General features: G+C 36.6%; 4 protein-coding genes and 2 pseudogenes across 25 annotated transcripts; all 6 read left to right on the top strand.

Moving 5' to 3' along the window:
* The first annotated feature begins 24,783 nt into the window (after positions 1-24,783).
* Positions 24,784-28,321, top strand: LOC132169971 (G-type lectin S-receptor-like serine/threonine-protein kinase At1g11330). Of its 6 annotated transcripts, XM_088512436.1 has the most exons (8): positions 24,820-26,104; positions 26,252-26,254; positions 26,354-26,482; positions 26,668-26,804; positions 26,874-27,084; positions 27,325-27,562; positions 27,650-27,800; positions 27,910-28,321. In XM_088512436.1, the coding sequence occupies exons 1-8, from the start codon at positions 24,820-24,822 to the stop codon at positions 28,216-28,218; spliced, it is 2,463 nt and encodes an 820-aa protein (XP_088368562.1). In that variant the 3' UTR covers positions 28,219-28,321. The 6 variants fall into 6 exon arrangements, with proteins under 6 accessions (XP_088368569.1, XP_088368564.1, XP_088368571.1 ...); XM_088512443.1 differs by lacking the exon at positions 26,252-26,254 and having other exon boundaries at positions 24,784-26,104; positions 26,354-26,468; positions 26,624-26,804; XM_088512438.1 differs by lacking the exon at positions 26,252-26,254 and having other exon boundaries at positions 24,784-26,104; positions 26,354-26,461; positions 26,620-26,804.
* A 5,714-nt stretch (positions 28,322-34,035) lies between these two features.
* LOC132170281 (G-type lectin S-receptor-like serine/threonine-protein kinase At1g11300) lies at positions 34,036-37,261 on the top strand. 2 transcript variants are annotated; one of them, XM_059581198.2, is made up of 7 exons: positions 34,036-35,344; positions 35,452-35,559; positions 35,643-35,848; positions 35,932-36,142; positions 36,336-36,573; positions 36,665-36,815; positions 36,925-37,261. In XM_059581198.2, the coding sequence occupies exons 1-7, from the start codon at positions 34,063-34,065 to the stop codon at positions 37,222-37,224; spliced, it is 2,496 nt and encodes an 831-aa protein (XP_059437181.2). In that variant the 5' UTR covers positions 34,036-34,062; the 3' UTR covers positions 37,225-37,261. The 2 variants fall into 2 exon arrangements, with proteins under 2 accessions (XP_059437181.2, XP_059437183.2); XM_059581200.2 differs by having other exon boundaries at positions 34,063-35,344; positions 35,646-35,848.
* Positions 37,262-38,800: 1,539 nt separating this feature from the next.
* On the top strand, positions 38,801-41,386 carry LOC148589906 (uncharacterized; annotated as a pseudogene).
* Positions 41,387-43,866: 2,480 nt separating this feature from the next.
* On the top strand, positions 43,867-55,094 carry LOC132169970 (G-type lectin S-receptor-like serine/threonine-protein kinase SD1-13). 8 transcript variants are annotated; one of them, XM_088512450.1, is made up of 8 exons: positions 43,867-45,188; positions 45,339-45,341; positions 45,441-45,589; positions 45,828-45,959; positions 46,097-46,307; positions 47,091-47,328; positions 47,420-47,570; positions 48,276-48,664. In XM_088512450.1, exons 1-8 carry the CDS (start codon positions 43,910-43,912, stop codon positions 48,573-48,575), a joined length of 2,463 nt encoding a protein of 820 aa, XP_088368576.1. In that variant the 5' UTR covers positions 43,867-43,909; the 3' UTR covers positions 48,576-48,664. The 8 variants fall into 8 exon arrangements, with proteins under 8 accessions (XP_088368576.1, XP_088368575.1, XP_088368574.1 ...); XM_088512449.1 differs by lacking the exons at positions 45,339-45,341; positions 48,276-48,664 and adding an exon at positions 54,786-55,094 and having other exon boundaries at positions 45,441-45,555; positions 45,800-45,959; XM_088512448.1 differs by lacking the exons at positions 45,339-45,341; positions 48,276-48,664 and adding an exon at positions 54,786-55,094 and having other exon boundaries at positions 45,441-45,548; positions 45,751-45,959.
* A 6,219-nt stretch (positions 55,095-61,313) lies between these two features.
* Positions 61,314-66,161, top strand: LOC132171892 (G-type lectin S-receptor-like serine/threonine-protein kinase At1g11300). Of its 9 annotated transcripts, XM_088512459.1 has the most exons (8): positions 61,329-62,607; positions 62,754-62,756; positions 62,853-63,007; positions 63,242-63,373; positions 63,507-63,717; positions 64,519-64,756; positions 64,848-64,998; positions 65,662-66,161. In XM_088512459.1, the coding sequence occupies exons 1-8, from the start codon at positions 61,329-61,331 to the stop codon at positions 65,968-65,970; spliced, it is 2,478 nt and encodes an 825-aa protein (XP_088368585.1). In that variant the 3' UTR covers positions 65,971-66,161. The 9 variants fall into 9 exon arrangements, with proteins under 9 accessions (XP_088368586.1, XP_088368588.1, XP_088368589.1 ...); XM_088512460.1 differs by lacking the exon at positions 62,754-62,756 and having other exon boundaries at positions 61,314-62,607; positions 62,853-62,966; positions 63,165-63,373; XM_088512462.1 differs by lacking the exon at positions 62,754-62,756 and having other exon boundaries at positions 61,314-62,607; positions 62,853-62,966; positions 63,213-63,373.
* A 1,696-nt stretch (positions 66,162-67,857) lies between these two features.
* Positions 67,858-70,953, top strand: LOC148589907 (uncharacterized; annotated as a pseudogene).
* The last annotated feature ends 605 nt before the right edge of the window (positions 70,954-71,558 follow it).

Raw genomic sequence — 71,558 nt, forward strand, 5'->3', positions numbered from 1 at the left:
CTCTTTCTTTATGGCGCCAATGGCGATATGTCTCTTTTCTTTATTTGCTCTTTTTTGCTATTGGCACAACTCTCTCTATTTGCTCTTTTCTTTTTCTTTTTTTGGTATATATATATATACAATGAAAATGGAATTTGTAAGAATTTTTATTTTGAAGCTGTATAACATTTGTTGGAAATTTTGTGTTCTATTCTTCATTAAGGGTTTTTTTAAAGGTCGAGTCGTGTTGGGTCGTGTCTACCCGATATGATCCGGTTATTTTAAACGGGTTAAGCGGGTCGTGTCGGGTTACCCGGATATTTTCCATGTTATAATTGTGTCAGACCCGCTAACCCATTTAGTTAAACGGGTCGTGTTCGTGTATAAAGTAATCGTGTCTACCCGTTTACCCGTTTTGCCAACCCTACTCGTGACCCCCCGGGATCGCTTGAGACTTGCCCGGAACCCGCTTGGGACTTGACTAGAACCTGCCTCAGACCTGCCCGGGACCTAATCTGAGACCTGCCTTGGATCTCACCAGGACCTGACCCGGACCCACCTGGGACTTGACTAGGACCTGACAAGGGACCTAACCGAGACCATCTTGGGACTTGACCTGGCCTGCTTGGGACTTGCCTGGGACCCGCACAAGACCTGCCCAGGACCCATCGGAGACTTGCCCGAGACCTGCCGGAATTTTCCCGGGACCTGACCGCACCTGCCTGGAACTTATCCAGGACCCCACCGGGACCCGCCCGGGACTTGACCGGGCCCCTACCGGACTTGCATGGACCTGCCCGAGACCCAACCAGAACTTGCCCGGGACTTGCTCGGTCGGGTCCCGGCCAGGTCTCAACGGAGTCCGGGCTGGTCTGGGTGGGTCTCGGGCAAGTTCACGACGAGTCCCTGTCAAGTCCCGGGCAGGTCCTGAGTAAGTCCGGTCGGGTCTTAGTAGGTCCTAGTGAGATTCCGGGCGAGTCCTAGTCAAGTCCCGGGCAGCTCTCAGCGAGGTCCCGATCAAGTCTCGAGCGGATATTTTTATATTTTATTTTTTTAATTATTGTATATTAGTATTTTTATGTTGTGAATATAAAAAAATATTTGTGATTTTCCGTGCTGGCGCCAAACGCCGGAAAATCTTTTTATCGTAAAATATTTTCCTGTAAAATGACTTTCCTAAAAATATTTTATGACGAAAAATATTTTACGCCGAAACAAACGGAGCCTAAATATTTTAATATATTTTTTTTTAAAAGGAAGAATTCGGTTTATAACATAAAACAATAACAATAAAAAAAAAAAAAAAAAATCTTTTTTAAAAGAAAACCTTTGCTCATTTAAGCTAACAAAAAAAAGCATTTAGCTTTTAAGCAGAAGGAGAAAAAAAAATTATTTTTTTAAATTTTACTCATTTGAGCCAAAAACAAAATGCATTTAGCTTTTTAGAAGAAAGAGAAAATAAAATAAAAAGAAAGGTTGGGTGTATGCGTGGGGAGAGGAAAATATACCCCAAAAAAAATCAAGATTAATCCAGAAAATTAAGAGGAAAATATAAAATTAAAAAAAAACCATTATTATATAGTACCGCATAAATCAAACACTATTAGACTATTAGTCATTAAAAAAAAAAAAATTCAATTTTTATTTTTTATTTTTATTTTTATTTTATGAATCCATACATAGACGTATCCTTACCCTCTATTCCTCTTAAATATTTTACCCAGACTAAACCGGTGGGTCTCATCTATTTCTCTTACATCTCTGTTTTTCGATTTGTCTTTCTTTTGCTGTGTTCTTCTGGGTCTCTTACGACAGCCTAAATCTCGTGTCTGTGAGAAATCTTCTATGCTTTTCTTGCAAAATCTGAATAAAATTCTCGGATCAGAAAAAAAATAAAAATAAAATAAAACTTTAAAATCTTCCAAAACTAAAGCAAACTAACAAAACAAAAATCCATACCGTGGATGCGTCGATTTGCTTCATATGTAGCACCTTACTAAGGGTTTGGGAGAAAATCAACAACCAATTTCCATCTACCATCAATAATAAACAAAATCAAAAATAAGAAACAAAACCCAAAAATCAATACCCAAAAGCTCAAGAGGGAATGAGAAGAAGAGAGGAGAAACAAAATAAAAAATAAGAAACAAAACCCAAACGCTCAAGAGGGGATGAGAAGAAAGAAAGAAAAAGAAAAGAAAGAAAAAGAAAAGAAAGAGGGGAAGTGCCACGAAATAGGATCGGACCGAAGAATATTCAGTTCATAGCTGAAATTTTTTCTTAGAAATCTTACAACAAAAAATAAGACACAAGTCCTACTATATATATATATATATATATATATATATATATATATATTGATTAAAAAAACATAAACAAATTAATAAAAAAAAATAAGGAGTGGCCATCTTGGCCATAGGGGGTGGCCAGACCATCCCATTTAGTTGGGGATGGTGAGAGCCACCCCAATGGCCGGCCAGGGGTGGCCGAACACCCCCTAAACCCAAACTAATATATATCGTTTGGCCTTTGGGGGTGGTCCAACCACCCCCATGGTCCCTGGGGTGGCTTGTGCCACCTCAGACTGACCGGTCTGAGGTGGCCAAAGCCACCCCTTGGCCCAGAGGGGGTGGTTTGGCCACCCCCTTGCCCGGCATTGGGGGTGGCTCAAGCCACCCCTTACGCAAAATGGGGGTGGCCGGCCACTCCTTATGGTGGCCAACCATCCCCTTCTTTTTTTTTTATTAATTTGTTTTTTTAATTTAATTATTATTTTTATTAGTGGAATATGTGTCCTATTTGTAGTCATAAGATTTTTGAAAATAAATTCTATCCATGAACTAGATATTCTTCCGTCTATAATAGATCGAAAGGATCTTATTTCATGTTTTGCCTTCAAAAGCAGACTCATGGACTTAAAGGCTCTGGCATGCACCCTTCTAAAACGTAGAGAGAGAGAGAGAGAGAGAGGTAGAAATCAAAAAGAATTTAATGATAGATTGAATTTGACCCTTTTTTTTTTCTTTTTATTCGACGTTTTTTATTTTTTTATTTTTGAATAATAGTTATCGGTTTCTCATTATAGAATCAATGAGCTGGAGCAATTACAGCTCCCGAATGCAAGTTGGTGGTTCCACCCACAAGTTAACCACATCATGGTGTAAAGCATATTTAGCTAACACGTGGGCTAGATCATTATATACCTTCTCTCTTAACAAACGACATCTGCCGCTGAGAAACAGAACAAAGCTCCATCTTGAGGTCCTCCAGCACATGACCCATCCTGCTTTTGTCCTCCACACCATGGTTCACCGCATCCACAACTACTTTAGCATCCCGTTCAAAATGGACCTTTGAGAGCCCCAATTCTTTGCACCATTGTATTGCCATCAATGCCGCAATAGCTTCCGCCTGTTAGGGATGGCCACACCCTTGACTCAATGGTTGTGCAAACTCCACAGAATAATAATGGAATAATAAATGCAAGAGATCAACACACAGTATTTACGTGGTTCGGCAGTGGGCCTACATCCACGGAAGTAACTCCAATCAATCCACTATAAACAACTTGTTACAGTGGTGTTTACTCAAGTTATGCAAAACTTGAGTTAATACAGGAGTAAAATAATACAGAGAGAAACAACCTCTGTTGAAACTAATATACACTCTCAGTGGTGTATTAAAACACTCTTTTCTTAACTCTCTCTCTGGAGTATAACTGAGGCTCTCTTGACTTCTCTTCTTGTGTGTGTTGTTCTTGATCTTCCTCAAGCATCAATCAAGCATGTTTGAAGCATAAGACCCCTTGGCTATTTATAGCCAAAGTTAGAAGCATCTAGAAGATGATCTTAGCCCCCAAGTTAGAATCTTCTAGATGAATGAACTTGGCCTCCAAGGTAGAACCTTCTAGATGATGAAGACAAATTGAGATCCTTCTAGATGAATAGAGAATCATCTAGATACATCTTGAAGAGAACCTTCTAGATGGATGGAGAACCATCTAGATAAATCTTTGAAGAGAACCTTCTAGATGGATGGAGAACCATCTAGAATAATCTTTGTAAAGAACCTTCTAGATGGATGGAGAATCATCTAGATAAATCTTTGTATGACTTGCTCCATTTTGTTTGATCAAAATCTTATCTTAAGTAGGGAAAAACCTTGTCGGCAGCCAACAAATCTCCCCCTCCCTACTTAGAGGAGCAAGCCACGGCTAACTTCACTCACAGGAAGTTTAAACCGGCTAACTGGGAACATAGCTCATACTTCCCAGTCAGAACCACTTTAGTCAACATATCAGAGGGATTCTTTTCTGTATGGATCTTTTCAAGCTTCATTTGCTTCTTGTCTATCGCGTCACATAGCCAATGATACCTCACATTAATATGCTTCATCCTTGAGCATAACTTGGAAGTACCCTTCAGATATCTTAAGATCCATTTCACAGCTTCCCAATAGTCTTTGCCCAGATTTGGGAGAAATCTGCTGATAGTACCTACAGCATGTGCAATGTCTAGTCGTGTACACACCATGGCATACATAAGACTCCCAACAGCTAAGGAGTAAGGAATGACCTCCATTGCTTTCTTCTGTGCAAAGCTTTTATCCACTAACCGTGCTTTGTGCTTTGCTAGTTTTCCACTGCTATCCCTCTTCAGCTTGAACACCCACTTGCTCTTCAATGCTTTTCGGCCTTTAGGAAGTTCTACCAACTCATAGGTATCATTTTTCTGCAGGGAATTCATCTCTTCTTGCATGGCTTTTACCCAGCAGATTTTATCCTTATGAGATTGTACTTCTTGAAAACTCTCTGGCTCCCCCTCTTCAGTAAGCAAAATATATTCTGAAGTAGGATACTTGGATGACGGTCTATGCTCTCTCGTAGATCTTCTAACCTGAGATCTTGAATCTTCCTGATCATGAGGATGCTCCCCCTGCTCAGTATCTTCATCATTATCAAGCAACTCTGGCTCATCACTGGGAGTCAATTCTGTTGTAGCATCATGCAGAACTTCCTCGTCTGGAGTATGCTGAGAAGGACTGTAAGATAAATCAACTATATCTTCAATCGCAGCTTTAGACTTCTCAGGTTTATCTGCATCACCATAGAATTGGTCTTCATAGAAGACCACATCTCGACTTCTGACAATCTTCCTCTTGATTGGATTCCATAGCCTGAATCCAAATTCTTCATTTCCATAACCCAGAAAAATACAGGGAAGTGCCTTGTCATCAAGCTTCAACCTGTTCTCCTTTGGAACATGTGCAAAAGCCTTGCACCCAAATACCTTCAGATGAGAATATGAGACATCTCTTCCGCTCCATACTCTCTCCGGTATGTCGAAACCCAAAGGAACTGAAGGTGAACGGTTGATTAAATAGCAGGCCGTCAGAGTGGCCTCTCCCCAAAATGACTTGTCTAATCCAGCCATTTTGAGCATGCATCTAACTCTTTCTACAATGGTGCGGTTCATCCTCTCCGCAATACCATTGTGCTGTGGGGTGCCTGGCACAGTCCTTTCATGCCTTATTCCATGCTCTGAGCAAAAGCTTCTGAATTTCTTCACAGTATATTCTCCTCCGTTGTCAGTACGGAGACACTTCAACTGCTTTCCAGTCTCTCCTTCAACCATGGCATGGAATTGTTGAAAGATATCAAAGACTTGATCTTTTGTCTTTAATAGATAGACCCACACTTTCCTTGATGCATCATCAATGAATGTGACAAAATATCTATTGCCACCCAAGGTTGGAACTTCGATAGGTCCACAAACATCTGAGTAGACCCTCTCCAGAATAGTAGATTTCTTTTGTGAAGACGTTGCAAAAGAAACTCTATGCTGCTTCCCGAATAAACAATGTTCACATGGATTAAGAGCTTTACCTTTGTCAATAGGAATGAGCGACTTCTTTGCCAAAATCTGCAGCCCTTTCTCACTCATGTGACCCAGCCTTTTGTACCATAAATTTGGAGATGAACTATCTTCCACGGCGAACAGCTCATCACGACACACCTTCATATGTGTCTTGTATAATGAACAACAAGACTTGCCTTTAGCCACCACCAAAGATCTCTTGGTGAGCTTCCAAACTCCTTTGCCAAAGTAACTTTCATACCCTTCTTTATCAAGGATATTCCCAGATATGAGATTGAGACGCAGGTCGGGAATATGTCGAACATCCTTCAAAATCAATGTACACCCGACATTGGTTTGAACACGGATGTTACCAACCCCAACTATCTTCGAGTTGCTAGTGTTACCCATTCTTACCATACCAAAGTCTCCTGCTTTGTATGATGTGAAGATCTCCTTGTTAGGAGTAGCATGGTAAGAGGCAGCGGTGTCTACAACCCACTCCTCATCATTACCCGCAACATGCAAACAATCCCCAGCGTCATAAGATAGAACTACCACATCTTGCCCCGAGCAAGTGGCAGTTGTATTCTTTTCATCATCTTTCCTTTGGCTGAAGTCAGCTTGGTTTTGTTCTCGCTTCCAAGCATAGCAATTTCTCTTCATATGACCCTCCTTGCCGCAATGATAACATTTTCTTCTTTCAATGGACCTCCCTCTTGACTTTGACCTTCCTTTGGATTTATCACAACTCTTGAAACCTCTGTTTTTGCTTCTGCCCCTGTTCTCTGTGACAAGAGCTTGTGCACTGTCTGTCCCAGCAGCCTGTCTTCTGGTTTCTTCATTGAACATGCTGCTTGTAACTTGCTCCATGGTCATCTTGCCATCGGGAGTTGAGTTACTCAAGGACACCACCAAGGTTTCCCAACTATCTGGTAGAGAGCTCAAGAGCATCAAAGCTTGTAGCTCCTCATCAAGAGTCATCTTCATAGTGTTCAGTTGATTTACGATACTCTGAAAATCATTCAGATGGTCGGAAACTGAAGCACCCTCCTTAAACTTCAAGTTAACAAGTTGTCGAATCAAGAAGGCTTTGTTTACGGCTGTCTTTCACTCGTATCTTGCTGTCAACTTCTTCCATAATTCACAAGCATTGGTTTCATCGGAAATATGATGGTAGACTTTGTCATCCACCCATTGCCGAATGAGACCAATTACTTGTAAATTTAATTTCTTCCACTCTGCATCTGAAGTCTCCTTTGGCTTGGCTGTGTCACCTTCAATTGGAGCATACATATCTTTATAGTAAAGTATGTCCAACATCTTGCCTTTCCAAAGTAGCCAATTGCTACCATTTAGGCTTATCATTCTGCTGCTTGTACCTTCCATTAAAATTGCACAACAATCTTCAAATGAAAGGCGTCGGTGAATAGTACCGTATTACCATCAACCTGGCTCTGATACCACTTGTTAGGGATGGCCACACCCTTGACTCAATGGTTGTGCAAACTCCACAGAATAATAATGGAATAATAAATGCAAGAGATCAACACACAGTATTTACGTGGTTCGGCAGTGGGCCTACATCCACGGAAGTAACTCCAATCAATCCACTATAAACAACTTGTTACAGTGGTGTTTACTCAAGTTATGCAAAATTTGAGTTAATACAGGAGTAAAACAATACAGAGAGAAACAACCTCTGTTGAAACTAATATACACTCTCAGTGGTGTATTAAAACACTCTTTTCTTAACTCTTTCTCTGGAGTATAACTGAGGCTCTCTTGACTTCTCTTCTTGTGTGTGTTGTTCTTGATCTTCCTCAAGCATCAATCAAGCATGTTTGAAGCATAAGACCCCTTGGCTATTTATAGCCAAAGTTATAAGCATCTAGAAGATGATCTTAGCCCCCAAGTTAGAATCTTCTAGATGAATGAACTTGGCCTCCAAGGTAGAACCTTCTAGATGATGAAGACAAATTGAGAACCTTCTAGATGAATAGAGAATCATCTAGATACATCTTGAAGAGAACCTTCTAGATGGATGGAGAACCATCTAGATAAATCTTTGAAGAGAACCTTCTAGATGGATGGAGAACCATCTAGAATAATCTTTGTAAAGAACCTTCTAGATGGATGGAGAATCATCTAGATAAATCTTTGTATGACTTGCTCCATTTTGTTTGATCAAAATCTTATCTTAAGTAGGGAAAAACCTTGTCGGCAGCCAACACCGCCACCATAGGGGCAGGACATCCCAGACGATTCATGCATCTGGCCGCTACCATCTTCCTTGTATAATCTCGGACCACCACCGCACACCCATCATACCCGGCTCAGCCGCTAGTGATGCGTCCCAATTCGCCTTTAGCCAGCCCTGTAGAGGAGCTATCCAGCGTATTGGAGTCGACTCCACATTTGTGATCAGAGGCGACTCCCGCACTTGCTGTGCATGCTGAAATTCTGTGATCGCCCAGAGCGTCGTCTGTAGCAAGGTGTGTGGGGAAGACATCAGCCCCCCAAACACCACTTCATTTCTCCTCAACGAGATTCGTCGAGCAACCCAGCAAACTGCACAATTTCCTCCTGATCACATTTATTAAAGAGCCTATTCAACGTATTAAACTCATTGTATTCCTCACATGAATTAATTTAGTTAATTTAATGGCGTTAGAGCATTCTTAGTGGAAGAGCCAAATGTTATTTTTATCTAAAATATCTCTTCAAATGTTTAAAAAAACCCTATATTGGATTAGCCAAAAAAAAAAATGTAAAATAAATATTTGATTAGAAGAGCTAAAAGAAAAGCTAAATGTAGCAGCACTTTTTAAGGGAGCTATTTTATTTTTCATTGTTTCTCTCACCTGTTTTCTCCTTTTCCCAAATATTTTTCATACTTTTTCTCTACATGTTCTCTTTTTTCCAAATTTTTTTTTCCATTTTTCCTCTCATATGTTCTTTTTTTCCCAAAACTTTTATTACTACATTTAAAAAAAGCTTAGTTAAACTAGATAAAAGTGAGTTTTGAAGAGCTTTTTTACATAAAAATATGGCTCCTCCATTGTGAATGCTCTTAGAGGACCGGTTTTTAACTTAAAGGACCGGTTCAATGTTTAAAAATTAAATAACCATAATTATCTTACATTAAATATAGTCACTTAATAATAAAATTCATGTAAGGAAACGATTTGAAATAAACTCTTGGAATAATAAAACCGCTTAAACCTATATGGAAAACTATTAAACCATATTAAAAATAAGAGAAACACTTATAAACGGTTAATAGAGAGAGTTAAGAAGACACTTAAAATTTTTTTTAAAATTAAAACGGGTTATATATGCTTTTAAAAAGTATGAGTTTAGGACACGTGTCATAATTCAAGGCTCTCTCTGAGCCAAAACTCGGCTTTTATATATATATATATATCAAAAAAAATAAAAAGCCGGTTATTCTTTTAAAAAGTATGAGTTCAGGACAAGTGTCGCAATTCTAGGCTCTCTCTGTATATATATATATATATATATATATATATATATATAAGCAACTACTGATTAATTAATTATAGATTTGCACCGGCACTACAAAAATTAATTTTTTTTTTTACTGGGGTTTTTTGACGTGTCAATGGTATTGACACGTCAAAAACCTCTCTTGACGCGTCGTTTTTGACGTTCATCGACCGTCAAAAGGGTAGCTGTCAAAAAACTGGGGTTTTTGACGCGTCGAAAATGGCACGTCAAAAAAATATTTTTGACGTGCCGAAATGACACGTCAAAAATTTTTTGACGTGTCAAAATGACACGTCACAAATATTTTTGACGTGTCGAAATGACACGTCAGAAAATTTTTTGACGTGTCAAAATCACACGTCACAAATATTTTTGACGTGTCGAAATGACACGTCAGAAACGTTTTTGACGTGTCAAAATGACACGTCAAAAAATTTTTGACGTGTCAATCTGACACGTCAAAAAATTGTACGTGAGGTTTTTGACGTGTCAGACAGTTTGACACGTCAAAAATTTTTTTTTTTTTTTTTTTTTTTTAAATAATTCCAATTACAATTCCTGATAATTCCTGATATTTCAATAATTCCTGATATTTCAATTCCAATTACAATAATTTCAATATTCAAATATTTGTAATCCGATATAATCCATATAATCCAACATATTTCAATACTACATCCAACATCCAATATCCAATATATAATCCGTATCCAATAATCCACCTATATAATCCGTATCCAATATCCAACAACCAATATATATCCAACATCCAATATATATCCAACACAACACAACCAATATATATCCAACGTCCAATATCCAACACAACACAACCAATATATATACAACATCCAATATATATACAACACAACCAACACAACCAATATATATCCAACGTCCAATATCCAACACAACACAACCAATATATATCCAACGTCCAATATATATACAACACAACCAACACAACCAATATATATCCAACGTCCAATATCCAACACAACACAACCAATATATATCCAACGTCCAATATCCAACACAACACAACCAATATATATCCAACGTCCAATATATATACAACACAACCAACACAACCAATATATATCCAACGTCCAATATCCAACACAACACAACCAATATATATCCAACGTCCAATATCCAACACAACACAACCAATATATATACAACATCCAATATCCAACACAACACAACCAATATATATCCAACGTCCAATATCCAACACAACACAACCAATATATATCCAACGTCCAATATCCAACACAACACAACCAATATATATACAACATCCAATATCCAACACAACACAACCAATATATATACAACACAACACAACCAATATATATCCAACATCCAATATATATCCAACACAACACAACCAATATATATCCAACGTCCAATATCCAACACAACACAACCAATATATATACAACATCCAATATATATACAACACAACCAACACAACCAATATATATCCAACGTCCAATATCCAACACAACACAACCAATATATATCCAACGTCCAATATCCAACACAACACAACCAATATATATACAACATCCAATATCCAACACAACACAACCAATATATATACAACACAACACAACCAATATATATCCAACATCCAATATATATCCAACACAACACAACCAATATATATCCAACATCCAATATATATCCAACATCCAACGTATATATCATTAAACAAAATTCAATATCCAATCCACTTACATAATCCACAATCCAATCTATAATACACATCCATAATATAATCCACCTACATAATCCACAATCCAATACATAATACACATTCATAATACAATCCACCTACATAATCCATAATCCACAATCCATCTACATAATCCATAATCTACCATATATATAATCGACATATATAATCTACCATCCATAATCCAATCTAATCCAATACATAATCAATTTCCAATAATATATATATTAACCGGACTTCATTAAACAAGATAATATATCCAATATATATATCCAACACAACACAACCTCATTAGACAAAATTCAATTTCCAATATATATATCCAACACAATACAACACAACTTCATTAAACCAAATTCTATTTCCAATATATATATCCAACACAACACAACTTAATTAAACAAAATTCTATTTCCAATATATATATATCCAACACAACACAACTTCATTAAACAAAATTCAATATCCAATATATATATCCAAGACAACACAATTTCATTAAACAAAATTCTATATCCAATATATATATCCAACACAACACAACTTCATTAATAATATGTATCCAATATCCAACAAACAAAATTTCAACACACATACTACATTTCAACACACATAACAAAACATATATATAAATGAAAAAAACGTTCTAACACAAGGCAAAACAAATATACAATAAAACATTTCTGGAGTATCTACTAGAAATTAGTTTCAATTAGTCTCAACAAGCATATAGTGAGATCTAACAATATACAAAACAACAAACAGTGTTGACCAGCCCTATGGCGCTCTACTCAACACAATCATCCTCCAACTCCTAATTTGCATTGCCTGCGAATTAATTGTGAACCAATAATAATCAATACAAAAATTAGAAATTATTCTATAATACGATGCAAATATACGTAAGTTTTAAAATGGACCGCTGTAACTAGGGGTTTGTAACAGTTATTCTAACAGTGAACAATTGTTAGAAAAACAAAATAAAATATAGAATTACCTCTCGGGGGCGCAGACCCAGACGTCGACCCGAACATTGCCTCGAGCTGGCGGAAACGAGCCTAAAAAATGTCATCTTTCTCTGCTATCTGGGCTTTTTGTGCTTCAATCTGCTTCGCCATCTCATCCATTGCACTTTTTTGTGCTGCCCGCTCCTCTTCAAGTTCTCTGATTCTATCTGTCATCTGTGAGAACGAGGAGCTCCAAGAATTTTGAGACCGTGTCTGGGACGGTGTATAGTATGAATGTATGCTGCCCCGCACCGGCAGCACATTCGGACCCAGCTGGCGGACCCTACCAGCATACTCCGGCTTATTTCCATGCGCCTGAGCATACGCATCATTAGGTGTCCACCGTACCGTCCCTTCCGTCACGGTATCAGTATTTGCCGGGTCAGTGGCCGCCAATTCCTGCATCCTCTCCTGTACATTAAAAAACAAGTTAGTATCTCGTATAAGGAACGTTAATCATAAATAATTTATCAAAATATATATGCTTGAGTACTTACACATCTTTCTCTGACCACGTCATTCGGATAGCCACCTTCCTTGTATGTGTGAGTCTTGATGTAACTTTTCGCTCGAGTTGGAGGAGTGCCCCCCGCGTCTACGGTCTGCATACCAAAAAAAAATAAGACGTGTTTTTGACTTAAACAACCGATTATATATATATAAGTACCTCTTGATGTGCCACTCTAGCATAGCTCATCGACCCAGTGCAGTGAGGCGTGTTGTTTTTTGCTCGCAATTCTTTCATCTTGGCAGCATACTCCTACATGTATATAAGTCTTAAAATGTCAGGTCTAACCCAATTAGAATTAATGAAACTAAACATCTACAATTAATTCCACTAGCCAATTGCTCATTTTGTCTTCTTATTCAAATATATTCATGTTGTTTCAAAACACAACTTAACATTAATCATTGTGATGGTTCATGGCTCAAATTCATCTTCCTTACTCGGAATAGTTTTTTTATTCCCTATTTTTTCCATGTTTTGTTTTTAGTTTGTAAAAAAGTTGTTTTTTAGAAAATAATAACTTAAAATTAAGAAGCATGAATATTTTTCTTTTTCTTCCTAGTTTTTCTTTTAAAATTAACTTCTATATATGTCATTCATAAAATGTTTTGAAGCTCGTAATTGCTGAAAACACTCCTGACGTACCTGATTTTTCGGGTCGCACCACCTCGCCAACAAGACATTCAAGTCCACTGGGTCGTATCTCCTAACGGCATCTTCACCCATTCTCGCCTTCACTGAGTCTGGAGTATCGCCCGCTTGAATTTTTAATGCTCGTTTTACAGAGTGTCTCCAACTCTTCAGCTTTGTGCCCATATCTTTGAAGGCGTCCCTTTTAATCGCCTCAATATTGTACTCAGGCGGCATGTAGAACTGAGTCTGCATATATAAATCGAACAAATTAGGCATATAATTGCACACTTTAATGTTTAAAATATTGAAATACATATGCTAAAATATGAAGAAAAATGTAACTATACCATAAGGGTGTCCCATATATCTTCCTTCGCACGAGGATGTACATGCTCCCATTCATCCCGGAACTTAACATAAGTCCCTGCCCTTATGATGTTCCCGGCCTCCCTTCTGAATTTCATCCCGCTAAATCCTACGGGCTGCCATGCTTTATTGTACTCGCAGACGATTTTTTGGCCAAGGGGGACCTCCCACTTCTTGTTCGATGGTGGGATGTCCACCACCTGAAATTGGGTGCTCCCGTCTCCCCTGGTACCTAACACATTAATAATTGCCAATTATATTTATTTGAAATTTAATACTAACTACATAAATTTTATACATATTCAAAATGAGTTTTTTAAACATATATACTTACTTATTGTCCGGAGTTGTCGAACGCCCAACACTTCTGGAGGATCATCGTCCTCCAAGTCACCTGAGCCATCATCCTGGGGCTCCCCATAATATTGTGTCTCACTGTCATCTGGCTGCAATGGCTCACTGTATGGGATGCCCGTGTTCAACTCGGGAGGAAACATCCTCTGTACCTCACCATGTGCACATACACCCAGCTCGCTCATGGTGGGATATGGAGTACCAAGATCATAGGGAACCGGCTGAGACCCTTCCCCATGCTCAGGGAGTAATGGTCTATACCCCTGGTCGTCTATCTGTGGGGACCGTCGTCGTCTACCCTTCCCCCGCGTACTCATGTCAACCTGCAAAACACATAATATTATACTCAATTAATTATGTATATAATAGATAAAAAAGTCACCAATATAACCAATCAATGTAGAAAGAAATAACATTAAATACGTCAAAATAAATGTGAACGATATATATTATTAAAGTTTTAAATTTTTTTTAAATCACATACGGATCTAAGTCTTGTCGGATGTAGTCAATGTCATCCTGGGGATCCACTTCATTACCGCTGGTCAATAGGAGCGGCTCACACTCGTGGTAGCTGACACTTTCATCATCAGAACCTTCACCTTGTCCAACGTCGTATACGTTCCTAGGTTTAGTTCTTACAACACAAGCCCAATCAGGGTCCCTTTCATCTTGGACGTAAAAGACTTGGTCAACTTGTGACGTTAGCACATACGGCTCATCAGTAATTTCCTGGCCCCGGTGGACAAGGTTTTTGAAGCTGACAAGCAGTATGCCATACTCGTCAACTTTGTACCCCCTGTCCCTCGTGTTATCCGCCCAATCGCACTTGAACAAAACATACCTAGTCCTGTCGAAGTACTCCACCTCAATTATTTCCGTCAACTTCCCATAGTACGTTTCACCATCAACTGTTGGCACGCACACCCCGCTATTCTGGGTCCTTTTTCCAGCATCGCATGCAATAGTGCGAAACAGCTTTCCATTAATCACATATCTGTTATATCTAGTCGCTGTGGCCTTCGGCCCTCTACAATGCATTACCAGTTTGTCACCTAATTCCTTCCTTTGTCGATCGTCCAATCGATCGACCTGTAAGCACATACGTAAAATTTGACCATAAGAAATTTTTTTTAGTTGTTATGAATCAATAAGTAAATATAAGGAGCAGGTAACAGTTAAACGTCACGGTATTCTTACGTAGTCACGGTACCAATCGGAGAATAACGCATGATGTTGGGTTTCAAACTGATCCTCCGTCGTTCGCCCCCTACTGCATGAACGCCTAAGTGTATCCATGTGCACCCTACAATACAACGTTTCAATTATATTATAATTCACAACTAAGGGTTCAAGGTCATATTGAACTTGTATACACTACTAACACGACTTACGTCCGTAGTTGAAGGAACTCATCCGAGTTAAAAATAATGTATCGGTGAATTTGTGTCAATGTGACACGGTCGAGGATAACTCGTGTTCCCGCCCCCTTTGAACCATCTGGGTTTCTTACAGTCCTATTGTGAAATGTTGGTGCGTGGTCTAGATACCTTGAGCAGAACGCAACCAACTCCGTTGCTATGTAGCCCTCCGCAATGCATCCCTCAGGAGCCGCTTTATTGCGGACATTAGATTTGAACACCCCAAGACTTCTACATATGATCATAATTCATTCATTATAATTAGTGACGATTTAATATAAAATAAAAATTCATAAATATGAATATTAGTAAAGCTATTTTACCTCTCTGCCGGATACATCCACCTATATTGTACCGGTCCACCTAGTCGGCATTCACGGACAAGATGCACGACCAAGTGAACCATCACAGTAAAAAAGCTTGGGGGAAAGACCCTTTCCATCTGGCACAAAGTAATATAAATGTCACCCTCTAATCGGTCCATATCATCTCGTGTCAATGACGTTGAACATATGCCCCTGAAGAATGCAGAAATCCCGACAAGTGGTCTTACCACGTTTCCTGGCAATGATCCACGCAATGCAATAGGGAGAAGTTGTTGCATAATTACGTGACTATCATGGCTCTTCAACCCGAATATCGTACAGTCACTAAGTCGTACACATCGAGAAATATTAGAGGCATATCCGTCCGGCACCCTTACATTTCGAAGCACTTTCAAAAACTGAGTTTTCTCTTCCTTAGACATCGTGTGACAAGCTGCGGGCATATATGTTTTACCATCCTCGCCTGTGTACGAATGAAGTGTATGTCTCAACCCCATTTCTTGCAAGTCTGTGCGGGCTTGGATGTTGTCCTTTGTTTTCTTTGGAATGTCTAGTATTGTACCAAGAATGTTGTCCATCACATTTTTCTCAATGTGCATGACATCAAGATTGTGCCGTAATAGATTATCTTTCCAATACGGCAACCTAAAGAAAACACTTTTGTTCTTCCACAACACGTTAGGAGTATCGCCTTCTCTTTCTGTCGCCCCACTCTTCTTCCGTTTCTTGTCTTTTTTCTTCTTATCCGCCCTTGCCTTACCGGCATTCTCATCTCCATATGCCATATCTTGCAATTGGCTAAGAATTTCATCTCCACTTGGCACATCTGGGGCACATTCAAATTCTTGTTTGCCGTCAAATGTTGTTCTATTTCTCCTCCACGGATGATCAATAGGCAAGTATCGCCTGTGCCCCATACAACAAAATTTCCTGCCGTGTTTTAACCGCCTGGATCTCGTCGAGTACATACAGCAGGGACATGCCTTCTCACCCCTGTTAGGCCACCCAGACAAATCTGCGTATGCCGGGAAGTCATTAATTGTCCACATCAACTGGGCTCGTAGCACAAAATTCTTTTTTTTGGACACGTCAAATGTGCGTATACCTACAGTCCATAATTCTTGTAACTCCTCAATTAAGGGTTGTAGGTAGACATCTAGATCCATTCCAGGTGACTTTGGGCCCGGGATTATCAGCGATAGTATAAATGAAGTTTGTTTCATGCACGTCCAAGGAGGCAAGTTGTACGGTACAAGCATTACAGGCCAAGTGCTGTGGGATGTGCTCATGTTTCCGAATGGATTAAATCCATCCGAGGTTAGTCCAAGCCTGACGTTCCTGCTGTCCGCCGAGAAGTCTGGATGCAAATTATCAAACGCCCTCCACGCTTCACCATCGGCCGGATGCCTCAATACACCGTCCTTAGTCCGGCCTTCTGCATGCCACCTCATGTAAGGAGCAGTGTGCTCTGACATAAACAATCTCTGTAGTCGTGGTATAAGTGGAAACCACCGCAACACCTTCACCGGGCGTTTCTTACTCGATGATATGGGTTGCCCATCCTCATCCAACTGAATTTCATCCTTCCACTTAGATACTCCACAAACAGCACATGTATCCAAATCCTTATTGTTCTTCCAAAATATCATACAATTATTAGGACACGCCGGTATCTTCTCATACCCGAGGCCCATGTCCCTTAGAAACTTTTTTGCCTCATATGTATTAACCGGCAAAGCTTCATCACTAGGAGGCAACAACTGATTGATGAACTCAAGAAAAGATGAAAATATTGTGTTACTAAGTCCGCCAACACACTTTAAGTTGTACAAATGTACAGTAGCACTAAGCTTGCTATGTTTGGTCCCATCATGAAGTGGCTTCTCTGCCTTCTTAAGCAAGTTACTGTACTTTACTCTGTCACTGTCGTCGGCTTCTTCATTCACAGTTTCTTCATTCCCCTGCACCGCAACTTCAGGCTCACAATTGTCTTCCATGACATCGTGCATGCCGAATAGATCACGCAACATTGACCGCATGTTTTCACCCTGTGCTGCGCCTAAACCCTGATCCGTGTTCGTGGTAGACGACGTAGAGACTGCAACAGGATCCCGAACAGGCCTCTCCCCGTGATAATACCAGGTTCTGTATGCAATCATTATTCCCTTACCCCCTGTCAAATGGTCAAATACCAAATCCGGCGGGTGGCACTGCTTATTACGACACACCTTACAGGGGCAGTGAATTTTTCCATCAGGGATTGTGCAGTTCCTAACTGCAAAGTCCACGAATGATCTACACCCGTCTCTGTATTCCCTCGTACCCCTAGACTGTGTCATCCAACTCTTGTCCATTGCTTTAGCTACTTGGACCCTAACTGAATAAAATAAATCTAAGTTAGTTACTTAGATGTTCTTTTATTTTTTGTGGTTCTTTAACTACATCGTTTCAAATTTTTTACTTTCACTTTTAATAAACAAACACATACATTGACTTTTAATTAAGAAACATATACATAATCTTAATATGCAAAACCTAAGTAAATTACATATGGGCACCCTAAATAAAGTACATATAGCTAGTTAGGTTAAATGTTGGTTTTCTTTTTTCCATTTACTATACCATTTATGCATTTGTATGGAAAGTGTAGATAAATTCCAATATCCAGCTTGAATCCCAATGTTAGTTGTTTTGTACTTTATACGTAGGCATATTAGGATCTACGTGTCTTAATTATTCTAAATTTTGAAAATGTAAACATTCACATACGAATCGGTAAAAATAGATATGCCGTCATTAATCAAAACCTACACAAAATATGGGTTTACATCCAAATGCAAAATTCTCCACAAAAACATAATTTCAAACTACCAGGGTACGTAATTGTACATGCATGCATGCAAATACATTAAACAATATTCTCACCATATACAAACCAAGCATGTCAAACTATTCAAATATATTACAAAACATATATCATAAGCAAATAAATTAGTTACTTAACCTATAAAATTAAATTGCTAATATAATTACATCAAAAATATTTAATAATATACATTGTATATTACATTTTTATATCATTTATTTAATTATATAATAAATAAATAAATGAATAAATTACTCACATACATGCAATATATATACATCTATATATATATATATATATACAGATTACATAAATTTCGTAATATATATATATATATATAGATTAAATCAGGAATATATATATATATATACCTGATTTTCGAGTCGGAGAACGAGTTAGAGCGTGAGAGAGCCTTCGGAGCTTGAAGTCGTGGTCGCCGGAGGGAGCAACGGCGGTGACGTGCGCCGGCGAGAGAGAGAACCACCGAGAGAGAGAACCAGACAGAGAGAACCACCGGGCTAGCTGAGAGGGCGCGGGTGAGAGAAATGCTGCGAAGGTGACGGCCCGGTTGATGGAGAAAAAAAAAATGGCGGAAGATGTTGCAGGTCCAAGGAAGCGTTTGGGCGGGGGAGAGAAAGAAATGGGAGGGAAGAAACGTGCAGGGAAGGAAAAAGCAGAAAGAAAAAGAAAAGAAAAAAAAAAAAAAAAATAGGCTGCAGGTAGGGGAAGGCGCAGCCAGCTGCGCATGCGCCTTCCCGAGGGCAAGTCTTGACGTGCCATGTGGCACGTCAAGAAGGTTTTTGACGTGCCATGTGGCACGTCAAGAACCTTTTTGACGTGCCACATGGCACGTCAGAACTATATCCAAGAAAGTTTTTTTTTTTTGTTAATTAGACACAAAATTTACAATTATATTTATTTTAATTTTATTAAAATTATTTGTACTATATCATATAACTTCTATCAAATGACGTATGGGATAATTAGACGTATAGATAATTAGACATATAGATAATTAGACGTATGAACTGACCGACAACATATGTTGCGTTGGCCGATCGAGTTCATGTGAGGTTTGCGGGTCTTATAAAATAAATGTATCGAGTATTTTTTATATATTATTGTTTATAAATAATATGGGTAGCTATCATATTAATATTACTAGACTGATCGATTTATGCATGCATGATATATATATATATATATATATATATATATAAGCATACATATATACTAAGTAATTTATACCAATATGATAAACTATAATTTGCCTATCGAATCAAAATTTAATTTTTTTGGCCAATTAACATTAATTTATTTTTTAATACATACTTTTTAATATCAAAATAAAAAATAGAGTTTTGGTATATATATATATATATATATATATATATAAAATATAAAATTTAAATTGAAATTTATAGGTTTTTGACGTGTCATGCATGACACATCAAAACTTTTTGACGTGCCATGCATGGCACGTCAAAAGTTTTTGACGTGTCACACATGACACGTCAAAAACCTATAATTAATAATTATATATATTATCTTATTTAAATCATTATAAATGATATTCACAATTTAATTATATTAAAATTATATTAACTCTATCATATATTTACTCTATCCAATTACAAATAATTAGAGAAAAAATAAATTAGTATTCTAGACGTATGAACTGACCGACAACATATGTTGCGTTGGCCGATCGAGTTCATGTGAGGTTTGCGGGTCTTATAAAATAAATGTATCGAGTATTTTTTATATATTATTGTTTATAAATAATATGGGTAGCTATCATATTAATATTACTAGACTGATCGATTTATGCATACATGATACATATATATATATATATATATATATATATAAGCATACATATATACTAAGTAATATATAAGCATACATATATACTAAGTAATTTATACCAATATGATAAACTATAATTTGCCTATCGAATCAAAATTTAATTTTTTTGGCCAATTAACATTAATTTATTTTTTAATACATATTTTTTAATATCAAAATAAAAAATAGAGTTTTGGTATATATATATATATATATAAAATATAAAATTTAAATTGAAATTTATAGTTTTTTGAGGTGTCATGCATGACACGTCAAAAACCTACAATTAATAATTATATATATTATCTTATTTAAATCATTATAAATGATATTCACAATTTAATTATATTAAAATTATATTAACTCTATCATATATTTACTCTATCCAATTACAAATAATTAGAGAAAAAATAAATTAGTATTCTAGACGTATAGATAATTAGACGTATGAACTGACCGACAACATATGTTGCGTTGGCCGATCGAGTTCATGTGAGGTTTGCGGGTCTTATAAAATAAATGCATCGAGTATGTTTTATATATTTTTAGAAAAATAATATGTGTAGCTATCATATTAATATTAATAGACTGATCAATTTAAGCATACAATATATATATATATATACCAACTTCATTTATACTAATATGATAAACTATATATAATTTTCCTATCCAATCAAAATTAATTTTCTATGCCAATTAACATTAAGTGTTGTTTATTACATATTTTTTTATATCATAATTAAAATTATGTTTGATATAATTAAAATTATTAATTATATAATTAAAATTATTAATATAATTTTTTGACGTGTCATGCTTGACACGTCAATAGTTTTTGACGTGCCATGCATGACACGTCAAAAGGTTTTTGACGTGCCAAACATGGCACGTCAAAAACTTATATAATATATATATATATATATTTATATAAGTTTTTATATATTATCTTATTTAAGCTATTTTCATAAAATTTTATTTATTTAAATGTTATTAAAATAGTATTTACTCTATCATATATATATATATATATATATATATATATATATATATATATATATATATATATTTATTCTCTCCAATTAAAATTAATTAGAGAATATAAAAAAAAAACCCATATATTCTAGATGTACAGATATATAATTAAATGTATCAACTAACCGGCCGCATATATTGTGTTTGTCGAGTTCATATGAGTTTTGCAGGTCTTATAAAATAAATGCTTCGAGTATGTTTTATATATTTTTAGAAAAATAATATGTGTAGCTATCATATTAATATTAATAGACTGATCAATTTAAGCATACAATATATATATATATATATATATATATATATATATATATATATATATATACCAACTTCATTTATACTAATATGATAAACTATATATAATTTTCCTATCCAATCAAAATTAATTTTCTATGCCAATTAACATTAAGTGTTGTTTATTACATATTTTTTTATATCATAATTAAAATTATGTTTGATATAATTAAAATTATTAATTATATAATTAAAATTATTAATATAATTTTTTGACGTGTCATGCTTGACACGTCAATAGTTTTTGACGTGCCATGCATGACACGTCAAAAGGTTTTTGACGTGCCAAACATGGCACGTCAAAAACTTATATGAAATATATATATATATATATTTATATAAGTTTTTATATATTATCTTATTTAAACTATTTTCATAAAATTTTATTTATTTAAATGTTATTAAAATAGTATTTACTCTATCATATATATATATATATATATATATATATATTTATTCTCTCCAATTAAAATTAATTAGAGAATATAAAAAAAAAAAACCCATATATTCTAGATGTACAGATATATAATTAAATGTATCAACTAACCGGCCGCATATATTGTGTTTGTCGAGTTCATATGAGTTTTGCAGGTCTTATCCAATAAATGCATCGAGTATGTTTTATATATTTTTAGAAAAATAATATGTGTAGCTATCATATTAATATTAATAGACTGATCAATTTACGCATGCATACATATATACTAATGATAATGAACTATAATTTATACTAATGACAATAAATATTAATTTTTTATGCCAATTAACATTAATAGTTTGTTAATGCATATTTGTTTATATCAAAATTATTGTTAATTTTTTTTATATTAAAAAAAGTTTTTTGACGTGTGGAATTGACACGTCAAAAGTTTTTGACGTGTCAAATTGACACGTCAAAAGTTTTTGACGTGTCGATTCCACACGTCAAAAACTTTTGACGTGTGAATTTCACACGTCAAAAAACTTTTGACGTGTAGAAAAAGACACGTCAACAAAATTTTTTTTGACGTGCTTACTTAGACACGTCAAAAGTTTTTGACGTGGCAAACATAATTTACTGTTTGCCACGTCAAAAAACTCATATTTTTTTGTAGTGCGGAGTTCTTTGCTGGGTTTGAGTGTTAAACCTTAAAATCTTGCAGGTGGAAGTTAGAAGATATGCATTAACAGATGGCGACCAGTAATAAGCTACGGCCTTAGTGGTTGAATATCTCGATCGATAATGGCAGACCATTTCAAGTGGGGTTAGAACTTTGCCCGCATCGCACTCACAATATACAAGAAAAAAATAAAAATCAGATTTTCTTGCTCTGTTTATCTAATCTGTTTTCTGCAGAAAATTGCAACAACATATTTTGTTTCAATAAGAACTGATTTACTTTAGTTTCCATATACTTGCTGGAATATCCAGGGCAACAATGCAAACTAAATCATTCAAATTGAAAATTGAGAAACCAAATATCATCACAACTCTTGAGCGACAGATATGCAATTCAAATAAGCCGAAGGAAGATTCTGGCAATAGTGATGGTGGCTTCTCGAGTTTGGATAGTGTGGAGGCTTCGTGGCCAGAGAGTGTGGATGTTTCGTGGCCAGAGGTTGGGTAAGAAGGCTCGTGGCCGAAGATTGGGGTTGGGTTTGAATGGGTTCAGGGTATCAAGCTTAGGGTTTGAATGGAGATTGGGGAAGCATCGTGGCCGGAGATTGGGGTTGGCTTCGAATGGGTTTGGGGTTTCTGTTAGGATTAGGGTTGGGTTCGAATGGATTTGGGGTTTCTATTAGGTTGGCGTGGAAGAACAATGGAAGCTGGAAGGGGTCCGTTTAATCTATTTTCCTAGTATTTTAATCTATTATTTGTAAAAAAAAAAAAAATTATTACGTGGCAAATGTGTAAATTCAGTCACATTTGATGATTTGGTAATTATGACATGTGTAAAAATGTAATTGGTCCCTATGTCAGTGACGTGGATTTCCGTCAAGTCTACTAACGGCAGATGAATGGAAGGACCATCTCGGCTTTTAAGCAAACCAAAGGGACCATCTATGACAAAAAGTAAACCATAGGGATCAAAAAATAAAGATGTTAAACCCTAGGGGTGAATAAGTTTACTTTGGGGGTGGCCCGGCAGCTCCCAATTAAGGGCCAAATGGATTTTTTTTTTTTTTAGATCTGGCCCTTGGGGTGGTTTGGCCACTCCCAATGGATGGCTAACCACCCCTTAATTTTTTATAATTGTTTTTTAAAAATATATAATATTTTATTATTATTTTTTATTAATGGAACAGATGTCCTATTTATAGCCTCAGGATTCCTGACCATTAACTGGGTTAATAGAGAGAGTTAAGAAGACACTTAAAAAAAAAAAAAAAAAAAAACCGGTTATGCTTTTTTAAAGTATGAGTTCATGACATGTGTCGTAATTCTAAGCTCTCTTTGAACCAAAACTTGTCTTTTATATATATATATATATATATAGATATATAGATTAGATTCATATCTTGATTTCACGTTCCATGAACTTGAACCACATTCATGATTTCATGGTGAAGTGGACAATTGAAGCGTCCAAATATTTCAAGCCGTATCCAAAAGTGAAGGGTTTTTTTTTTTTTTTTTTTTTTTATGTTAAGGAAAAGAGAAAATTTATATTAGAAAATTATCTCAAGCACATCGCTCACCTTCATAAGAGCATATTTATATACGATGGGGAGTTTTCTCAATAAGAACAGGGAGATGCTACGTACAATGCATTCTCAAGATCATCTCTTCACCGTCTCTCTTAAAAGCATCTCAATTTTTTTCAGAAAAAAAAGTAAAGAGAGAAGAGATGGTAGGGAGATGGTTTGTAGAATGCAAAAAAGCATTCCTCATAAGAACATATTCTGCCATAATGCTTCTGTGGGCCCACCGTTAGTTTTGAATGACACAAAGTTGTAAGAATTGACAAAAAAAAAACGCGTTTGATAGAAACATCTGTCGAAGAAAAAGTATGAGGATGAGAAGCAAGAAATCAATAATGCTCCTCGCTCCTGCCATCCAAAATCTGTATTCTCACAAGCAAGAAGCGTTGAACCTATGGAACTTGTTCGAAACACCAACTTTTCTGCTCTTCTTGTCTTGCTATCTTGCTTTTGTTTACAGTTTGGCTCTGCCACAGACACCATCACAGCAGCTAAATTCATCAACGACTCTGAAACCATCATCTCCAATAGCGGTGACTTCAAACTGGGATTTTTCAGCCCCCCAAATTCTACCGATCGGTATGTTGGGATATGGTATGCTGAAATTTCTGTGTTCACTGTCGCATGGGTTGCTAACAGAAACAATCCCCTCACGAATTCCTCTGGAATTCTTACCATATCCGAAGATGGCAATCTGGTAGTGTTAGATGGGCAAAAGAAGGTGCTTTGGTCTTCAAATTTAACAAATTCTGTCGTCAATTCGAGTGCTCAGCTTTTAGATTCTGGAAATCTTGTCTTGCAAGGAAACACTACAGGGACATTCTTATGGGAGAGTTTCCAACATCCTTCTAATACATTCATCGAAAAGATGAAAATTAGTACGGATGTTAGAACGGGTAAGAAAGTGCAGCTGACATCATGGAAAAGCCCTTCTGATCCATCCACTGGAAACTTCTCTGCCGGTATTGATGTTCGTAATCTTCCGGAACTTTTTATTTGGAATGGTAGTAGACTATATTGGCGGAGTGGTCCATGGAATGGCCAAGTCTTTATCGGAATACCGAACATGTATTCTGTATATCGTGATGGATTTAGTCTTGTAGACGATAAAGAAGGAACATTCTATTTATCTTTTAGCTTTTCGAACGACTCTTTCCCATATACTTATGTCTTGAATGAGCAAGGAAATCTACTTGAAGCATATTCCAACAACAGTGGGGTGGATTGGGAGGTCACGTGGTCATCTTTTAAGACTGAGTGCGATGTTTATGGCAAGTGTGGGGCATTTGGAAGCTGTAATTCACAGAATACACCAATTTGCAGCTGTTTGCCGGGGTTTGAGCCAAAGAACACAGAAGAATGGAATAGAGGAAATTGGACAAGTGGATGTGTGAGGAGGACACCCTTGCAGTGTGAGAAGGTGAACAATGGCAGTGATGGGGGCAAAAAAGATGGATTTTTGAAACTGACGATGATGAAAGTACCAGACTTTGAAGAATATTCGTCATATGCTCGTGAAGAAAAATGTAAAAGCCTATGCTTGGAGAATTGTTCTTGTATTGCTTACGCATTTGATTCTGGCATTGGCTGTATGCCGTGGGCAAGAAGCTTAATTGACGTTCAGAAATTCCCGAGTGGCGGAATTGATCTTTATGTTCGTTTGGCCTATTCAGAACTTGGTGAGTTGTTTCTGTTTTCTGCCAAAATTTATCTTTTGCTTTAAATCATCCGATGCTGGTGCATTTGTTAGGCTACTTTTATGTTAAAAAATAGATAAAATTGTATTTCAAACAAACCCAATTCACCCCCCAACTTGTCGAGCTTAGGAAGTCCTTCTAAAAGATAATTCTGTTTTACCAAAAAAAAAAAGGTACATATTCTCTAGCCTATTTGGGATGAATTAATTAGATGTTTTCTTTGATTTACAGATAAAGAGGGAAATGTGAAAGTAATCGTAACAGTCACAGTGATCATAGGAGTAATATTCACTGGCATCTGCATTTACTTATTCCGGCGTTGGATGGCTAACCAAAAGGGTAATATGCACATTCCTCTATGTAGCAAGGACCCTCTTGATCCTCTCTCTTCTCTTCTCTCTTCTTTGTATGCACATTCCTATTAGCTCAGTGCACGAAGAAAAGTTACGACATTTCCCTACATAGAGATTGCTAACTACTACTGTATAAACACCCAGCAAGGAAGAAGAAAACGAAGGAGATTTTATTGTTGAGCATGGGTGAAGACAAGCATGGAGACAACGTTAACCAAGCTAAACTCGAAGAGTTACCAATATTCAATCTTCGGGAGTTGGCAAGTGCAACAAATAGCTTCCATCAATCAAATAAGCTCGGGCAGGGAGGATTTGGTCCCGTATACAGGGTAATGGTTAATATTGTCAAGGGTTATTGCCTAACAATTTGAATATGTAGTCAAGTTGTTTGTTTACAGGGAAAACTGTTAGATGGACAAGAAATTGCAGTAAAAAGACTTTCAAAAGCATCTGGACAAGGGCTAGAAGAATTTATGAATGAGGTGGTGGTGATATCTAAACTCCAACATCGGAATCTCGTTAGACTCCTTGGTTGCTGTATTGAAGGGGAAGAAAAGATGCTGGTCTATGAATACATGCCAAACAAAAGTTTGGACGCATTTGTCTTTGGTTAGTTCATGTTGATGGCCTTTGTTTGGAATTTCTAATATTACAATCTAAAATTACTTACATGGAGAGACAAAAATGGAATGATATTCTAGGCTGTTGTATCATAGTGGTAAATGCTTACCTTTCTTATGTGACTTCACCAAATTTACTTCTATTTCAAACATGATCAAAGTTCACCTTACAAGTTGAATCTGACTGCACTTTCATTTTTTTTTTTTTTGGTTTGAATAATTTCATTAGATTCAGTGAAACAAAAACTACTAGATTGGAGAAGACGCTTTAACATTATTGAAGGAATCGGTCGAGGTCTGTTGTACCTTCATAGGGATTCTAGATTAAGAATTATTCATAGAGATCTAAAAGCAAGTAACATCTTGTTGGATGAAGAGCTAAATCCAAAAATATCAGATTTTGGCATGGCTAGGATTTTTGGGATCAATGAGGATCAGGCCAATACCACAAGGGTCGTCGGAACATAGTAAGTACCTTTGTTTTCTAAATTAGCTAAGATAATAACCCTAATGTTTGTGATAACAAGATTCAATGTCTTATTGTTAAAATTCAGTGGTTACATGTCTCCTGAATATGCAATGGAAGGTCGATTTTCTGAGAAATCAGATGTCTTCAGCTTTGGAGTGTTGTTACTTGAGATAATTAGTGGAAGAAGAAATTCTAGCTTTTATGATGATAAGCAGGCCATGAGCCTTCTAGGATTTGTAAGTCTTCCTTATATCATTGCCTCATTTTTTAAGAACTTCAATTGCATGTTTCTTATGAGTTTTAGTATTGATGCTAAGAATTTCAATCCTGTTTTCATGTTTTCAGGCATGGAAAATGTGGAATGCAGACAACATTGTGGCCTTAACAGACCCAATAATACGTGAACCATGCTTTGAAATGGAAATTTTGAGATGCATACATGTCGGGCTGCTGTGTGTGCAAGAATTTGCTAATGATAGGCCAACTGTATCCATTGTTATTTCCATGCTTAAAAGTGAGATTATTGATCTGCCTCTTCCAAAGCAACCTGCATTCACCCAAAGGCAGATTGCCCCAGATGCAAGCTCCTCTCTACACAACCCATGTAAATCCTCTGTTAACTATCTTACTGTTACAATGGTTCAAGGCCGATAGCTAGCATGTGTTCTTTGAAAAACCCACTTGGTGGTTATACGTGTTGAAAGACTTTGAGGGTTATTTGTATGACTCTTTGGAAATTGTACGTAGTTTCTTGTGATCTTGTTGTCCCTGTTCCAATTTGAAGAGAAATTATCGTCATCCACTTTATTGGGCTATATGGGCTTCCACCATTATTCACCTAATTGCTACACAGTCGAAGATTGAGGAAAGCTACAATGGACGATTTCCTTTGGATTTTATATGACTTATCTTGGACGGTCACTTTCCTAGAAAACTCCTTACTCATGTTGTTCCATATATATGGAGATATATTTTACATTGTTAGCTAGAGTGCGTTAGGTATTGCAATTTTGCATTTTAAAATTATGATTTCAAACTAAATCTTAGAAAATAGATCATTTAGAATTACATTTTTTTAAAATTGCGATTTGAAAATGTTTAAAAGACTGGGTTTTCAAATTACAGGCGATTGGGTACGCTTTAAAAATCCATAATTTTAGAGACTAAATTGCGATTTTGCCAACACTTAACAACATTTTTAAAAATTGCATTTTTAAGAACGTATATTTTAATATTATGATGTTTAAATCGCACTTCTTGACATCATCAATCCAAACGGACCCCAATCTTACAAGTTAAGCGTTGCTAAAGCCTTTATACCAAGATATTTTTATTTTTATTTTTATTTTTAACAGGCCAAACCATGTTCACTACGTAAGTAATAAAATGTGCAGTTTAAAACAAAATATTGATTTCAAAACACAATTAATAAAAGAAAAATACTACTCTCTAAGTGAAAATGACCCTTGGATAACATAACAAATGAACGTATATGTAATATTTATTGGAGATTTTTTATGGCCATGTTAGGGAGAAATACTTGAGAGTGAGCATTTGAGAATATATGTGACATTTTTTCTAATAAAAAACATGACTTTTAAAAACGCTATCAGGTATTTGATAAAATTTTTAATTTGAAAATAATAGTGTAGAAATATTTTCAAAATTAATAGTTATTAAATATTATTTTGTGTCTTGAGAATCTTTTAAAATGAAAGGTTTTAAAGTGCAATAAATGAAGAGAGTCCCACATTGAAAAGAGAGAAAATGAAGTTAGCATTTACAAGGCTCAACAAACTTTAAGCTATTATAAAAGCTTGGGTGTACGTGCTCTAAAGTCAAATTAACTTTGATCTAACTGATAATTATTTAATCTCATAGTCAAGTGCAAATAATTTCTTAAGGAAAGTAACATTGTAACACACATTTGGAGCAATTTCGTTTACTATATTTCCCTGTTTCTTTTACAAATGGTACATTAAACTACCTTTAAAATTGTGCCTGTACCCCCTTCACTTTCTACACAAAAAAGTATTCACATTTTCAAATGATCATCTTTTTCAAACATTCTCTCAATGAGTCAGATGTTACAATTTTATTCAAAAGTGTGCATTTTGTTAACCACTGTGCCAATTATCACGACACTATCTCTAGGCAGATTCAAACTCAAGCATATCTCATATTCTATCAACAATTCAAAGATACAAGAGTCCATCTCCATAGCAGCCTCTACAAGATAGGATAGCATCAACTTTCTATTATCTTATTATCTTAGCTCTCTAGACATTTAAAATTGTATAGGTTTAAATTTCAAATGTTATATACATGTACTCAAACTCTCAAATGTAAAAGTCTATTTATATTAATACAATACATACGGTTTGATCAAGTTGATCAAAACATCTCTTCATTAAAACTTTCACATTTGACCTTCAAAATCATTCACAACGAATGGAAGACTTTCCACCCAGAAAATTGATATCAGCCAACCGGCCAGGCTGTAACATGCATGGTTTATTGGAAGGCCAGGGCTCATGAAAGTCAGTCAGGATGATCCTTGAAACGTGATTATAATTGTCAGCTTCATTTGTTGACTAACATATTGGAATAGTTTACAAATAATTAATCAAACTTTACAATAAATAAATAAAATCTTAACCCAAAAGATACAAATGAGGCCTACTAAATTTATTTATTTATTTTTATTTATATAAGTAAATTGAAGTGAATTTTGATGATGGGTTTATTCTCTTTGTTGTAGACGCTTGGGTCTTTTTTTTTACCCAAATGAAGGAGGGGTCCTTGCAGTCTATTTTGCTGGGTAAAATAACAGCTCATTATTGAAGAAGATTCACTCATTCATTCTTAGTGTCCAAAATAGTAACCTTACATCTAATTGGAGAGTTTCTCCAATTCAGGGGCAGAACTACATTGATTAGGGGTTCCCTCTTTTCTATTTTAAATACCTTTATAATCCTTTCAAAATCAAAATTTTACTCCGCCGCTAAAAATAATTCATTTTAGTTTTGTCCCTCCCTCATCCACCTAAAATTCAAGTTCCGCCCTTGCTTTCTAATACATTTGGTCTAGAGTAGACTCGGCTCTTTCAACAGCTAGTCAACTACTAAAATTGATAGGAGTGCAAACTTCCGTCCTCACAAGATTGCATATTAGGCCGCTACAACCAGTTCAACTGGGAGCTTTTCCTTTGACATGTTCCCTCTACTCGATCTACCACTAGACAGTGGCAAGACCCTCATTGGATGCCTTTTTGAGGCCTTTGTGTTTGTGTTTTTAGATCTGCCTGGATTATATTTGTTTCATAGTTTCAATGTTTTTCTGTTTTGTTGTTTGTTTTTGGTACTGGCTTATCTATTGATATTTAAAACATGCTATTGAAATAAAAGAAATGCTACATACTTTCAAGTACGTACTGATCACTTCTTGACGTGATAGTAGTCACTATTAGATGTTAAATGTACATTCATTTGTTATTTTATCAAATAATAATTTTTGCTGACATGCCAGAGGATAAGTAATCGAGAATTAATAGTACTCCACTTGAAATAAATAAAGATGATCAATAGGAACTTGGATTCTCAATACACATGCCTAATTCGTTGCTTAGGGAAATCAATAGCTTAAGGAGTAGACACCAATGCCCTTAGCTTGACAAACATTAGATATTCATAACATGATCAAAACATTGGCATATTGATATATTAGCTAAATATAATTAGTGATGGATATCAAAGCCCTACCTTTGTATTATTATCAACTCAATCCAATTTTTGTTTTATTTTACTTTTGGAATTAATTTTAAGCAAAATTTAGCAATCCTCGTGGGAATGACCCCGTACTTGCACCCTATACTACTATGTTAACCTCGTGCACTTGCAGGTAAATCATCCAATTATTTGCCTATTAATTTAGGTTGATATTTGTGAGAAGAATTGTGTTTTAATTGTAGCTCATATTATCAATAGAATTCCAACACCTCTTCTATCCAATAAATCTTTACATGAACTATTAGTTTCTGTTGTACCATCTTATTCACACCTCAAAGTGTTTGGATGTTTAGCTTATGTTTTAACTTTGTCTAGAAATAGAAAAAAGTTTGATCCAAGAGCTACACCTTGCATTTTCATAAGTTATCCATATGGCATGAAAGGACATAAGTTTAATAATCTTCATACTCATTATGTTTTCATTTCTCGAAATGCCATATTTCATGAAACCATATTTCCTTATGCTTCTTCTCTAGGTCATTCCTCACCTTCAATGCATATGCATGATGCTGTTTCCCCTTCTATTTCTTTTCCAATGCCTCCTGACATAGAATATTTTGATTCCATACCATCAAACATCCAACCACCTCCTATTGTTCCATCACCAAACAACAATTCTGTAGATATATTATCTTCTTCTTCTGCAGACATCATTTTACCTATTCATTCTAAATCTGCAAAAATTTTAACTTCTCCTTCTGCAGACACAACTTCACATTCTGATTCTACAGAAAATTCATTTTCTCCTTCTGCAGACACCATTTTCCAGGTTCCTAATGCAGCACCTTCTCCTATTCTTAGAAGGTCAGATAGGATCAAACACAAACCTAGTTACTTGCAAGATTATCACTGTAAACTGGTTTCTGCTTGTTCACCTCAATCGGCTTCAAATTTTGGCAACTTAGGTAAACCTTATCCATTGTCCAATTTCATTTCTTATGATAGCCTGTCTTCTTCTCATAAACATTTCTGTCTTTCCATTTCATCTCAACCTGAGCCTAAATTTTATCATCAAGCTGTTAAGAATCCACTTTGGTGTAAGGCTATGAAAGCTGAGATTAAGGCTTTGGAGGAAAATGAAACTTGGGCAGTCACTGATTTGCCTTCTAATAAACATCTCATTGGCTGTAAATGTGTTTATAAAGTAAAGTACAAATCTAATGGAAGCATTGAAATATACAAGGCTAGGTTGGTAGCCAAAGCGTACACTCAATGTGAAGGGTTGGATTTCCATGAGACTTTTTCACCTGTTGCTAAGATGAGTACTGTTAGATGTTTCCTGGCACTTGCAGCAACAAAGGATTGGTTTTTAGATCAATTAGATGTAAACAATGCATTTTTGCATGGGAATTCAGATGAAGAAGTGTACATGTCTATGCCTCCTCGTTTTGGCACTAAGGGGGAGACAAAGGTTTGTAGGTTAACTAAATCTTTGTATGGATTGAAGCAAACATCTAGGAAATGGTTTTCAAAATTTTTCACTCCATTGATTGAGCTTGGTTTTACACAGTCCAAGGCAGATTACTCATTGTTCACTCGACTCAAAGGATCTTCTTTTATTACTTTGTTGGTTTATGTTGATGATGTAGCTATTGCAATCAATGATCCACAGGCAATGTTCTCTTTCATTACTCTTTTGAATGACAGATTTAAGTTGAAGGATTTAGGGTCTTTGAAGTACTTTCTTGGTCTTCAAATTGCTAGGTCTACAGAAGGACTTTCTGTTTGCCAACGAAAGTATGTTCTTGAAATCCTAGAGGATTCTGGTTTATTGGCTGCTAAACCTGTTAAACTTCCTTTGGAACAAAATTTGAAACTCTCGAAGGTGATCTCATTTCAGATTCCACAAGCTACAGAAAGTTAGTTGGCAGGCTGCTTTATTTGACAATTACAAGACCAGACTTAGCTTTCTCAGTTCAAATATTTAGTCAGTTTATGGACAAGCCACGGCAACCTCATCTAGATGCTGCTCATCGAGTCCTGAGATACTTGAAAAATTCTCCTGCTCAAGGCCTTATTTTCTCTGTCAAGTTAGATTTTCACCTTAAGGCTTTTTCGGATATTGGGCAGGTTGTTTAGATACTAGAAGGTCTATCACTGGTTTTTGTGTGTTTATTGGTGATTCACTTGTGTCTTGGAAATCAAAGAAACAGCACACAGTGTTAAGATCATCTGCTGAGGTAGAATATCGAGCTCTTGCTTCCACATGTTGTGAGTTGATGTGGCTGACTTCTCTTCTCAAGGATTTCAGAATTCCTCATCCACAGGCTGCTCTTTTGTTTTGTGACAGTCAATCAGCCCTTCATATTGCTGCAAATCCGGTTTATCATGGAAGGACCAAGCACATCAAAATTGACTGCCATCTAGTTCGTTCTACTTGCTTCTTCTTTCTTCTTCTTTCTTCGGTTCTTCTTCCACATAGCATGTTCTCTGTTTTTCTTTGATTCTATTCCTTTGCTCCCAAAAAATAATAATAATAATAAATAAATAAAAAGTTAGTTTATTTAGTTTATACACGTGTTAAAACTGAAGCGTCTAGTCCAAAAAGGCAGCTTTCAACGATAGAAAGTCGGAAGCATTGACAGAAAAACGCGTTTGATAGAAATATCTGTCGAAGACCAGTATGAGGACGAGAAGCAAGGAATCAATAATGCTCGTCGCTCCTGCCATTCAAAATCTGTATTCTCACAAAACAAGAAGCGTTGAATCTATGGAACTGGTTCGAAGCACCAACTTGTCTGCTTTTCTTGTCTTGCTATCTTGCTTTTGTTTACAGTTTGGCTCTGCAACAGACACCATCACAGCAGCTAAACTCATCAACGACTCTGAAACGATCATCTCCAATGGGGGTGACTTCAAACTGGGATTTTTCAGCCCTCCAAATTCTACCGATCGGTATGTTGGGATATGGTATGCTGAAATTTCTGTGTTCACTGTCGTATGGGTTGCTAACAGAAACAATCCCCTCAAGAATTCCTCTGGAATTCTTACCATATCCGAAGATGGCAATCTGGTAGTGTTAGATGGGCAAAAGAAGGTTCTCTGGTCATCAAATTTAACAAATTCTGTTGTCAATCCGAGTGCCCAGCTTTTAGATTCTGGAAACCTTGTTTTGCGAGGTTACACTACAGGGACAATCATATGGGAGAGTTTCCAACATCCTTCTAATACAGTCATAAAAAATATGAAAATTAGTACGGATGTTAGAACGGGTAAGAAAGTGCAGACGACATCATGGAAAAGTCCTTCTGATCCATCCATTGGAAACTTCTCTGCCGGTATTGAGGTTCGAAATATTCCTGAATTTTTCATCTGGAACGACAGTAACACATACTGGCGGAGTGGTCCATGGAACGGCCAAGTCTTTATCGGAGTACCGAACATGTATTCTCTATATCGTGATGGAGTTACTCTTGTACCTGATAATGATGGAACATTCTATTTATTATTTTCCTTTTCAAACGAGTCTTTCACAACAAATTTTGTCTTGAATGCACAAGGAAATGTACTGGAAACACATTTCGACACTGGGGATGATCGTTGGGTGATCGGGTGGTCAGCTTTGAATACTGACTGCGATGTTTATGGCAAGTGTGGGGCATTTGGAAGCTGTAATTCACAGAATTCACCAATTTGCAGCTGTATACCGGGGTTTGAGCCAAAGAACAGAGAAGAATGGAACAGAGGAAATTGGACTGGTGGATGTGTGAGGAAGAGACCCTTGCAGTGTGAGAGGGTGAACAATGGCAGTGATGGGGGCAAAAAAGATGGATTTTTGAAATTGACGAGGATGAAAGTGCCAGACTTGGCAGATTGGTCATCTGCTGTTGAAGAAAAATGTAGAAACCAATGCTTGGAGAATTGTTCCTGTATAGCTTGCGCATACGATTCTGGCATTGGTTGTATGCAATGGACAAGAAGCTTAATTGACCTACAGAAATTCTCAAGTGGCGGAGTTGATCTTTATGTTCGTTTGGCTTATTCAGAACTTGGTAAGTTGTTTTTGTTTTCTGTCAAAATTTATCTTATGCTTCAAATCATCCACAGCTGATGCAACTGTTTGGCTACTTTAAGTTTGATGTTTCGTCTGAATTTACAGATAAAAAGGGAAATGTGAAAGTAATCGTAACAGTCACAGTGATTGTAGGTGTAATATGCACTGGCATATGTACTTACTTATTGTGGCGTTGGATGGCTAATCAAAAAGGTAATATGCACCGTCCTTTTCACTTAGAAAATAGTCTTGAATGCTACAGAGAGATTACTAACAACTATTGTATAAACGCCCAGTAGAGAAAAGGAAAAGGAGGATGTTAGTGTTCGACACGGGGGAAGCATATAAAAAATTTTCTGGTGAAGACAATCTTAAAGACAACGTGACCCAAGTTAAACTCCAAGAGCTACCGTTATTCAATCTTCAGGAACTGGCAAGTGCAACAAACAACTTCCATCAATCAAATAAGCTTGGCCAGGGTGGATTTGGTCTTGTATACAGGGTAATAATGGTTGCTCTTGTAGAGTGTTATTACCTAACAACTTGAATATGTAGTCAATTACTTGTTTGTTTGTTTGTTTACAGGGAAAACTTTCAAATGGACAAGAAATTGCAGTAAAAAGACTTTCAAGAGCCTCTGGACAAGGGCAAGAAGAATTTATGAATGAAGTGGTGGTCATATCTAAACTCCAGCACCGGAATCTCGTTAAACTCCTTGCCTGCTGTGTTGAAGGGGAAGAAAAGATGTTAGTTTATGAATACATGCCAAACAAAAGTTTGGACACATTTCTCTTTGGTTAGTTCATGCTTATGCCTTTGTTATTATCTTCCAATATTACAATCTACACTTATCTACATAGAGAGACAACAATGAAATGATATTCTTTGGTTGTTGTATCTTAGTCTGTAGATACATACTTTTCACATTGCAAGTTCAATCCAAGTGTACTTCCTTTTTCTTATTTGGTTAATTTGAATAATTTCCTTAGATTCAATCAAACCGAAACTACTAAATTGGAGAAGACGCTTCAACATTATCGAGGGAATCAGTCGAGGTCTACTGTACCTTCATAGGGATTCCAGATTAAGGATTATTCATCGAGATCTAAAAGCAAGTAATATCTTATTGGACAAAGAGCTAAATCCAAAAATATCAGATTTTGGTTTGGCTAGGATTTTTGGGGGCAATGAAGATCAGGCCAATACTAAAAGGGTCGTTGGAACATAGTAAGTACCTTTGTTTGGCCAAATTCACAAATATAATTACACTAATATTTCATGTAACAATATTTGAATGTGTCTTATTGTTAAAACTCAGTGGGTACATGTCCCCTGAATATGCAATGGAAGGGCGATTTTCGGAGAAATCAGATGTATTCAGCTTTGGAGTGTTGTTACTTGAAATTGTTAGTGGAAGAAGAAATTCTAGCTTTTATGATGATGAGCAAGACATGAGCCTTCTACGATTTGTAAGTCTCCCTTGTATCATTGCCTCATTTTTTAAGAACTTCAATTGCATGTTTCTTATGAGTTTTAGCATTGATGCTAAGAATTTGAATCCTGTTTTCATGTTTCCAGGCATGGAAAATGTGGAATGCAAACAACATTGTGGCATTAACAGACCCGATGATACGTGAACCCTACTTTGAAATGGAAATTTTGAGATGCATACATGTCGGGCTGCTGTGTGTGCAAGAATTTGCTAAAGATAGGCCAACTGTCTCCACTGTTATTTCCATGCTTAAAAGTGAGACTGTTGATCTGCCTCTTCCAAAGCAACCTGCATTCACAGAAAGGCAAATTGCCCCAGATGCTCAACAGAACCCAAGTAAATGCTCTGTTAACAATGTTACTGTTACAATGGTTCAAGGCCGATAGCTAGTATGTTAGTTTGATTTTGGACTTGTTAATTATATGATTTACGTAGTAGGAACAGTTTTATCATAAATTGCTCTGCGGCAATTTTTTTCTTACAATTCTAATTCAAATCATTCAAGAATCATAAAAAGCTTACCCCTTGAGTTCTCTTGAAGCTTTTCCTTCTCCACAAGCCCCTCTCTATCTTCCTTTCTCAAGTCTCTCTCCCAAACTCCTTCTCAAAACTCTCTTGTGTCGCTCTGTGTTTTCTCCACGGCCTTTCGAAGACATTGAAGAGAACAAAACAATCCAGTTGAGCAATATTCAAGATGACCAGTGGGGTTCATGAGATTCCCTTAGGTGACTTTAACCTCTGTTTTTCTAGGTTGTTAATTCTGCAATCAGTTGGTGCCTGTTTTGTTTCACGTGGAGAATTCAACGACTTCTTTATGAACTCTGTCAAGTTCTCAGTTAGGAAACTAGAAAACAAGGAAGGAAGAAGACGACTGAAAACAGAGTAGTTTGGAGAATGAAATGCTTCTCTGATATTATTGAATAATCTGAGATTACAGATATATATACACATGTAATAATACGTGGATCAAAGACAATCAACATAATTAAACATAGGAAGTGATTATATATATATATATATATAATAAAAAAATAATAAAAAAGCTTATGGAGTAATTTTTAAGAAAGTTTAAAAAACAAGGACATTTTTTTATTTTCCCTACAATTTTTATCATATTCCCCGTCAAACTATCAATTATTTATGCATGTAATATTGTGAATTTTATATTAGACCAACATGGAGATCTTACCTAAATCTTACCATAATAAACAACTTCAATTCCTTTTAGCACAAAATGGTAAATGACGGTTACAACTTTTGGGGGAAACTACATTTAATTTTTGCAATGTCTTTTCCAATGTTTGCATTTTTGTAATGTCTACATATGCTCAGTAATCGGACTGTGGAAGAGGAAGCAATGGTAAAGATGTTTTTAGCAGTCTTGTACTTTTTAAAGATATGCAATCCAGATAGAGTTTACATGGGTGAGCCATGTACTTGGAAACTCTTTTCTTTATTCTTTCCTTTGAGTTTGGCGGCAAGTATCTCCCTTCTACATCACATGGCTAAAAGATGATCCTATGTACAATTTAACTTGATATCGTATAAAGATTACCTCGATGACAAGAAAAAAGATTACCTCGATGACAAGAAAAACGTGAGATTTAGATTTCGCCACAGGCCTTTAAACTTCCCAATCTCAATCAATATGAATTGTAATACAAATGTACAATAGATCTGATTATTTATTCCTTATCTATATATTAATGGAGAGACATTACAAATCAGATAATAGCTAGAAAAGGACAAATATACTTAACTCAAACTTTTGTCTAGACTATGCTCATTAATCGGACTGTGGAAGAACAAATGGTAAAGATCTTTTAAGAAATATGATAAATTAAGATAAAGTTCACTTGATAGCAGAATATAAATCTATAGATTTAAAAACTAAAAGTTGTGATGTTGAACAAGGAGAAAGAAAGGAGAAAGAAAATTAAGCAATCAAAGGAATTGAAGGATATGTTTAGCCACATCTTTACCGTAGTGAATGAGAAATATGACGAATGGAACATCCAGTTTTTTGTTCTATTGAGTCTCCTACTACAGGCCATTCTAATTCTGGTCGCACCATTCAGAAAGAGAACAGAAAGTTGGAAGGTACTATTGTTGATCTGGTCAGCCTACATACTGGCCATTTGGACCAGTAACTTTACAGTGGGACTTATTTCCAACGGTTAAAAAAATCCAAAACCTCATGATTGCTCTGGCATTCTGGCGTTTTGGGCTCCCATTCTTTTGTTACACCTCGGTGGTCCAGATACCATGACTGCTGTTTCTTTGGAGGATAATGCCCTCTGGCTAAGGCAGCTGGTTGGGCTCCTAGGCCAGTTCGTTCTCTTCGTCCAATCCTTCAGCCAATACCAACCCAGAAACAAGTTATGGCTCCCTACTTTCCTTCTGTTTCTCGCTAGAACCATCAAGTATGGTGAGCGAACACGTGCTTTATATCGGGCAAACCTGAAAAACTTCCGGAAATCGAATCTTACAGCACCGGACCCAGGGCCTAAATATGCAAAGCTCATGGAGGAATACGCTTCGAAGAGAGAGGCCAGCCTCCCAACTCAAATAGAGTTGATACGAGAACCTAATCAAGAATTCAAGGCTTCACGTTACCCAGTCGAAGAAGGCAGGCTGGGGGATCTTGCGGCGGTGAAGCATGCTTATCACTTCTTCAAAATCTTCCAGGGTCTCGTTGTGGATATCATCTTTAGTTTCCGGGAGCGCGAAGAGAGCCGGCTATTTTTCCAGAACAGAGACTCAGAGGATGCCTTTCAAGTGCTAGCGATTGAACTCAACTTCTTCTACGAACTTCTCTATACCAAGGTTATCGTACTGTATTCAATGTTGGGATACTCTGCCCGATGTATATCGTGGTGTGCGGTTGTGGCAGCCATTTCAACCTTCTATTCAATAGATAAGAATGATTTTCGCAAGATTGACGTTGGAATTACATATACCTTGCTCTTTGGTGCCATATTCTTCGATACAATTGCTCTGTTTATGATGGCTTTCTCTGATTGGGTTGCTGCTTCCATCCAGTTGTCATCCAGGCAAAATAAGTACGTAGTAGCTGTAAAGAAATGGTTCCTCATAAAAGCTGTAAAGAAAAGCTTTCTCTTTCTCCTCCGAAACTATCTCAAGCTCAAGAGGATAAACTGGCCGCAGACAGCAGATACAAGTCGCTATGGACGGGCTGGACAAATCCTATTCCAGAGGTGGTCTGAATCTCTACGTCAATGCAACTTGATACTATACATTATTGTTTGAAAGAACGTCGTCAAAAGATTCGTTCTTTTGTCAGAAAATTGATTGCTATCTTTGAGCGATGGGACCCTGAGGATTTCTTAAAGAATATGTATGAAAAGAAGACGTAAGTGTCCAAGACACGATTTACAAAACTGCTATGGGATTTCATCTTTAACGAGCTGAAAAAAAAAAATCTTATTTTCTAGAAGATCCCGATTCTGACATTACGAAGAGGATATATTCAGCTCGAGGAGAATGGGTTCTACAGAATGCTGATCGTCTTGAGAGTAGCAAGTTGAAGTTGATGCATTATATTGTCGACGTAAAATTTGATGAGAGCCTTATATTATGGCATGTTGCTACAGAACTCTGCTACCAGAAGGAGAAGGAGAAGGAGGAGATTCATGAAGACAGTAGTACTGATCATCGTCAATCTTGTAAAGAAATGTCTGATTATATGTTATTTCTTCTAGTTGTGCAGCCCACAATGATGTATTCTGAAGCACGTATTAGCGAAATAAGATTCCGCAATAACTGTGCCGAGGCCACACACTTCTTCAATAGAAAGCCCGACGACCATGGACAAGAGCAATTTGATCAAGAGCATAAAGAGGCATGTGCTAGAATCCTTGAAGTAAATACTGAAGTGGAACCTGTTGCTGTGAAAGGAGACAAAAGCAAATCTGTGTTGTTTGATGCATGTATTCTCGCAAAAGAGCTATTAAAGTTGCAGGAGGAGCAAAGATGGGGAAGGAGTTACTGCAGGAGTGACTACTGCTTGCCTTGCATAAAACCCTATTTATTCCCGTTCGTTGGGAATCTCTGGTTGCCGGTCTGCTTCACATGGATCCCCCGAAGAGTAGGGTTGGAGAAGTATGTAATGGAATGATCGGGCAAGGCGGTCTCTCTCGTCGCCTTGACGGCTGTTTGCGCCTTTCTGACCGAAATGGAAGAGCAGGTCTCGTGCCTGGGACAAATCTTCATTCGAAAAGGCGAGAATCCCTAACGAATAGAGCCGGTAGAGACCTAGCTGTGACAACAAGCAGCAAAACAAAGACCTTCCTCGAAGGCCTGCGTAACTAATGAGTGAAGTGTGGGTGGAAATGTTGTCTTATGCTGCAAGTCATTGCAAGCCCAATGGCTTGCAATGTTCATGCTGCTCAACTAAACAGAGGAGGAGAGCTTATAACCTTTGTTTGGTTATTAATGCCCCATTTTGGCTTAGGAGATCAGTTCCAAAGAAATACAGACGATGTAAGAGCAAAATTGAGGTCTGTTGTACCTTCACAGGGATTATAGATTAAGAATTATTCATAGAGATCTAAAAGCAAGTAACATCTTGTTGGATGAAGAGCTAAATCCAAAAATATCAAATTCTGGCATGGCTAGGATTTTTGGGATCAATGAGGATCAGGCCAATACTACAAGGGTCGTTGGAACATAGTAAGTACCTTAGTTTGCTAAATTAACGAAGATAATAACCCTAATGTTTGTGATAACAAGATTCAATGTCTTATTGTTAAAATTCACGGTTACATGTCCCCTGAATATGCAATGAAAGGACGATTTTCAAAGAAATCAGATATCTTCGGTTTCGGAGTGTTGTTACTTGAAATAATTAGTGGAAGAAAAAATCTAGCTTTTATGATGATGAGCAGGCCATGAGCCTTCTAGGATTTGTAAGTCTTCCTTATATGATTGCCTCATTTTTTAAGAACTTCAATTGCATGTTTCTTATGAGTTTTAGTATTGATGCTAAGAATTTCAATCCTGTTTTCAATCATGGAAAATGTGGAATGCAGACAACATTGTGGCATTAACAGACCCAATCATACGTGAACCATGCTTTGAAATGGAAATTTTGAGATGCATACATGTTGGGCTGGTGTGTGTGCAAGAATTTGCTAATGATAGGCCAACTATATCTATTGTTATTTCCATGCTTAAAAGTGAGATTATTGATTTCCAAAGCAGCCTGGATTTACTGAAAGGCAGATTACCCCAGATGCAAGCTCCTCTCAGCACAACCCAAGTAAACCCTCTGTTAACAATGTTACTGTTACAATGGTTCAAGGCCGGTAGCTAGGAATCTGTTTGAATCTTTGGAGGGTTATCCATCATTTCCTTTGCTTTGTGATCTTGTTTTCCCTGTTCCAATAGTTAAAGGGGCTACCGTCATCGACTTTGTTGGGCTTCCACCATCATTCACCTTGCTACGCAGTCAAAGATTGAGGGAAGCTACAATGGACGATTTTTTTTTATTTTTTATTTTGGATTTGGTATGATTTATGTCTGGGAAAGTCACTTTCCTTGAAAACTTCTTACCCATATTATAAGATTTGAAAAAAAGAAAACTTCTTACGCATATTGTAAGATTTGAGAAAAAAAAGTGCCTTAAACTCTACGATTTGAAAAAACCTACAAAATGCCAAAATCAAACCTACAAAATGCCAAAATCAAACGCACTCTTATGCTAAGAAGTCATTCATAAACAACTTGAGATATCCACATATCTCAAGTTGTAGTCTAAAAGGGCATCTTTGAATGATAGAAAGTCTAAGCATTAGACTCTTGATAGAAATATCAAGAGTAAATTAATATAAATATTAGGACATCACTTTTAGCCCAAAAGCTTAAGCCAATGGGCTTGTGTCTACTTAAGTATATTAACCATTTTTATTTGTTATATTTTCTCAATGTGGGACACAAACCTCACAAGTGCATGCACAACAAATCTCCCCTCACTTGTGAATCTCTTTTACATTGACCAAACTTCCCCACACACAAGAGTGTCACGCATACTCCAAGAGAGCATCAAACCAAGACACTCAAGCAGAAGCTAATCATGGGCTCTAATACCAATTGTTAGGGAGAGCAATACCATGAAGAGTCAAACAAGAGTAAATTAATATACATATTAGGACACTACTTCTAGCCCAAAAGCTTTAGGTAATGAGCTTGGATCAACTTAGGTATATTAACCATTTTTATTTGTTATATTTTCTCAATGTGGGACACAAACCTTACAAGTGCATGGACAACAAAATCAATAGAATACAAAAAGGCGTTTAAATTTAGATATGCTCTTGGTCAAGGAGCTGCAATGTCTTCGCAATAGATATTGAAGAGGCTTTGCATCATGCAGTATCAAGAAGCACCAAATACAAAGGAGAAGTTAAGCAAGATTCCCTGAGAAGGAGGCAACAGGTAACTCTGAGGTTAATAAGGGACACATCTCTAGTTTTAAAACCATCGCATACACTTTTTTTACATGGTTGTAGTGATTCTTTGGTTTTAAGAGCTTCTTAGGGTTCTTGTGGCATGATACTGGAATAACTTGTATTGTTGCAGTAGGTGAAGTATCTTCTTAAAGTGCATGAAAAGTGGGAAAAGAGGCAGATGTTAAAATCTCAAAAAAAAAAAACTTCTCATTTTTGTATTTTCTCTTCTTTGCTTAATATCCGCCCTATTGACATCCTGTTCACTTCATTTGCCATCTGCATCTACTTGAACCTTTGCCTCTTCTCTTAGATTGCAAATATCTGCCCCTTTTAGTAAATTTGAATAATTTGAAACTGTTCTTGTTTCTATAAATCTTATTTCTTACTTCATTTTATTGTTGTCTTGGTTTTTGTTTATTTGTTAGCAAGTCATGAGCCATAATTTGAGCTTTTTATTTTTTTAGTTGAAAGTGGATATTTGTAGGAGATTCCTAGAAGGCCTGAGTCAGACTGTAAGATATCCCTATTATTTCTTCTTCTTCTTAATCCTGCCTCCTGGAATTGAAAATCTGCATTCTCACAAACGAGCAGCTTTGAAACTATGGGACTTGTTCGAAATACCAACTTGTCAGCTCTTCTTGTTTTGCTATCTTGCTTTCATTTAGAGTTTGGCTCTGCCACAGACACCATCACAGCCGCAAAATTCATTAGCGACCCTGAAGCCATAATCTCCAATGACGGTGGCTTCAAACTGGGATTTTTCAGCCCCCCAAATTCTACCTTTCGCTATGTTGGAATATGGTATGCTAACATTTCTGTGCCCTCTTTCATATGGGTTGCCAACAGGAACAACCCCCTCAAGAGTTCCTCTGGGATTCTTACCATATCCGAAGACGGCAATCTGGTAGTATTAGATGGCCAAAAGAAGGTTCTTTGGTCATCAAATTTAACAAATTCTGTTGTCAATTCGAGTGCCCAGCTTTTAGGTTCTGGAAACCTAGTCTTGCAAGGAAACACTACAGGGACATTCTTATGGGAGAGTTTCCAACATCCTTCTAATACATTCATCGAAAAGATGAAAATTAGTACTGATGTTAGAACGGGTAAGAAAGTGCAGCTGACATCATGGAAAAGTCCTTCTGATCCATCCGTTGGAAACTTCTCTGCCGGTATTGATGTTCGTAATCTTCCTGAATTTTTTATTTGGAATGGCAGTAGCACATATTCGCGGAGTGGTCCATGGAACGGTCGGATCTTTATTGGAGTACCGGACATGTATACTACATATCTTGATGGATTTAGTCTTGTAGATGATAAAGAAGGCACATTCTATTTAACTTTTACCCTTTTGAACGAGCCTTTCCCAAAACATTATGTCTTGAATGAGCAAGGAAATCTACTTCAATCATCTTCCATCATTGGGGAGGATTGGGAGGTCACGTGGTCATCTTTCCAGACTGAGTGCGATGTTTATGGCAAGTGTGGGGCATTTGGAAGCTGTAATTCACAGAATACACCAATTTGCAGCTGTTTACCGGGGTTTGAGGCAAAAAAGACACAAGAATGGAACAGAGGAAATTGGCGTAGTGGATGTGTGAGGAGGACACCCTCGCAGTGTGAGAGTGTGAACAATGGCAGTGAAGGGGGCAAAAAAGATGGATTTTTGAAACTGACGATGATGAAAGTCCCAGACTTGGCAGATTGGTCATCTGCTCTTGAAGAAAAATGTAGAAATCAATGCTTGGAGAATTGTTCTTGTGTAGCTTACGCATTTGATGCTGGCATTGGCTGTATGCCATGGACAAGAAGCTTAATTGACCTACAGAAATTCTCTAGTGGCGGAGTTGATCTTAATGTTCGTTTGGCCTATTCAGAACTTGGTGAGTCGTTGTTTCTGTTTTCTGTCAAAATTGATCTTATGCTTCAAATCATCCACCGCTGGTGCAGTTGTTTAGCTACTTCTATGTTGCAAAATAGATAAAATTGCATTTCAAAACAACCCAAGTCACCCCCCAACTTCCCTAGCTAAGGAAGTCATTGTAAAAGATAAATCTGTTTACCAAAAAAGAAAAAGGTACATATTCTCTAGCCTATTTTGGACGAATGAGTTTGATGTTTTCTTTGATTTACAGATAAAGAGGAAAATGTGAAAGTAATCATCATAGTCACAATAATCATAGGAGTAATATTCACTGGCATCAGCACTTACTTATTGTGGCGTTGGATGGCTAAACAAAAAGGTAATATGCACATTCCTCTTTATAGCAGGAAGGAGCCTCCAGTTCCTCTCAATATCTTCCTTTCTCTCCTCTTTCATTACTACTTACCACCAAAAAAAAAAAAAAAAAAGATGATATGCATATTCCTATTAGCTCAGTGGACTAAGAAAAGTTACAACTTTTCTACATAGAGATTGCTAACTACTATTGTATAAATACCCAGCAAAGAAGAAGAAAACCAAGGAGATGTTACTGTTGAACATAAGGGAAGCATATCCAAAATTTCCTCGTGAAGACAAGCATGGAGACAGATTGAACCAAGTTAAACTCCAAGATCTACCGTTATTCAATCTTCAGGAGCTGGCCAGTGCAACAAACAACTTCCATCTATCAAATAAGCTTGGGCATGGTGGATTTGGTCCCGTATACAAGGTAATGGTTTTTCTTGTAGAGGGTTATTGACTAACAATTTGAATATAGAGTCACTTGGTTGGGTAATGGTTGTTCTTATAGAGGGTTATTGACTAACAATTTGAATATATAGTCACCTGGTTGTTGTTTGTTTATAGGGAAAAATGTTGGATGGACAGGAAATTGCAGTAAAAAGACTTTCAAAAACCTCTAGACAAGGGCTAGAAGAATTTATGAATGAGGTGGTGGTGATCTCTAAACTCCAACACCGGAATCTTGTTAGGCTCCTTGGCTGCTGTGTTGATGGGGAAGAACAGATGTTGGTCTATGAATACATGCCAAACAAAAGTTTGGATGCATTTCTCTTTGGTTAGTTCATGCTTATGCCTTTATTAGTATCTTCCAATATTACAATCTAAAATGATCTACATCATGAGACAAACGGGAATGATATTCTTGGTTTTGGTATTTTAGTCTCTAAAATCATACTATTTCTATGTGGCTTTGCCAAACTTATTTCTATTAGATGAAAGAAAGCAAATAAACTTGCTTTTGGCGGAATAAAGTCTTAGAGCCTAACTCATCTCATAAAATCGGTTCTATAAGAAACAGTTGCTCATTCTTTATAAACATGCCCATGATTTTGTCCACAGGCAATGTGGGATTATTCCTTAACACCCGCTCTCACGTGCAGGCCAGTATTTTTCCTGGTCCTTATCACGGGGTAAGTAGTGTAGGCCTCATTCATCCTTTGGTAGGCTCTAATACCATGAAAGAAAGCAAATAAACTTGCTTTTGACGGAATAAAGTCTTAGCTTCGTTCACATTGTATTTATGGGGAAAGAGTTACAATTGAAAAACTACTAGGAGGAGAACTAATACAACTAAAACAAGGAGAATTAATACAACTTGAACTAAGAGAATTAACACAACTAAGAAACTTAATACAAAAAGAGACAAAACCACATAAAAGATAATACTAGAGTAGCATCGAATCTGAAGAGGATAAATCTGTTTTGGATAAATCCAAAACAGAGTTTGCGTAGGACTCTATTGCTGGTTCGTTAACATTACAAACATGACGTTCATTCACATTCAATTTTTATTCGAGTGCAGTTTATTTTTCTAATTTGTTTAGAATAATTTCATTAGATTCAATCAAATCAAAAGTACTAGATTGGAGAAGACGCTTCAACATTATCGAAGGAATTGGTCGAGGTTTGCTGTACCTTCATAGGGATTCCAGATTAAGGATTATTCATAGAGATTTAAAGGCAAGTAACATCTTGTTAGATGAAGAGCTAAATCCAAAAATATCAGATTTTGGCATGGCTAGGATTTTTGGGGGTAATGTAGATCAAGCCAATACTACAAGGGTTGTTGGAACATAGTAAGTACCTATGTTTTACCAAATTCATTACGATACAAATCATAATATTTGAGATAACTAGATTTGTATGTGTCTTATTGTTAAAATTCAGTGGCTACATGTCCCCTGAATATGCAATGCAAGGGCGCTTTTCAGAGAAATCAGATGTCTTCAGCTTTGGAGTGTTGTTATTGGAGATAGTAATTGGGAGAAGAAACAATAGCTTTTATGATGATGACCATGCCATGCACCTTCTAGGATTTGTAAGTCTCCCTCTATCTCATTGCCGCATTTTTTCTTTTTTCTTTTTGGGTTAAGTACTTTTTTAGTACTTCGGTTTGCAATTTTTTTATTTTTTTCTCTCTAAGTTTTCAAAACGGTCAAATCTGGTACCTCACCTTTGGGAAAATATAAAATCAATACCTCGTTAGTGTCCGTCAGTCACAATTAACGGCATTCCACGTCATTGCCATGTAAATGAGCTGTCAGACCGACATCTGACCCTAGTTCCACGTTACCACATGTAATCGGCCACATCATCTAACCGGATTCCTCGTTCTTCTTCAAACCCGAGCTCGATTCGGATGTTGATAATGTGGCCAGGGTTTAGGAGGAATCTGGTTAGATGATGTGGCCAGTTACATGTGCCAACGAGGAACCAGGGACAGATGTCAGCCTTACAGCTTATTTACATGGCGATGACGTAAAATTTCGTTAATTGGAACTGACGAAAATTAATGAGGTATTAATTTTGTATTTTCCCATATTAATTTTGTATTTTCCATAAGTGAGGTGCCAGATTTGACTGATTTGGAAACCTAGGAGGAAAAAATAAAAATCAAAAAGTGCAAACGGAGATACAAAAAAAGTACTTAACCTTTTTTTTTTTAGAACTTTCATTACTTGTTTCTTATGAGTTTTAGTATTGACGCGCGCAAAGAATTTGAATCCTGTTTTCATGTTTCCAGGCATGGCAAATGTGGAATGCAAACAACATTGTGGCATTAACAGACCTGATGATACGTGAACCCTGCTTTGAAATGGAAATTTTGAGATGCATACACGTCGGGCTGCTGTGTGTGCAAGAAGTTGCTAAAGATAGGCCAACTGTCTCCACTGTTATTTCCATGCTTAAAAGTGAGACTCTTGATCTGCCTCTTCCAAAGCAACCTGCATTCACGGAAAGGCAAATTGCCCCAGATGCTCAACAGAACCCAAGTAAATGCTCTGTTAACAATGTTACTGTTACAATGGTTCAAGGCCGATAGCTAGTATGTTAGTTTGATTTTGGACTTGTTAATTATATGATTTACGTAGTAGGAACAGTTTTATCATAAATTGCTCTGCGGCAATTTTTTTCTTACAATTCTAATTCAAATCATTCAAGAATCATAAAAAGCTTACCCCTTGAGTTCTCTTGAAGCTTTTCCTTCTCCACAAGCCCCTCTCTATCTTCCTTTCTCAAGTCTCTCTCCCAAACTCCTTCTCAAAACTCTCTTGTGTCGCTCTGTGTTTTCTCCACGGCCTTTCGAAGACATTGAAGAGAACAAAACAATCCAGTTGAGCAATATTCAAGATGACCAGTGGGGTTCATGAGATTCCCTTAGGTGACTTTAACCTCTGTTTTTCTAGGTTGTTAATTCTGCAATCAGTTGGGGCCTGTTTTGTTTCACGTGGAGAATTCAACGACTTCTTTATGAACTCTGTCAAGTTCTCAGTTAGGAAACTAGAAAACAAGGAAGGAAGAAGACGACTGAAAACAGAGTAGTTTGGAGAATGAAATGCTTCTCTGATATTATTGAATAATCTGAGATTACAGATATATATACACATGTAATAATACGTGGATCAAAGACAATCAACATAATTAAACATAGGAAGTGATTATATATATATATATATATATATATATATATATATATATATATAATAAAAAAATAATAAAAAAGCTTATGGAGTAATTTTTAAGAAAGTTAAAAAAACAAGGACATTTTTTTTTTATTTTCCCCTACAATTTTTATCATATTCCCCGTCAAACTATCAATTATTTATGCATGTAATATTGTGAATTTTATATTAGACCAACATGGAGATCTTACCTAAATCTTACCATAATAAACAACTTCAATTCCTTTTAGCACAATATGGTAAATGACATTATAGCCTTGGTTATAACTTTTGGGGGAAACTACATTTAATTTTTGCAATGTCTTTTCCAATGTCTGCATTTTTGTAATGTCTACATATGCTCAATAATCGGACTGTGGAAGAGGAAGCAATGGTAAAGATGTTTTTAGCAGTCATGTACTTTTTAAAGATATGCAATCAAGATAGAGTTTACATGGGTGAGTCATGTACTTGGAAACTCTTTTCTTTATTCCTTCCTGTGAGGTTGGAGGCAAGTATCACCCTTCTACATCACATGGCTAAAAGATGATCCTACAATTTAACTTGATATCGTATAAAGATTACCTTGATGACAAGAAAAACGTGAGATTCAGATTCCGCCACAAGCCTTTAAACTTCCAAATCTTAATCAATATGAATTGTGATTCAAATGTACTAAAGATCTGAATATTTATTCCTTATCTATGTATTAATGGAGAGACATTACAAAACAGATAATAGCGAAAGGACAAAGATACTTAAACCCAAACTTTTGTCTAGACTGTGCTCATTAATCGGACTGTGGGAAGAACCAATGGTAAAGATCTTTTAAGAAATATGATAAATGAAGATAAAGTTCACATAAGTGGGCTATTTACTTGAGCACTTTCTCTTTATTCCTTCTCATATATTTAAGCGTCACCCTTTCTACATCACATGGCTGAAGCAGGTTCTACACCTTAATTTTGTTAAGTATACTTGTGTGAGTGTAAAAAGGATAGAGTGCTATATACGTTGAAGAAATATAAGAAGTATGAGTAGCTAATATAACATGGTTGGGTCCAAACCCATACGATTAAACTTTTGGGTTAAGTGGTGTATCAACATGTTATATTATATGCTCATTAAAAGATTCCCCAAGTATCAATATCCCGAACAACTTGATATAGTATAAAGGTCACCTCGATTACAAGAAGCACATGAGATTCCAATTCGGCCTTAAGCCTTTAAACAATTTCAAATCTTAATCCATATCGATCACTTGTGATTCAAATGTGTTGAGCTTAGAAATCCCATATTCCTTCCGTGGATAATGGCATGATCCATTGTAAAGCTAGAGGAACAATTTCCTTTGACGCTAATGCTTTTTTTTTCTCTTCTTCTTCTTCTTTTTGATTACCAAGTGCTCCATTTGCTTCTAGAACAATTCAAGGTAGGAAATAGAGACAACTTTGGGACCCAATATAGCTAATATTGTCGGTGCACTCGTGAGCCTATATAAGTGTGACTCAGCGAGTTGAGATGTATACGACTTTCTCAAACTTCAAATTAAATGTCGAACAACAATTAAAACTTGAGATTCAAAATTCACTTCCCTAGCTATTCTTTGCATTTGTTTTCTCACCACCAACCCGCAAGAGGTATGTGGTTTTTCCTTCTTTATGTTCTATAAGAGGTACCATGCACCTGCCATCAATGTATTTATGCAATCCCTTGTGTATGTGTTTATAGTTTGTCCATAAAGTTCGTCTTCACCATTGTCATTTATATATATATATAGATATAGTCTTTGTGTGGATATACAATTATTCTAATAGAAAAAGTTATTAACAAACTTTGCTTTACATAATTGAGCCGCAATATTATGCAGACAACTTTAGTTAATTACGTACCAACTCTTATTATGAAAAACTAACACTTAAAAGTTGTGATGTTGAACAAGGTGAAAGAAAGGAGAAAGAAAAGTAAGCAATCAAAGGAATTGAAGGATATGTCTAACCACATCTTTACCGTAGTGAATGAGAAATATGATGAATGGAACATCCAGTTTTTTGTTCTATTGAGTCTCTTACTACAGGCCATTCTAATTCTGGTTGCACCATTCAGAAAGAGAACAGAAAGTGCGAAGGTACTATTGTTGATCTGGTCAGCCTACTTACTGGCCCAGTAACTTTACAGTGGGACTTATTTCCAACGGTAAACAAAATCCAAAACCTCATTATTGCTCTGGCATTCTGGACTTTTGGGCTCCCTTTCTTTTGTTACACCTCGGTGGTCCAGATACCATAACTGCTGTTTCTTTGGAGGATAATGCCCTCTGGCTAAGGCAGCTGGTTGGGCTCCTAGGCCAGTTCGTTCTCTTCGGCCAATCCTTCAGCCAATACCATCCCGGAAACAAGTTATGGCTCCCTACTTTCCTTTTGTTTCTCGCTGGAACCATCAAGTATGGTGAGCGAACACGAGCTTTATATCTGGCAAACCTGAAAAACTTCCGAAAATCGAATCTTACAGCGTCGGACCCAGGGCCAAACTATGCAAAGCTCATGGAGGAATACGGTTCGAAGAGAGAGGCCAGACTCCCAACTCAAATAGAGTTGATACGAGAACCTAATCAAGAATCCAAGACTTCACGTTACCCAGTCGAAGAAGGCAGGCTGGGTGATCTTGCGGCGGTGAAGCATGCTTATCACTTCTTCAAAATCTTCCACGGTCTCGTTGTGGATATCATCTTTAGTTTCCGGGAGTGCGAAGAGAACCGGCTATTTTAACATAACAGAGACTCAGTGTTGAAATATTTTCAAAATAAATATATATATAGATATTATTTTGTGTCTCAGAAATGTTTTAAATAGAAAGTTTTAAAGAGTATTGAATGAAAGTTATCCCACATTGGAAAGAGTGAAGATTTTGTTGGCATTTATAAGTTCCAACAAATTTAAGCCGTTAAATGATCTATGCTAGGGTATACCCTAATACATGTTACCGTACGGTGCGAAGCACCGAACGCGCGCGTGGCGTGGGCTGTAGGGCGCTAGTGACGCCTTGATGGCGTACTTGGCACTTAGCACGAAGCATCGGAGCTCGGAGCGATCAGATCATGACCATTCATTTTTGGACGGTCAAGATCGTTCGATCTAGAGGTTTGATCTAAACCGTAGGATGCTTCTTAAGTAGATCCAATGGTTAGATCTACTGGATTGTTGATCTAACGATTGAGATTAAATAATTATTTAATCTAACGGTCAGATTTAAGTGCCAATTGGATTAACAGTTTACAGCAGTTTAATTTTCGAAATTCAAAACAGCAGTTTTATCTTCGAAATTCAATATAGCAGTTTTATTTTGAAATTCGAAATTATCTGATAATAGATAATTATCTATGACAATTCAATTCTCTTTAATACCCTTGTTTTAAATTTTAAAAATAAGCATTATCCTTTTATTTTTTGTCTCTGATTAGAATAGAAAGTCTAAGGATATTTTCGGGTTTTAATTTCGTTTGTGCATAACGCAGTTAAAAACACAGAGGTTTCTGGGCTCCATTGTATCCTGGAGAAAAATTTGCTGTAAACCCTGTTGCATACCAATTCTGGTGGGGGCAAATATTTTCTTATGGAAAGTGACGTTGTAACACACCTTAGGAGCATTTTCGTTTTCTGTATTTTTCCCCTATTTGTATAACACTCAGAGGATGCCTTTCAAGTGCTAGCGATTGAACTCAACTTCTTCTACGAACTTCTCTATACCAAGGTTATCGTACTGTATTCAATGTTGGGATACTCTGCCCGATGTATATCGTGGTGTGCGGTTGTGGCAGCCATTTCAACCTTCTATTCAATAGATAAGAATGATTTTGCAAGATTGACGTTGGAATTACATATACCTTGCTCTTTGGTGCCATATTCTTGGATACAATTGCTCTGTTTATGATGGCTTTCTCTGATTGGGTTGCTGCTTCCATCCAGTTGTCATCCAGTCAAAATAAGTACATAGTAGCTGTAAAGAAATGGTTCCTCATAAAAGCTGTAAAGAAATGGTTCATCTTTCTCCTCCGAAACTATCTCAAGCTCAAGAGGATAAACTGGCCGCAGACAGCAGATACAAGTCGCTATGGACGGGCTGGACAAATCCTATTCCAGAGGTGGTCTGAATCTCTACGTCAATACAACTTGATACATTATTGTTTGAAAGAACGTCGTCAAAAGATTCGTTCTTTTCTCTGAAAATTGATTGCTATCTTTGAGCGATGGGACCCTGAGGATTTCTTTAAGAATATGTATGAAAAGAAGACGTATGTGTCCAAGACACGATTTACAAAATCGCTATGGGATTTCATCTTTAACGAGCTGAAAAAAAAAAAATCTTATTTTCTAGAAGATCCCGAGTCTGACATTACGAAGAGGATATATTCAGCTCGAGGAGAATGGGTTCTACAGAATGCTGATCTTCTTGAGAGTATTTGATGCATTATATTGTCGACGTAAAATTTGATCAGAGCCTTATATTATGGCATGTTGCTACAGAACTCTTCTACCAGAAGGAGAAGGAGAAGGAGGAGATTCATGAAGACAGTAGTAGTGATCATCGTCAATTTTGTAAAGAAATGTCTAATTATATGTTATATCTTCTAGTTATGCAGCCCACAATGATGTCTGCTGAAGCACGTATTAGCAAAATAAGATTCCGCGATACCTGTGCCGAGGCCACACACTTCTTCAATAGAAAGCCCGACGACCATGGACAAGAGCAATTTGATCAAGAGCATAACGAGGCATGTGCTAGAATCCTTGAAGTAAATACTGAAGTGGAACTTGTTGCTGTGAAAGGAGACAAAAGCAAATCTGTGTTGTTTGATGCGTGTATTCTCGCAAAAGAGCTATTAAAGTTGCAGGAGGAGCAATGATGGGGTGTAATGAGTGAAGTGTGGGTGGAAATGTTGTCTTATGCCGCAAGCCATTGCAAGCCCAATGTTCATGCTGCTCAACTAAACAGAGGAGGAGAGCTTATAACCTTTGTTTGGTTATTAATGGCTCATTTTGGCTTAGGAGATCAGTTCCAAAGAAATACAGACGATGTAAGAGCAAAATTGAGGTCTGTTGTACCTTCATAGAGATTCTAGATTAAGAATTATTCATAGAGATCTAAAAGCAATTAACATCTTGTTGGATGAAGAGCTAAATCCAAAAATATCAGATTTTGCCATGGCTAGGATTTTTCGGATCAATGAGGATCAGACCAATACTACAAGGGGTGCAAAGTAGCTTAGTTTGCTAAATTAACTAAGATAATAACCCAAATGTTTGTGATAACAAGATTCAATGTCTTATTGTTAAAATTCACAGTTACATGTCCCCTCAATATGCAATGAAAGGACGATTTTTAGAGAAATCAGATGTCTTCAGTTTCGGAGTGTTGTTACTCGAAATAATTAGTGGAAGAAAAAATTCTAGCTTTTATGATGATGAGCAGGCCATGAGCCTTCTAGGATTTGTAAGTCTTCCTTATATGATTGCCTCATTTTTTAAGAACTTCAATTGCATGTTTCTTATGAGTTTTAGTATTGATGCTAAGAATTTCAATCCTGTTTTCAGTCATGGAAAATGTGGAATGCAGACAACATTGTGGCATTAACGGACCCAATCATACGTGAACCATGCTTTGAAATGGAAATTTTGAGATGCATACATGTCGGGCTGTGGTGTGTGCAAGAATTTGCTAATGATAGGCCAACTGTATCTATTGTTATTTCCACGCTTAAAAGTGAGATTATTGATTTGCCTCTTCCAAAGCAACCTGCATTTACTGAAAGGCAGATTGCCCCAGATGCAAGCTCCTCTCAGTACAACCCAAGTAAATCCTCTGTTAACAATGTTACTGTTACAATGGTTCAAGGCCGGTAGCTAGAATCTGTTTGAGTCTTTGGAGGGTTATCCATCATTTCCTTTGCTTTGTGATCTTGTTTTCCTGTTCCAATAGTTAAAGGGGTTACCGTCATCGACTTTGTTGGGCTTCCACCATCATTCACCTTGCTACGCCGTCAAAGATTGAGGAAAGCTACAGTCGGCGATTTTTTTTTTTTTTGAATTTGGTATGATTTATGTCTGGGAAAGTCACTTTCCTTGAAAACATAGATGGCGCTGGAAGAAAATGTAGATGATGCATGGGAAGAGAGAGGGTTCAACAGAAATAAAAAAGGCTGAGGAGGAGGTGGTGCTGTCACTGTTGTGTGCAAATGGTGGAATTGGGCATTGTGAAAGTCAGACTTGGGTAGTGTGTTCACGTGAGCTGGCTAGCTTGGGAAGCTTTCTTTCAATTGCACACCTTGTGTCAGATTTGGTGACTTGAATTTATTCATCAACCTTGCCCACACAGCAGTATGGCATCCCATATTGTTGACTTGTGCTTTCTCTCTCACACGTCCATTTGGCTTCTCCGTCTATTGAGCTTCTTCTAGAAGCTGTGAGAAAATGCCTTGTTTTATTACTAGTTAGGATGGTAAGTGCAATGCACGTGCTTGATATCATACATATATTATAAAATATATTTAATATCTAGATTATTGAAAAGTATATATTGAATTTTTTTTTTTTTTAAAAAAAAAAAAAACTATAAAATTAAGTAAATATGATATACCAAATGAATTCAAATTACACCAAGGGATGCCACCCATCTATGCGAGAGAAAAGAAACAAACAAAACAAAAACAAATATTAAAAGAAAAAAAAAAAAAAAAAAAGAGTAGAAAAGTGTTTAGAGAGCATAAATCCATTAGAGTATCCATGATTTTATAACAAAATAGTTTTGGCACCAGTAGCACCAAATACTATGCCTTACCCAAAATAACGCACCAAATATCATTGGTTACACACGAAACATGACCTTATGTCACAACTAATTATTAATCAACAATCAAATCTTTCTTTTTGATAAAAAAAATTATGTAATTAACTTGTAATTCTGTTACAAAGTAAACCTAACATACAACAGTGACCATCCCATGAAACTATAAGATTGCATAAAAGAATGCTGAGTTACAACAAATTGGATAAGGAGGAACTTTGTGCATACATGGTATGTAACTAAGCTACATTAGTATGCTGCTTCACTGATTTACAAAACAAAAAACATCTACAGTCAAATTCAAGGCCGCTTCTTTCTCCATGGATTACGAAAAAGCCATTAATTAATGATTTCGATTCATGGCTAGAAAGATTGTACATAGAAGAGTAGCGGAAATATAAGCAAACAAACATATTGACAAGCAATAACCTATTTCCGAGCTGGATGACCAGAACTTTGTCCCAATATGCTCTTGAAATCCAACTCCAATTCATTCTCTGCTTTCACAAGAAAAAATACCATCCTTGCACTTAATAGCACACGTGAATATGGTAAAATTCATTACAAATCTCTGTAAGATTCACCAGGCAATAAGGTGGAGAACTAAAAAAAGAAAAGAAAAAAACGACTACTTTTTAAATTGAGAGAAAACCAATGAAATTACTCCTGTGTTTTCTTCCCTCATATAGGCATTTAGGGAGGTGCAAGCATCTTTTGCAAAATCAAAACCCCATGTTAATACAGGTCCCCATCTTAAAGAAAAAGGGGAAAAAACTTTAGACAAGATTAGCATGCATATAAATAAAGAGGAAGGCATACAGAAACTGCCATAAAAACTCTTAGATTGCTCGCATAATTTAGCAATGGAAGATATTTTTCTTCGCTGCACCATTAACACCTTAATATTCCTACAAGAAAACATAAGGCCATAGAGTATCATCCATCATAGCAACAAACAATAACATAATCCACTACTCAGTGCACGTTGCTGTTAATATATTTTTAATTTGTTATGAAGTGTCTAAAAATCCCAGATCATATATTGATGAAAGCTTATATATAGATATTACAATATTGGAAAATGTGAGAATAAGTTGCAGATAGAATGAACTTCACAACTGTTCCAATGTTGAACAAAAGCCGAGGTATAAATTATATGATGGGAAATAAAATCACGTTCGAAGTGTAATATCACCAAAAGTAAGATATTCTATACAAACTTGTGAGTATAGGGACAAAAAAAAAAATATATACCTGTCATGAAGGTTTAAACCATGTCCTCACAAAATAAATCAACACGGGATCATTTACAGCAAACAAAAACCATCTTTATTTGGCCTCTCCAACATTTCATGATACGACCAAATCAAGTCATCACGTTCTGTGTTCACAAATCAAAATTAAGACGTAGCAAACCACAATCAGTTGAAATTTATAGTTTTTTCTTAGCTTGACAGGGGAAACTTGCTTCTAAATCATAAACATAATCAACAAATTCTGAGTATTCTAATTCGGAGAAAGGAAGAATTAGTGTGTTAGGGCTTGCAAAGAAGAAGCAGAAGGAAGAAAACTCACTGTGTGGGATCAAAAGTGCGTGAAAAAAGACATGGCAGAAATCCCATGGAAATTTTCCTCACAAACAATGACCTGCAATTTTCACATGTGAGAAACACAAATATATGAATAACACCATATGCTAGACTATTGTCAAAAGGCAAATTTGCATTTAAAATCGACATCATTCTTCCACCCATTTTTCTTTTTCATAAATATTTTTGCATGGTATGCCATTAGTGAAATGATATTTATGCAATATTTGGAACTATTTATCCCAATAATGGGGAAGAAGAAACAGAAGCCAAGAGAAAATTGCTTATGCATCCAACTTTGACTTTTATAGCAGATTTCCTCCAAAGAGTTGCTTCAAGATTTATATATTTCATATAAGTGTAACTTTTTACGAACATTGCAAATAATTCCAAACTTACTACCAGTGATGGCATCATGGCAGAACGAAGAAACTAAAAGAAATTGCAGTGACAAAGTTAAATTTACACATCAATTTCCTATATTTTCCTTATATTTCTTTCTAATCTAAAAAAGAGACCATGAAATAAAGAAAAGGTATAAACCATGGATTCAATTTAAAATACTCCAATAAAAGAAAATATACCGTGGCAATTTTTCAAAAATAATAAACCCATAGCACGAGATGAATTTACAAAAGAAATTTCTAAAAAATGTATTTTAAATTGATGTTAATTTAGTTCATCAACTCAAGCCAACATAATCAAGAAAGGAGAGCCCTAGTGTCAGGATGAAAGCATTGGATAGGGTGAGATACTAAGTACTATTTCGTGCTTAGTGTTGTTAAATCTCCCACGGTTGGGATTAAATAGAAAACAAACAAAGGTTGAGATTTAATCAAGAACATTTCCAACCAAACACAACCATCAAATTTCACCTAGGAAAAATCATACCCAAACTTGTTAAAAATCATAGAAAAAAACCAATCATCCAAAGGTCAATACTTTACCACTAAATCAACTTCCCACATGGAAAAAAAAAAAAAAAAAATAGCAATAGCAATACCCAATCACTAGCCTGAGGAAGCAATATCCAGCAATAGCTATTTTAATTTGTTTCTCAGCTTCTCCCTCTAGCTCAGTATCTCTCTCTGCTCGTCTCTCTTGATCTTTCTCTCTGTTCTGGACAAAGAGAGGAAGAAATTAACAAAGAAATAGGAGGGGAAGTGGGAGTAAATTGATGGATTTGTGGGCAGATTTTTTTCCTACTCTTGTACTCTTTCTCTGTAGCAACAAAGAGGTTGACAAGGAATAAAAAAAAAAATTGCTCTACCTTTTCTCATTCATTTTTTCTCTGAATCCAAATCGTTCCACGTTGATTTTTTTTTTTTTTTTTAACTCCTTTCTCCTCCATTCCTTCTCTGAATACAAAATCGATTTAGGTAGATTTTTTTTTTTTGACTTCTGCAACTGAAGAAAAAAAAAAAAAAAATCGCTCTTCTTTCTTGCCAATTCCTTCTGAATCGCCATTAATCCTTCTGAATCTGAATATTGCCAGGAACCCATTCCTGAAGCTTCCTTCATAAAGACAAAAAATCTATCTCTCAAAGTTTGGCTCTTTAACTACTTAGAAGGCAAAATGGTAATTTAAATGTAAAAGACAAAAATATCTAGACAACTTTTTAAATTTATTAGATTCAAGAAGGGTAAATTAGTAGTTTTGCAATCTAAAGAAATGTCAAAAGACAAAAATAACTTTATCTAACTAAATCATGAAGAACAAAGAGTAAAGATAAAATAATAAATTCCAAGTGCAAAAGAAAATTTACTGTTTGGAAGCCATTTCCACTTTTTATATATCTTTAAGTAAAGATTGAGCCATTTGGTCATCAAAGAAGAAGAGAGGCAACAGCTTTAGAGGAATAGAGAAAAAGAAGAAAAGCTTGCTGAGAGAGAGAGAGAGAGGCTCGTGCTATAGAGAGAAGAAGTTACACCAATTTTCTTTATTTTGATCTCACTTTTGGAGTGCTAAAATGTTTAGAGAATTTTAGAGAATATTTTCTCTTTTGTATTTAATTTTCTTTTGAGTGAGATTGGGATGTATTGGGGCTTTTGGGTTTGAATGGTTTTGTTTGTACTACTCTTTGTATTTCACTCTTTTGTTAGTGAATTTCTCCTGGATCGTCTCCGCCAGTGGATATAGGCTTGTTAAGCCGAACCACTTAAATCTTGGTGTCTTGTGTAGTTGTGTTATCTTTATATTCTGCACTTTTCTACTTCTTTGGTGATTTTGGATTTGCATTTGTCACAACACCTTGTGGGCAAAGTGCTTTGAAGAGGTGAGTAGTGTAATAGGTACTGTTATAATATAATTTAGTTAGTTGAGAAGGTTATAATACAGTTTAGTTAGTTGAGAGTTAGTTGAAGTGTTAGTTGGGGGAGGATGTATAAATAGTCTGAATAAAAATGTAATCGGTAGCTTTATAGACAATTGTTCATTGTGAACTTGGAGGAGGAGTCATCGAATACTCAATGAGGTTTAGGTACCCTCGAAATACCTAGTTCAATAGTCAATTAATCATTTCTTCTTTTTTTTTTTCTTTTTTTTTTTTATGAATAAGGAATTTCATTCAAGAACAACCAATCCAAACTACAAAGATATTCCAATTACAAGCCTTCTCAAAAGGCCAAAAACTTAGCCACGCAGGGCTTCACACTTTCTCTCTTTCCTTTCCATATTTGCATTCATTAACAGCTGTTATAAGAATAGAACTGTTACAATATGTGGATATGTTTATATCCACATATCTCAAGTTGTAGTCTAAAAGGGCATCTTTGAATGATAGAAAGTCTAAGCATTAGACTCTTGATAGAAATATCTGTCTATGAAAAGTATGAGGACTACTGTTGGGTCTACTTTGGTATATTAATCATTTTTATTTGTTATACTTTCTCAATGTGGGACACTAACCTTACAAGTATATGGACAGCAAAATCAATAGAATACAAAAAGGTGTTAAAATTTAGATATGCTCTTGGTCAAGGAGCTGCAATGTCTTCGCAATAGATATTGAAGAGGCTTTGCATCATGCAGTATCAAGAAGCACCAAACACAAAGGAGAAGTTAAGCAAGATTCCTTGAGAAGGAGGCAACAGGTAACTCTGAGGTTAATAAGGAACACATCTCTCGTTTTAAAACCATCGCATACACTTCTTTTACATGGTTGTAGTGATTCTTTGGTTTTAAGAGCTTCTTAGGGTTCTTGTGGCAGGATACTGGAACAACTTGTATTGTTGCAGTAGGTGAAGTCTCTTCTTAAAGTGCATGAAAGTGGGAACAGAGGCAGATGTTAAAATCTCCAAAAAAAAACTTCTCATTTTTGTATTTTCTCTTCTTTGCTTAATATCCGCCCTATTGACATCCTGTTCACTTCATTTGCCATCTGCATCTACTTGAACCTTAGCCTCTTCTCTTAGATTGCAAATGTCTGCCCCTTTTAGTAAATTTGAATAATTTGAAACTGTTCTTGTTTCTATAAATCTTATTTCTTACTTCATTTTATTGTTGTCTTGGTTTTTGTTTATTTGTTAGGAAGTCATGAGCCATAATTTGAGCTTTTTGTTTTTTCAGTTGAAAGTGGATATTTGTAGGAGATTCCTAGAAGGCCTGAGTCAGACTATAAGATATCCCTATTCTTTCTTCTTCTTCTCAATCCTGCCTCCTGGAATTCAAAATCTGCATTCTCACAAACGAGCAGCTTTGAAACTATGGGACTTGTTCGAAATACCAACTTGTCAGCTCTTCTTGTCTTGCTATGTTGCTTTCGTTTAGAGTTTGGCTCTGCCACAGATACCATCACAGGCGCAAAATTCATTAGCGACCCTGAAACCATAATCTCCAATGGGGGTGACTTCAAACTGGGATTTTTCAGCCCCCCAAATTCTACCTTTCGCTATGTTGGAATATGGTATGCTAACATTTCTGTGCCCACTTTCGTATGGGTTGCTAACAGAAACAATCCCCTCAAGAATTCCTCTGGAATTCTTACCATATCCGAAGATGGCAATCTGGTAGTGTTAGATGGGCAAAAGAAGCTTCTTTGGTCATCAAATTTAACAAATTCTGTTGGCAATTCGAGTGCCCAGCTTTTAGATTCTGGAAACCTTGTCTTGGAAGGAAACACTACAGGGACATTCTTATGGGAGAGTTTCCAACATCCTTCTAATACATTCATAAAAAATATGAAAATTAGTACTGATGTTAGAACGGGTAAGAAAGTGCAGCTGACATCATGGAAAAGTCCTTCTGATCCATCCATTGGAAACTTCTCTGCCGGTATTGATGTTCGTAATCTTCCGGAATTGTTTGTTTGGAATGGCAGTAGACCATATTGGCGGAGTGGTCCATGGAACGGCCAAGTCTTTATCGGAGTACCGAACATGTATTCTGTATATCGTGATGGTTTTAGTCTTGTAGACGATAAAGAAGGAGCATTCTATTTTACTTTTTCCTCTTCGAACGAGTCTTTCCCAAAACATTATGTCTTGAATGAGCAAGGAAATCTACTTGAAGTAGATAGCAAAAATGGGGAGGATGGGGAGGTCACGTGGTCATCTTTCCAGACTGAGTGCGATGTTTATGGCAAGTGTGGGGCATTTGGAAGCTGTAATTCACATAATTCACCAATTTGCAGCTGTTTACGGGGGTTTGAGCCAAAAAACACAGAAGAATGGAACAGAGGAAATTGGACTAGTGGATGTGTGAGGACAACACCCTTGCAGTGTGAGAGGGTGAACAATGGCAGTGATGGGGGCAGAAAAGATGGATTTTTGAAACTGACGATGATGAAAGTTGCAGACTTGGCAGATTGGTCATCTGCTCCTGAAGAAAATTGTAGAAACCAATGCTTGGAGAATTGTTCTTGTATTGCTTACGCATTTGATGCTGGCACTGGTTGTATGCCATGGACAAGAAGCTTAATTGACCTACAGAAGTTATCGAGTGGCGGAATTGATCTTTATGTTCGTGTGGCCTATTCAGAACTTGGTGAGTTGTTTTGGTTTTCTGTCAAAGTTTATCTAATGCTTCAAATCAACCACTGATGGTGCAGTTGTTTGGCTAATTTATGTTTCAAAATTGATAAAATTGTATTTCAACCCTACGACCATCACTCCCCAACTTCCCAAGCTAAGGAAGTCATTGTAAAAGATAAATCTGTTTTACCAAAAAAAAAGTACATATTCTCTAGCCTATTTTGGATGAATGAGTTTGATGTTTTCTTTGATTTACAGAAAAAGAGGAAAATGTGAAAGTAATCGTGACAGTCACAGTCACAGTGATCATAGGAGTAATATTTACTGGCATATGCACTTACATATTCTGGCGTTGGATAGCTAAACAAAAAGGTAATATGCACATTCCTCTTTATAGCAGGAAGGAGACTCCAGTTCCCCTCTATATCTTCCTTTCTCTCCTCTTTCATTACTACTTACCACCCAAAAAAAAAAAAAGATGATATGCATATTCCTATTAGCTCAGTGGCCTAAGAAAAGTTACAACATTTCTACATAGAGATTACTAACTACTATTGTATAAATACCCAGCAAGGAAGAAGAAAACCAAGGAGATGTTACTGTTGAACATAAGGGAAGCATATCCAAAATTTCCTGGTGAAGACAAGCATGGAGACAGATTGAACCAAGTTAAACTCCAAGATCTACCGTTATTCAATCTTCAAGAGCTAGCAAGTGCAACAAACAACTTCCATCTATCAAATAAGCTTGGGCAGGGTGGATTTGGTCCCGTATACAAGGTAATGGTTGTTCTTGTAGAGGGTTATTGACTAACAATTTGAATATATAGTCACTTGGTTGGGTAATGGTTGTTCTTGTAGAGGGTTATTGACTAACAATTTGAATATATGGTCACTTGGTTGTTGTTTATAGGGAAAACTGTTGGATGGACAGGAAATTGCAGTAAAAAGACTTTCAAAAGCCTCTGGACAAGGTCTAGAAGAATTTATGAACGAGGTGGTGGTAATCTCTAAACTCCAACACCGAAATCTTGTTAAACTCCTTGGCTGCTGTGTTGATGGGGAAGAACAGATGTTGGTCTACGAATACATGCCAAACAAAAGTTTGGATGCATTTCTCTTTGGTTAGTCCATGCTTATGCCTTTATTAGTATCTTCCAATATTACAATCTAAAACGATCTACATCACAAGACAAACGGGAATGATATTCTTGGTTTTGGTATTTTAGTCTCTAAAATTATACTATTTCTATGTGACTTCACCAAATTTATTTCTATTACATGAAATAAAGCAAATAAACATGCTTTTGGGGAAATAAAGTCTTAGGGCCTAACTCATCTCATAAAACTAGTTCTATAAGAAAGGGTTGTCCATTGTTTATAAACATGCACATAATCTTGTCTACAGGCAATGTGGGATTATTCTTTAACACCCTCCCCCACGTAGTCACGTGTAGGCCAGTATTTTTCCTAGTCCTTATCAAGGGGTAAGTAGTGTAGGCCTCATTCATCCTGTGGTAGGCTCTGATACCATAAAATGAAACAAATAAACTTGCTTTTGGTGGAATAAAGTCTCAGCTTCGTTCACATTGTATTTATGGGGAAAGAGTTACAATTGAAAAACAACTAGGAGGAGAACTAATACAACTAAAACTAGGAGAACTAATACAACTTGAACTAAGAGAATTAACACAACTAAGAAACTTAATACAAAGAGAGATAAAACCACATAAAAGATAATACTAGAGTAGAATCGAATCTGAAGAGGATAAATCTGTTTTGGATAAATCGAAAACAGAGTTTGCGTAGGACTCTACTGCTACAACTATTGGTTCGTTAACATTACTAACATGACATTCATTCACCTTTCAAGTTTTATTCGATTGCAATTTATTTTTCTGATTTGTTTAGAATAATTTCATTAGATTCAATCAAATCAAAAGTACTAGATTGGAGAAGACGCTTCAACATTATGGAAGGAATTGGTCGAGGTTTGCTGTACCTTCACAGGGATTCCAGATTAAGGATTATTCATAGAGATTTAAAGGCAAGTAACATCTTGTTAGATGAAGAGCTAAATCCAAAAATATCAGATTTTGGCATGGCTAGGATTTTCGGGGGTAATGTAGATCAGGCCAATACTACAAGGGTTGTTGGAACATAGTAAGTACCTATGTTTTACCAAATTCATTACGATACAAATCATAATATTTGAGATAACTAAATTTGTATATGTCTTATTGTTAAAATTTAGTGGCTACATGTCCCCTGAATATGCAATGCAAGGGCGCTTTTCAGAGAAATCAGATGTCTTCAGCTTTGGAGTGTTGTTACTGGAGATAGTTAGTGGGAGAAGAAACAATAACTTTTACGATGATGACCATGCTATGCACCTTCTAGGATTTGTAAGTCTCCCTCTATCTCATTGCCTCATTTGGGTTAAGTACTTTTTTAATACCTCGGTTTGCACTTTTTTATTTTTTTCTCCCTAAGTTTCCAAAACAGTCAAATCTGGTACCTCACCTATGGGAAAATACAAAATCAATACCTCGTTAGTTTCCGTCAGTCACAATTAACGGAATTCCACGTCATTGCCACGTAAATGAGCTGTAAGACCGACATCTAACCCTGGTTCCACGTTAGCACATGTAATCGACCACATCATCTAACCGGATTCCTCCTTCTTCAAACCCGAGCTTGATTCGGGTGTAGATGATGTGGTCAGTGTTTAGGAGGAATCCGGTTAGATGATGTGGCCAGTTACATGTGCCAACGTGGAACCAGGGACAGATGTCAGCCTTACAACTTATTTACACGGCGATGACATGAAATTCCGTTAATTGGAACTAACGAAAATTAACAAGGTATTAATTTTGTATTTTTCCATAAGTGAGGTACTAGATTTGGCTATTTTGGAAATCTAAGAGGAAAAAATAAAAAAAAGTGCAAACCGAGATACTAAAAAAGTACTTAACCTTTTTTTTTGTTTAGAACTTTCGTTACTTGTTTCTTATGAGTTTTAGTATTGACGCGCGCTAAGAATTTGAATCCTGTTTTCATGTTTCCAGGCATGGCAAATGTGGAATGCAAACAACATTGTGGCATTAATAGACCCGATGATACGTGAACCCTGCTTTGAAATGGAAATTTTGAGATGCGTACACGTTGGGCTGCTGTGTGTGCAAGAATTTGCCAAAGATAGGCCAACTGTCTCCACTGTTATTTCCATGCTTAAAAGTGAGACTCTTGATCTGCCTCTTCCAAAGCAACCTGCATTCACGGAAAGGCAAATTGCCCCAGATGCTGACTCCTCTCAACACAACCCAAGTAAATGCTCTGTTAACAATGTTACTGTTACAATGGTTCAAGGTCGATAGCTAGTATATGAAAAATGATTTTACATCTTGAAAGTGTTTTAGTAGAATCAAAATATTTGCCAAAGATATAAGTTATGAATCTTTTGGTTATTAAAAGTTACCATGTAGTAGGGTCATTTGTATTTCCAAACTTTGATGTGCTAAAAGCAACTCGATCTATTGAGATTCCAGTATTGGATCCATTCCAAGCAGACAGGGCAAATTCACGGCATTACAGCGGTCCAACGTAGCTCCCTCTGAGGTGACTTAACCTCTGTTTTTCTAGGTTGTTAACTCTGCAATCAGTTGAGGCCTGTTTTGTTTCACGTGGAGAATTCAACATCTTTATGAACTCTGTCAAGTTCTCAGTTAGGAAACTAGAAAACAAGGAAGGAAGAAGACGACTGAAAACAGAGTAGTTTGCAGAATGAAATGATTCTCTGATATTATTGAATAATCTGAGATTACAGATATATACAGACATGTAATAATACGTGGATCAAATATAGTCAACAAATGTAAGTAACTGCCAACTCATCCTAACTAACTCAGCTAACTTCAACTAATCTAACTGTTAACAACTCAAAAGAACAAGGTGGAGGGGGATCTCCACCCCATTGCAGAGGTGGTAGGCTGTTTGGAATTGAGTTTGAGAAATAGAGCTTTTAAGTTAAAAAGAATTTTTGAGCAAAAGCTTCATTTTTAAGCTTTTGTCAAAAGTGTTTTTTGGCCATTTTTAGGCTTTTTGGACCATTAAAAAAGCTTTTAATTCTTTTACCAAACGAGTATTTTTTTCTTCAAACGGACTTGTTAAATATTAAAAGTACTTTTAGGCCTCTTAAATGCAATTTCAAACAAACCCTAAAGGACATTATAGCCTTGGTTATAACTTTTGGGGGAAACTACATTTAATTTTTGCAATGTCTTTTCCAATGTTTGCATTTTTGTAATGCCTACATATGCTCAATAATCAGACTCTGGAAGAGGAAGCAATGGTAGAGATCTTTTTAGCAGTCTTGTACTTCTTAAAGATATGTAATCAAGATAGAGTTTACATAGGTGAGCCATGTACTTGGAAACTCTTTTCTTTATTCCTTCCTTTGAGTTTGGCAGCAAGTATCACCCTTCTACATCACATGGCTAAAAGATGATCCTACAATTTAACTTGATATCGTATAAAGATTACCTCGATGACAAGAAAAACGTGAGATTTAGATTCCGCCACAGGCCTTTAAACTTCCAAATCTCAATCAATATGAATTGTGATTCAAATGTACAATAGATCTGATTATTTATTCCTTATCTATATATTAATGGAGAGACATTACAAAACAGATAATAGCTAGAAAAGGACAAATATACTTAACTCAAACTTTTGTCTAGACTATGCTCATTAATCGGACTGTGGAAGAACGAATGGAAAAGATCTTTTAAGAAATATGATAAATTAAGATAAAGTTCACATAAGTGGGCTATTTACTTGAGCACTTTCTCTTTATTCCTTCCCATCTAGGTATTACCATTTCTACATCACATGGCTAAAGCGGGTTCTACACCTTAACTTTTGTTGAGTATACATGTGTGAGTATAAAAAGGATAGAGTGCTATATACGTAAGGGAAATGTAAGAAGTAATTAATGACGTGTCACTGTTTACACGTCACTAATTAGTAACATGTGGATATTAACACGTCACTAAATTTTTTTTAGCGGCTTTTTACTCTTTGACACGTCACTATTTGGTGACGTTTTGAAAACCAGGGTACTGTAAACACGTTTCTAAATCCTGAATTTTTTGTAGTGAACTCTAGTTACTTACCAACTATTATATTGAGTGTATTTATGTTTAAGTGTCATAAAATTGTCGTTCAAAATAGCAGAATATAAATCTATACACTTAAAAGTTGTGATGTTGAACAAGGTGAAAGAAAGAAGAAAGAAAATTAAGCAATCAAAGGAATTGAAGGATATGTTTAGCCACATCTTTACCGTAGTGAATGAGAAATATGACGAATGGAACATCCAGTTTTTTGTTCTATTGAGTCTCCTACTACAGGCCATTCTACTTCTGGTCGCACCATTCAAAAAGAGAACAGAAAGTTGGAAGGTACTATTGTTGATCTGGTCAGCCTACATACTGGCCATTTGGACCAGTAACTTTACAGTGGGACTTATTTCCAACGGTAAAAAAAATCCAAAACCTCATGATTAATTCCTCTGGCATTCTGGCGTTTTGGGCTCCCTTTCTTTTGTTACACCTCGGTGGTCCAGATACCATAACTGCTGTTTCTTTGGAGGATAATGCCCTCTGGCTAAGGCAGCTGGTTGGGCTCCTAGGCCAGTTCGTTCTCTTCGTCCAATCCTTCAGCCATTACCAACCCAGAAACAAGTTATGGCACCCGACTTTCCTTCTGTTTCTCGCTGGAACCATCAAGTATGGTGAGCGAACACGTGCTTTATATCAGGCAAACCTGAAAAACTTCCGGAAATCGAATCTTACAGCACCGGACCCAGGGCCTAACTACGCAAAGCTCAAGGAGGAATACGCTTCGAAGAGAAAGGCCAGCCTCCCAACTCAAATAGAGTTGATACGAAAACCTAATCAAGAATCCAAGGCTTCACGTTACCCAGTCGAAGAAGGCAGGCTGGGTGATCTTGCGGCGGTGAAGCATGCTTATCACTTCTTCAAAATCTTCCAGGGTCTCGTTGTGGATATCATCTTTAGTTTCCGGGAGCGCGAAGAGAGCCGGCTATTTTTCCAGAACAGAGACTCAGAGGATGCCTTTCAAGTGCTAGCGATTGAACTCAACTTCTTCTACGAACTTCTCTACACCAAGGTTATCGTACTGTATTTGAAGTTTGGATACTTTGTTCGATTTACATCGTGGTGTGCGGTTGTGGCAGCCATTTCAACCTTCTATTCAATAGATAAGAATGATTTTCGCAAGATTGACGTTGGAATTACATATACCTTGCTCTTTGGTGCCATATTCTTCGATACAATTGCTCTGTTTATGATGGCTTTCTCTGATTGGGTTGCTGCTTCCATCTAGTTGTCATCCAGGCAAAATAAGTACGTAGTAGCTGTAAAGAAATGGTTCCTCATAAAAGCTGTAAAGAAATGCTTCCTCCTTCTCCTCCGAAACTATCTCAAGCTCAAGAGGATAAACTGGCCGCAGACAGCAGATACAAGTCGCTATGGACGGCCTGGACAAATCCTATTCCAGCGGTGGTCTGAATCTCTACATCAATACAACTTGATACATTATTGTTTGAAAGAACGTCGTCAAAAGATTCGTTCTTCTGTCAGAAAATTGATTGCTATCTTTGAGCGACGGGACCCTGAGGATTTCTTAAAGAATATGTATGAAAAGAAGACGTATGTGTCCAAGACACGATTTACAAAACTGCTATGGGATTTCATCTTTAACGAGCTGAAGAAAAAAAAAATCTTATTTTCTAGAAGATCCCGATTCTGACATTACGAAGAGGATATATTCAGCTCGAGGAGAATGGGTTCTACAGAATGCAGATCTTCTTGAGAGTAGCAAGTTGAAGTTGATGCATTATATTGTCGACGTAAAATTTGATCAGAGCCTTATATTATGGCATGTTGCTACAGAACTCTGCTACCAGAATGAGGAGGAGGAGGAGGAGATTCATGAAGACAGTAGTAGTGATCATCGTCAATTTTGTAAAGAAATGTCTGATTATATGTTATATCCTCTAGTTATGCAGCCCACAATGATCTCTGCTGAAGCACACTTCTTCAATAGAAATAAGATTCCGCGATACCTGTGCCGAGGCCACACACTTCTTCAATAGAAAGCCCGACGACCATGGACAAGAGCAATTTGATCAAGAGCATAAAGAGGCATGTGCTAGAATCCTTGAAGTAAATACTGAAGTGGAACCTGTTGCTGTGAAAGGTGACAAAAGCAAATTTGTGTTGTTTGATGCATGTATTCTCGCAAAAGAGCTATTAAATTGCAGGAGGAGCAAAGATGGGGTGTAATGAGTGAAGTGTGGGTGGAAATGTTGTCTTATGCTGCAAGCCATTGCGAGCCCAATGTTCATGCTGCTCAACTAAACAGAGGAAGAGAGCTTATAACCTTTGTTTGGTTATTAATGACTCATTTTGGCTTAGGAGATCAGTTCCAAAGAAATACAGACGATGTAAGAGCAAAATTGAGGTCTGTTGTACCTTCATAGGGATTCTAGATTAAGAATTATTCATAGAGATCTAGAAGCAAGTAACATCTTGTTGGATGAAGAGCTAAATCCAAAAATATCAGATTTTGACATGGCTAGGATGTTTGGGATCAATGAGGATCTTCCCAATACTACAAGGGTCGTTGGAACATATTAAGTACCTTAGTTTGCTAAATTAACTAAGATAATAACCCTAATGTTTGTGATAACAAGATTCAATGTCTTATTGTTAAAATTCAGGGTTACATGTCCCCTGAATATGCAATGAAAGGACGATTTTCAGAGAAATCAGATGTCTTCGGTTTCAGAGTGTTGTTACTCGAGATAATTAGTGGAAGAAAAAATTCTAGCTTTTATGATGATGAGCAGGCCATGAGCCTTCTAGGATTTGTAAGTCTTCCTTATATGATTGCTGCATTTTTTAAGAACTTCAATTGCATGTTTCTTATGAGTTTTAGTATTGATGCTAAGAATTTCAATCCTGTTTTCAGTAAGGGAAAATGTGGAATGCATACAACATTGTGGCATTAACAGACCCAATCATACGTGAACCATGCTTTGAAATGGAAATTTTGAGATGCATACATGTCGGGCTGCTGTGTGTGCAAGAATTTGCTCATGATAGGCCAATTGTATATATTGTTATTTCCATGCTTAAAAGTGAGATTATGGATTTCCAAAGCAACCTGCATTTACTGAAAGGCAGATTGCCCCAGATGCAAGCTCCTCTCAGCACAACCCAAGTAAACCCTCTGTTAACAATGTTACTGTTACAATGGTTCAAGGCCGGTAGCTAGGAATCTGTTTGAGTCTTTGGAGGGTTATCCATCATTTCCTTTGCTTTGTGATCTTGTTTTCCCTATTCCAATAGTTAAAGGGGCTACCGTCATCGACTTTGTAGGGCTTCCACCATCATTCACCTTGCTACGCAGTCAAAGATTGAGGAAAGCTACAATGGACGATTTTTTTTTTTTTGGAAAAATATAAAAAAGCTCCCCAAACTACCAGCCGTTTTCGATTTAGCCCCCTAATGTTCTAAAAGTGATAAAGTAGTCCTCCAAACACCCAAACTATTGCATTTTCGCCACCCCGTTAGTCAAAACCGTCAGTTTGGACGGAAACTGCAAAACGATGTTGTTTTGTTACGAGTAAGTTACTACAATGCCCTTTTATGAAAAAAAAAAAAATTTGGGAAAAATATAAAAAAAATCCCCCAAACTACCAGCCGTTTTCATTTTACCCCTCTAATGTTCAGAAAGTGATAAAGTAGCCCCAAAACTACCAAACAGTTGCAATTTGACCACTCCGTTAGTTATTACTGTCAAATATGAAGAAAAATTTAAAATTACGTCATTTTGGCAAGGGTAAGTTACCAAAATGCCATTTTTTGAAAAAAAA

This window comes from Corylus avellana, chromosome 1 (genome assembly GCF_965113065.1).
Source record: "Corylus avellana chromosome 1, dhCorAvel1.hap1.2, whole genome shotgun sequence".
Taxonomy (NCBI): Eukaryota; Viridiplantae; Streptophyta; class Magnoliopsida; order Fagales; family Betulaceae; genus Corylus; species Corylus avellana.

Excerpts from the sequence above, each read along its gene's own strand:
- LOC132169971 (XM_088512443.1), top strand. The coding sequence starts at position 24,820 with ATGGAACTTGTTCGAAACACCAACTTTTCTGCTCTTCTTGTCTTGCTA. Across the intron at positions 26,469-26,623 it reads GCTAACCAAAAGGGTAATAT|GAAGAAGAAAACGAAGGAGA; the intron begins GCACATTCCTCT and ends ACACCCAGCAAG. Across the intron at positions 27,563-27,649 it reads ACAAGGGTCGTCGGAACATA|TGGTTACATGTCTCCTGAAT; the intron begins GTAAGTACCTTT and ends GTTAAAATTCAG.
- LOC132170281 (XM_059581198.2), top strand. The coding sequence starts at position 34,063 with ATGGAACTGGTTCGAAGCACCAACTTGTCTGCTTTTCTTGTCTTGCTA. Across the intron at positions 35,345-35,451 it reads TTTGGCTTATTCAGAACTTG|ATAAAAAGGGAAATGTGAAA; the intron begins GTAAGTTGTTTT and ends CTGAATTTACAG. Across the intron at positions 35,849-35,931 it reads GATTTGGTCTTGTATACAGG|GGAAAACTTTCAAATGGACA; the intron begins GTAATAATGGTT and ends GTTTGTTTACAG.
- LOC132169970 (XM_088512448.1), top strand. The coding sequence starts at position 43,910 with ATGGGACTTGTTCGAAATACCAACTTGTCAGCTCTTCTTGTTTTGCTA. Across the intron at positions 46,308-47,090 it reads TTTGGATGCATTTCTCTTTG|ATTCAATCAAATCAAAAGTA; the intron begins GTTAGTTCATGC and ends TAATTTCATTAG. Across the intron at positions 47,571-54,785 it reads CCATGCACCTTCTAGGATTT|TCATGGAAAATGTGGAATGC; the intron begins GTAAGTCTCCCT and ends TCCTGTTTTCAG.
- LOC132171892 (XM_088512460.1), top strand. The coding sequence starts at position 61,329 with ATGGGACTTGTTCGAAATACCAACTTGTCAGCTCTTCTTGTCTTGCTA. Across the intron at positions 63,374-63,506 it reads GATTTGGTCCCGTATACAAG|GGAAAACTGTTGGATGGACA; the intron begins GTAATGGTTGTT and ends TGTTGTTTATAG. Across the intron at positions 64,757-64,847 it reads ACAAGGGTTGTTGGAACATA|TGGCTACATGTCCCCTGAAT; the intron begins GTAAGTACCTAT and ends GTTAAAATTTAG.